Source organism: Phaseolus vulgaris, unplaced genomic scaffold, assembly GCF_000499845.2.
Source record: "Phaseolus vulgaris cultivar G19833 unplaced genomic scaffold, P. vulgaris v2.0 scaffold_17, whole genome shotgun sequence".
NCBI classification, from domain to species: Eukaryota; Viridiplantae; Streptophyta; class Magnoliopsida; order Fabales; family Fabaceae; genus Phaseolus; species Phaseolus vulgaris.
This window is the reverse complement of record NW_027174086.1, coordinates 1-72,089: the sequence shown is the minus strand read 5'-3', so window position 1 is coordinate 72,089 and position 72,089 is coordinate 1. Positions and strand designations below refer to the sequence as shown.

At 30.2% G+C, this 72,089-nt stretch overlaps 3 protein-coding genes across 4 annotated transcripts; all 3 read right to left on the bottom strand.

The window, feature by feature from the left end:
• Nucleotides 1-14,618: 14,618 nt before the first annotated feature.
• On the bottom strand, nucleotides 14,619-17,026 carry LOC137817140 (cytochrome P450 78A5-like). The gene is made up of 2 exons (XM_068620379.1): nucleotides 15,935-17,026; nucleotides 14,619-15,544 (listed from the first exon to the last, which is right to left on the bottom strand). The coding sequence occupies exons 1-2, from the start codon at nucleotides 16,937-16,939 to the stop codon at nucleotides 14,951-14,953; spliced, it is 1,599 nt and encodes a 532-aa protein (XP_068476480.1). The 5' UTR covers nucleotides 16,940-17,026; the 3' UTR covers nucleotides 14,619-14,950.
• A 26,192-nt stretch (nucleotides 17,027-43,218) lies between these two features.
• LOC137817142 (flavonoid 3',5'-methyltransferase-like) lies at nucleotides 43,219-52,808 on the bottom strand. The gene is made up of 4 exons (XM_068620383.1): nucleotides 52,653-52,808; nucleotides 52,326-52,556; nucleotides 48,489-48,617; nucleotides 43,219-43,644 (listed from the first exon to the last, which is right to left on the bottom strand). Exons 1-4 carry the CDS (start codon nucleotides 52,707-52,709, stop codon nucleotides 43,354-43,356), a joined length of 708 nt encoding a protein of 235 aa, XP_068476484.1. The 5' UTR covers nucleotides 52,710-52,808; the 3' UTR covers nucleotides 43,219-43,353.
• Nucleotides 52,809-55,350: 2,542 nt separating this feature from the next.
• Nucleotides 55,351-57,977, bottom strand: LOC137817141 (probable arabinosyltransferase ARAD1). 2 transcript variants are annotated; one of them, XM_068620382.1, is made up of 4 exons: nucleotides 57,285-57,977; nucleotides 56,560-56,856; nucleotides 56,199-56,294; nucleotides 55,351-56,038 (listed from the first exon to the last, which is right to left on the bottom strand). In XM_068620382.1, exons 1-4 carry the CDS (start codon nucleotides 57,750-57,752, stop codon nucleotides 55,616-55,618), a joined length of 1,284 nt encoding a protein of 427 aa, XP_068476483.1. In that variant the 5' UTR covers nucleotides 57,753-57,977; the 3' UTR covers nucleotides 55,351-55,615. The 2 variants fall into 2 exon arrangements, with proteins under 2 accessions (XP_068476483.1, XP_068476482.1); XM_068620381.1 differs by having other exon boundaries at nucleotides 57,273-57,973.
• Nucleotides 57,978-72,089: the final 14,112 nt, after the last annotated feature.

Sequence of the window (72,089 nt, the reverse complement as noted above, 5' to 3'; positions counted from 1 at the left end):
AAAATACATGAGGCGAGACACCTTTTATATAGGAGAGAGTGACTTGGGGAGAAAGAGCGAGGGGGGTAGGGGTGTCATTTGTTTGAAACCTTCTAAGAAGGTAGGTCAAAGAAACCATAAATCTAGGTGCATATGTCATGAAAGGTGGGCTTGACACAAATCCATTTTACTAAGCATACCCTACTCAAATTACTAAGCACACCTACTCTAGCTTATTCTTTTATTTGGACCTCCAAAGTGAGCCCAATTTATTTATATAAACTTTTCTTTTAAAAAGACCAGAAAAAAGATCATCTGATGCTCTGGCCTATGTCCAATTATTCTTCTGTTGAGGTCTTTCTGAAGTTTGGTGAGGTTTTGTCTTGGATGATGAGATGACTAACTTAATTGTGAAGTGTCTATTGTGTCCTTAGTCATTTGTTTGTCGAGATGGTTTGTATCACCATGAGTGGTTGCATTCCAAATAATACTCAGTCTTAGTCAAGAGTGTCTATGGTGCAAATGATACTCAGTTTCAGTGAGGTGTAGTTGAGGTTCAAAAAATACCCATTTTATATTTGCAGTAGTAGTTTGTCTAGTGATGCTTGATTAAGAAATGGATGTAGTCTTGGTTAACAAGAAAACCAATATAAAACATTAAGCGTAAATCTTTCTTCACTTTAACACTTTTTAGATTGTATGTTATTGAATCCACTCAAACTAATGAAGAATACACATTAACAATGTTTCTTATTATTGAGCTGAAACATCACTTAGGAGACTTATTCAAATGGTACTAATCTCTATAGACGCTAAGAGACTAGTGAGACTATCCACACTAATACTAAAAGATACACGTCTCTTCTACTAAATAATCTCAAGCAATTAGATAGTTTATAAACCTTTAAAAAAATTTATTGAAACAAGTTTTTCACACCAAAATAATCAAATTTCATCATCACATTTTTAACATCTCACCCACTATGATAACAAACCTTTACAAAAATTTTACCAAATCAATATTTTTACATCCAAATGATCTAATTTCATTTTTAGCATCTCACCCACTATCGATAAGAAAAAGGTAAAGTCACAAAACCTAAATTCATCTATCATTGAATTCGTGCATATTAAGCATACTGAATCTTCATAGATTTTCTTGTTTAAACACATCCTTTTTGTTTATCTAAATAGTTAAGAATTTGGTTAAACTGGTTTTTCAACAATTATTCTTGTAAGACCATATTTTAGAAAGAAAAAAAAAACATGATTCTAAATTACATTTTAATGTATGTATTTCCTAACAACAAAGCTCATTAAACAAAACTGGATCCGATCCAATCTTTTGTTTATTCTTCTCTACAAGGTCGATATGACCATATATAGGTAAAAAGAAAATAAAAACATAAAACTAAACACCACAAGTTTAAATGTTTATTAAAGGTGAAGAACATAAGATAAAATTTTGCATAAAATATAGCATAATTCAGGTGCTTTAAGTTTGAAGGAATATGTGAGAATGCAACATGCAATAATGAAAGATGTGGTACTAGTTGCAGTAGGACTTGAAAAATGAAATGAGTTATGGTACGTTGATCGTGGAGATTTGAAGGGCATGAAAAGAAAGTGAATGAAAAAAAATTGATAATGTGATCCGTTATGAAAAGATAACGTAGAATCTTTGGGAATTTGACACATATAAAATGATGAATTAATGGTACAGGGGCACGCCTAAGAGAATATATGTTAACTTTAAGGTGATGGTAGGTGGGGACCCAATGCAATAAGACAAGAGATTTGTGGAGCATTAAGATGATTATTGGAAGTGTGAGTATGTATTTACCTCAACAGGAATAAAGAGCTTTGCCTTTTATGCTGTAGGAGACTACGCCAAACAAATATATTGATTTCGATTGGAAAAGCCTAAAACTTTGGGATGTGACTTCAATATCTTCATTTCTATATTCTAATCATCATTTTCTCAATCCAAAACGCCACTTAAACAACACATGAGATTCCCAATATATTCCACTAACTTCATCAAACCGAGAAGTGGAATCAATGGTACTTCAAAATCTATTACTGTCCTTTCTTCCCAATTAAGTTACTTCCCACTTAAAAACGATCTTATTGGATATTCATAGTTTATAACACTGTTACTCATCGTTAACCAATATTTTTTTCCAAAGAAATTTTATTCAAATATTTTACCTTTTCTTTTATTATCAACTCATATAAAATTCACCTACCAACAAAGACTATGTTAAAAAATTATGTCAAAATTTATGCAGAAATATCATTTCGGTAATTTTACATGATATACATACATACATACATATATATACATACATATATATATATATATATATATAAGCTGTTTCTATTTGGATTTGTTTAAATTATACATAATATTTTTTTGTATAATTCCATCCGGTTACTTAATAATTTTATTTTTATCTATGGTTTATCTGAACTATAACTACAAGTGACAAGAAAATTATTAGACACAGATTAATTTCAAAAAAAATATTAAATAAAAATAATTTTAAAAATAAAAAATAATTAATTATTATATTAGTTATACTATTTTAAAAATTAAAAAAATCATTAATATTTAAATTAATTTATATTATTATAACTAGTTGTTAAAATTTTGGTAACTAATTACATATTAATTTTAAAATTATTTATTAATAATAGAAATTATGATATTAATAATTATTTTAATATTTAAAATAATATTTAATTTAGTTAATATAGTGATTAATTTTTTTAAAATTAAAATTAATTTTATTCAATAATTTTATTATAGTATGTGAAAGCTGAAAATCTTCATTCCAAAAGAAATATACTATCAGATTAATAACTGAAAAATTTAAGATTAATAATTTAATATTTATTAATAAATAAGAAATTTACTATCAAAAAGTATATTAAAATAAAATCTAAATTCGTGAACTTGTAAATCACTACAAGAAAATTATAAAATAGAAACCAATTTTTAGAGATCAAAATAATTAGTTACGATAAGAACTAAAATAGAGACTAGTTTCGAAACTAAAAAAAAATTGTTTCTAAATTAGTTTTTATTATTTTCTATTATTGTTAAATAGTTTCTAAATTTGTATTTAATTAGCAACTAAGATTTTAACTACCAATTGTCAAATTTGGTAGCAAAAACCTTGGTTGCTAATTAGATACCAATTTAAAAACTATTTAACAATAATAGAAAATAATAGAAACTAATTTAGAAACTAAATTTCATTTTAGTTTCTAAAATGGGCTCTAATTTAGTTACTATTGTAACTAATTATTTTAATTTCTACAAATTAGTTTCTATTTCATGATTTTCTTGTAGTGAATATACTTGTATTTAGTTATATTTTAACTTACAAATAAATTTATGTAATGATAAAAAAATTAATGTAAACAATAGGGTGTGATAGAATGAACTGTGAATTATGAGAAAACTAATCTATGTGGGCTGATAGACGACTTTAGTACTATTTTACAACAGGTAGATTTGTATTACATCCCTCAATTAAGTACTAGTAAAAAATAAACTTTATGCAACTATATTTTGTTAAATAGAAATTTATTTTAGTTTATAAGAAAATAAAATTATTTAATTTGATTGAAAATGATAAAAAGTATTTTTATATTATTGTATAGATGTACCAACGTCAATTAAATATGAAGCAAAAAGTTAATAGAGTTCAGTCTTGTGCATAAGATAATATGTGTTGTTTAATAAAAAGAAGTTGTGTTGTTTAAACAATTCAATCAAGCTCAATCAATGAACTAATCAAATAGCATTCCAGCTTTTTATTTAATCAACCCCAACCAAGTAAAATATAATTATGTACATCTGAGTCCTGGATACACAACATAAAATCTTTATAAAACAAATAAAAAATAAATTTTCTTTTTTAATTTTAACAGCTATAATTTAATACAATTTACTATTAAGTTAAACAACTCAAAAGAAAGAACCACTCATGAAAAATGCAGGAACAAAATGACTATATTCCGATACCATAAAAATAAAATATGATGCAACGCACCATGCATGGAAAATGCAATAATGTACAAGTAGAAGGTGACACAACAAAGACGCACACAATCTTCTACTTTTTTTTTCAATATTTTATTCTTACCAACTTTTAAAATTCATCCATATTTGCTAGAGAATGGAAGAAACATTAGAAATGTTCTATTTAAGGTATTTTAATAGAAGTTGATTAATCCGTCATTAAAATAAATAATTCTTAATAATGATTTCTCATCATGTTTATAGATATTTTTAATGATTACATAACCGTCGTTATATGATGATATCCAACGGTAGATATATAGTAAATCAACGATATGACAAAATCAAACAATATCACACATTTTTAATAATAGTTTATGTTTATATTGTTTGTTGTATTTATAATACTTTTAATATTTATTGTCACTATATCTGTATCAAAATTATTAAATAAAAAAATAATTTTAAAAATTTAAATAATTAATTATAATTATTAAATAAAACTTAGAGATTAAAATAATTAATTATATTAATTAAATTAGAAATTTTTTTTATAATAAATTGCAGTGGGCAAACTCAAAGTCAAGTCCCTTGAGTGATCAAAGAAACATTAACCCCTACACTAGACAAGTTTTTTCGTCACATTATGATTTTTATTATACTTATTATTAATATTATAAAAATTATTAATATTATTTAATATTATTATTATTACAATTATTAAAAATATTTTGTATATAGTACTTTTTATACGGATACAATCTGTATGTAATTATTTTTGTTTCATGGCATCAAGATTACATACTGATTAAATCCGTATGTAATGACTTTTGGCTTACAAACGAAAAAATCTGTATATAACGTCTATTTACATACTGAATTAAATCTGTATGTAATCACTTTTGTTCTTATGTACGAAAAAATTCGTATGTATTGTCTATTTACATACTGAATTAAATCCGTATGTAAATATGCGTATGTAATACTCACTTTACATACGGATTCAAATCTGTATGTAATAATCGGTATGTAAATGGATAATTTCTTGCGGTGATTGCTATTAGACATTGATGTCTTTTTTGTTATAAGCATTAAAGTATGGGTGTAATAGAGACGTAAAAGATTTGAAGATCTCTATGGCTTATGTGGATTTTGTTAATGGATTAGAACACCTCTATCCCATTTAATTTATTTGTTTATTTGCTGATAAAAAAAACCTTTTAAAAACTAATTAAGAATAAAATATTAATAGTTAAAAGTTTGATAGATAATTTAGATACCAATATAAAAATTATTTAAAATTTTTTAATAATAATTAAAATTATTTAAATATCAATAATTTTTTAGTCTATAAAATAATATCTAATTTAATAAATATAATAACTAATTATTTTTTATCTAAATTTGATTGTTATTAATGATTTTGTTATAGCGTTGGATAATAATTTTGAGACCACAACAGTATATTGAAGACTAGTTTCATATAATTTGGAATTGATAGTCATTTATAATTAAAGTTTATTCAAGTGCAATTATAACTCTAGGTTATTCAAATATATGAATAAATTGAAACGAAACCAAAAAAGTTAATGTAAAGCAATGAAATTGAGAAAGGTAAAATCTATTCTAATGTATACTAGTAAAGAGATAAAAAAAAACTATCTAAGATATCATCGTGTTATAACAATAATAAAATATGTTCTCTTAAGTGGTTATGATATTATCACATGCTTGACAGTCCAAAGTGCTTATGATATTATCACATGCTTGACAGTCCAACGATTGTGTATATGTAAAAAAATTACAATGATATTCATCTTTATACGATAAATAATTGTTAAGACACAAACAATACAATACTTGACTAGTTTAAGTAAAAAGTTTTTATTATAACAAATATTCATAAGTACTTGAATTAATTTTTAAGCTTATATGTTGTATATGTATAAATTGGTTTCAGAAGGGAATTAAATGGAGTCTTAAACTTTTTTTGCAACAATGAAATAGTAGATTGTCGAGAAGTGTCTAACGGGTTGTCTAATAGATTGTCTAGAAGAAATATTCTTGTAAGAGTGTCTAATAGATCACCTATGAGTATAAATTAAAACATAAACAACAATAAGAGTAATTGAGAGATCAACACAAGAGTTTATCCTGATTTACCCTACCTTGGGTTATGTTCAATCCCCTTAAACAACTACTTACATAAGAGCATCTACTAACCAACTTATTTAAAACAAGTATTCTCAAATCTTCAAGTTACAACAAGTATTCATTGTTGAACATCTCAAGGATCCCAACTCAAAGTGTTTGATGAAGTCATCATTGAAGCCTTGAGTGAATACTTGTTGCCTTATGTGTCTACGTAGCTTAGGTTTTTTTTTGTTGTTGTAATGATTCATCTTTTACCTTAGGAATGATGAAGGGTCCAAGAACAAAGTAATTTTCAATTGGTTAAACTGTTTTTTAATTGATTAAAAAGGTTTTCAACTGATTAAAAATGTTTTCAATTGGTTATAATTTTGTTTTTTAGAATGGTGTAGTTTTTCAACTGATTAAAAATGTTTTATGTTTTCAATTGGTTATAATTTTGTTTTATGAAATCTGTAGCTTTTTTTTTCAATTTATTATCTTATAAATCAATTGATTGAAAATACTGAAATATTTTAGACTTTTTTTAATGCGTTTTACTTCTGAAAAACCATATTTTAATATGTATGATATCAAGTATTTTCAGTTTAAATACATTCCTTTTAAGAAAAAATTGTTTTTAAACAAACTAAGAGTTTTAAGTAAAATCAACAGATTGTTTTGATTTTCAAACAGTTGATTTTCTTGGTAGTACCCTATTCTGTTTTAAATATGTTTCTATTTTAACTCTTATACAATGGTGAGTTTCTAAGAATTGCATACACACAATAAACTTTTTCAATTTAACAGAATCAAGAGTGAGTTGTTTATGGAAAAATATTAATCTTTGTTGATCTTTGAGTGTTCTTGGAGCCCAATTTTCATCATTCAACTTGAGATCAAAGGTTATTCAAAATGTTGTTGTGAATTGAGAGATCCCTTTGTGTTTATTGGTTCATAGCTAAGGTGAATTTGTTCATTTTCATTACTGTGTTGTAATTATGTGTTTACTGGATGTAACTCTGTTGTGAGTGAATCAGTATAAATATTGGTGTGCTTTAAGCTTTCTTTATCACTACACTTTATTTTTCTGCAAAAATGTACTTATTGATTTAAAAATCAATCGATTGTTTTTATCTACAGATTTGTTTGGCTTTTTGAATTGAACAAAACTAATGTGCTCAACAATTGTGTGTGGAACTTTGAGAATTGATTCTATTTCCATACACTTGCATTCATTACTTGGTTTACAAGTTGCTTGAATCAAAAAAATTATTGAAGAATTGCGCTTGATTTTGTTGGAAAGTAGCTAGTCGGTTCTAGCGTTCCTTCTCCTATTCCCCTTATCCCCGCTAGCTTCTGCTCGGGCTTGATTTCTGAACTTTCTCACCCCTCCAGCTTCATGAACATGGCAGCTCTCTGCCTAAGCTCATCCAAGCTTGTAGCTAGCTGCATGCACAAGTTGTCGGTCTCGGTCGTAAGGTCGTGATCATGTGGTGCATGGTCACGTTTAGGCTCAGATTTTGAATACTCATGGCCACCTTCCTGAACCTGTCAATGAACTTCCTCAAGGACTCCCTCTGCTCCTGGAGAATGTTTACCAGGGCAATGGAGGTCAGGTGATGCAGTCAACTGATAGTGAACTGCGTCTCAAACTTGGACACCAATGTTTTAAAGTTATAGATGGAGTTAGGAGGGAGCTTCGTAAACTAACTCAAAGCTCTTTCTTTCAGTGATGTAGGGAACACACAACATAGAATTGCATTGGCCAAGGTGTACAAGTTCATATGTGTGGTGTACACGTCTATGTGTTCGTCAAGGTCGATCGTACCGTCATAACGATCCCTGTTAAAGTCTTTCCTCTTATCCGGTAGTGGAACCTCGATTTTGGAATCGGTGAAGGGGTGTCAGCGAGCTGAGTCTAGAGATCATAGGGAGCGACCTGTTAGGATAAAATTTGTCCTAAACTTCCTGGGTGTGGATCTTATCCTTCGATTCCTCAATAGTCCTAGACTCGGTAGGGGTGGTGAAGGACCTCCCGACAAGGTTGGTCGACCCGGTGGATGAACCCCCTCCACGAGATTCCTCTTCATTCTTCTTTCAGAGAGCTAGGATCTCATCCTCATTCTTTCGCTTAGTCTTTTTGTTCTTTCTCTTCATCTCAGCCATCTCCTTTTGCAAGGACATCAAGAGTCTGCTCAGCATAAAAAAAATTCTCGTTCACCATGCTTTGGGTTGATACCATCTACTTTTCTCTTTGCATTAATTCTCTCGGCCAAACGGTGGGTGTCAATTGTTCTCGAACGGGGTTGAAACCAAGAGAACCATTTGAGTTACTTCTCTACCTCCTTGGTCGGTTCGTCGGTCTGCACTTCTTCTATTCCTCTCCAAGCGAGCTCCTTACTCTCCTCTTGTCACTCTGTCTCTCGGTCTCCACAAAATCCAGAATCGGATGGTACCTGCAAAAGGCACTCTGACGTTCAAGTCAGAATTGAGTATTCGACACTCGGTACTCTGAGCACTTTATAATGACGTACCTGGCTCTTGGATTTTGTGCTTATTTATATGGTTGTCATGGGCCTTTTCTTATTGGGCCAGGTTAGGGAGTTGGGTCATGTTTAGAAGTGCATTACGTAGCTCTTGATTGTTGATTAGCCTCACTAATCCTGCTTAAGCGTAATGGTCTTTGTGGTGTCAGTTGACATAATGACCAGGTGCAGAGTTATAGTCTCGATCGTACGGACTTTGCTGGTACAGATAGCAGTGTAGTTTGCATGGAAGTGGTACTGTGTGGTGAGTTGTCTTTTGGTTACATTTATTTTTTAAAGAAAAATAATGATTTTACTTCTAATTTTTCTCTTACTTCTATTTTATAACTTTTTTAATCATAAATATTTTATTTAATTAATAGAAATAAATATAAACAAAATTTTAGAATAAAGTAATAATATCCAAACAAATAAAATTCTAAAAAAACATGGTTTGAAACTATCCTCTTATTTAAATCAAGGTTCTATTTTCTCAAAAAATGCTACATATTTTTATCGATAAAAAAATTAAATCATTTAAAGAATGTTCCAACTATATAAAAAATATTATAAAAGTAAAGTTTTCATATATAAATATATACATTTATATAAATATATACACAGAGCTAAAATTTTATACTATGCCTACATGCCCTTGCTTCTGGATATTGTGATGAATCCAATTACTTGTAATTATATAAATATTTTAAATTATTCAGGCCTTTAATTTAATTATAGATTTATGTACTATATAACATTATTAACCTTTTGTAATTACTTTAACACCCGTATGCATTGTACTATAACTTAGTTGATGATGTAAATGTTTTACATAAAACATATATAAAAAATTAAATTAAATTTAGATATATATTCTATTCCAAAAAAATTGACAACCAACCAATTTAAGAAAATTGTGTAGAAATACCGGAGTCATCATAGCCACATGTATGTTGTGGAATGGAGTATATACTGTCAGGCGATCGGCATCTTCAAACACTGAATACTTAAACCTAAATGATTCCATCTTCCATCTTTTCACAAGATCAAAATACATAAGCATAATCGCTTTTAGGAATATGCAAACAAAAACATGTTGCAGTTTAACAACAAGGCCTAATATTAATTTCTGTGCAACTTTTTTTCGTTTTATGGAAAACATAAGTTGTTTTAGATTTTGTTGCCCTTAAAATAAGTTTATTTTCCAAAACAGCTTATGGTATTTAAATTACTATGGGAATGTTTGATTATACCTTTTCCAAATGGAGTACGCGCTAAGAGGAAGAACCAACAAACACTAATTATGATAGATCATTGATGGAAGCAAATTACGTTGGGAAAAAAAAAAGGCAGCTACAGGTAAAACGAGAAGAAGATGGTGCACAGTCAATGGCTGGGGGCATTTTCATGTTAATGGGAAGATAAAACGCAGAAGCTATGATTGGTGAACGGAACTTCACCAATTGACGTGGGTCCAACATTGTGAAACATAAAATTAGATATAAAAAGAAGAAAATAGTCGTTGGTGAAACTCGATTTTGACATCCAAAACAAACTATTGTGATACTATTTAAAGTGAAAATATTCTTACTCGTTCACTTAAGAATATATTATTTTAAAAGAGGCATTTCTGTTGTCAAGTGAATTGCATGAATGCTTTATTCCATTAGTTCTAACTATCGAATTACAATTTTTTTTTATTACTTGAACTACTAATTTGAGGGAGGAAGGAGGGAATACAAAGTTTATTGAATATTTTTTTTTCTTAAATATAAATATAAAATAATCTATATATTATTGTTCTTACTAAAAATCGAATCGGACAGGTGGAGATGAAATAACTTTCTTAACAAACAGTTACTTGTAAAGTTGATCGATCGCAAAGAGAGGAGAGGAGAGGGCTCCACCTATAGAAGATCGTCTGACGCTCTGAAGTCATTAAGAACATAAGAATTTGAGCATAAAGAGTGTAATAAGTATAATAAGCATGAAAAAGTTGAGCCTACTCTTTGAGAGTCATTGCCTATTTATGGGTTCTCGTTGATTTGGATGGTTAAGAATGCATTGAATAGTTTTCATGAGACATAAGTGAATTTTATAATAATATCTTGTAATCGAGTTAAGTGTTTAAAAATTGTGTTAAAATGAATGTGGAACTTTAGGAATATTTGTCTCATGTTTGACCCTGGATATCTAGAAAAATCGTCAACCAAGCCTTACATCCCATCATGGGTCACACCTTAATGATGAATTGGTCAGGACGGTACACAACCCTCAGTCTCAAGTCGAAAAGGTGAAGAGGCTTTCACATGGCACCAAGAAGCTTATGAAAAGACATTGCTCTAACAATTATTAATTTGTCTTTACACGTGTATTAAACATTACATTAAATGAGCAGTTATTAGTCTGAATATATCTAACTGTAATTGGGGTATGTACATAAGTCCCCCAACTCAGAATCTGAGAAGACTTATAGGTGAATCAAATTTGAAGGATAAACAAGCTCGATTTGGACCCGTTTGGGTTTAGCGTAGGTCGACCCTAACATTTAATATACATGATTGACTAACCAATCCTTAACTCATAGCTAAGATTCTCAAATAGGCCTTTACTTATGTCCGACCCTTGCTAAAACGGTACGGCTTATCAAACTTCTGAGAAATATCACGTCGCAATCAAATATTTTCTCGCTACACAAAAGGATTGGTCTTAATACGAAAGCCTCACGTGATCATTCTTTTAGGATGCCAAAAAAGATTAGTCTTTAAAGAATTCTTTGTGGTTGCCTATGCAGTCACCATGCGGGCGGTCTTATGATTTCATAGCCGCCACGCGGGATGGTAAATCATATCATGTGTGTCGTTGTTTGCAAATCATATATATATATATATATATATATATAATTATGTGTAAATCATATAATGGATGTGGCTGCCATGTAGGCGGGCTTACGCTTTGTAAATCATATAATTTAAAATTATGTGTGGATGTCATGCAAGCAGTCTTATGCTTTATAAATAATGTATAGATTGTCACTGCGAAAGAGGTTGTCATCGAGTAAGTGGTATTATGCTTTGAGGCCACCGTGTAGGCGATCTTACACTTTATAAATGATGAATAGGTTATCACAAAGTAAGTGGTCTTATGCTTTGTGGCCACCACGTAGGCGGCCTTATACGCTTTATAAAGAATGTATAGGTTGTCACCGCGTAAGTGGTCTTAGGCTTTGTGGCTGCCACATAAGCGATCTTATGCTATCATGTGTGCAGCCACCATCTGGACAAACTTACGCTTATTTAATTAACTCCTGCAACCATACTCATAGATAAAAATTGTTTAACCAAATTAAATAATCAATTGAAACTTCAAAATTTCTTGTGGAGGTAGGAAAATTTTTATCTAGTCTCACGGTGGACCAATGTTATTACCAAAAATTGAATCGGACTGACTTTCGAGGTGTAAATGAAACTGGTTCCTTGCAAACAACTATTTGTGATGTTGATTGATCATAAGGAGAGGATGGGACTCCACTTGTAGAAGATTCTTCGACGATCAAGTCAGTGAGAGCATAAAAATATTTTGAGTATAAAGAGTGTAATGAGTATGAAAAGGTTGAGCCTATAGGTTCTCGTTGATTTGGATTGTTAAGAATGCATTGAATAACTTTTATGAGACATAAATGAACTTTATAATAATATCTCGTAATAATCGAGTGAAGTGTTTAAAAATTGCGTTAAGTGGGTGATTATTGGTTTGCATGCATCTTACTTTAATTGTGGATATGTGCAAATAAAAATCAAGATAATTATCCCGAGACAAATTTGTGTTAGGAAATTAATGAGTATCCCAAAAAATTTGATCAATTTTCGAAAATCTTGTTAGAAATGAATGTGAACCTTTAGGAATGCTCACCTCATGTTGGACATTGGATATTTAGGAAAATCGTCAACCATGTTTAGATCCCATTATGAGTCATGCTTTAATGTTGATTTGGGCTTTAATGTCGATTTGGTCTAGGATAGTATAATTATGTTAGGAATTTAAGGTGAGATGAAAATATCATATTTAGTAGAGATGAAAGGGATGAGAAATATACAAGTAGAAATACTCACATACCAATTCATTTAAGATTTTTTGTTGTTGAATGTGGTGTATTTGTTTATTTTACAAGTTTGTTTGTAACTCATTGGTGCACAAAACATTTTTATAAATTACTATATTAACTATAAATTATAAAATAGAAACTAATTCTATAAACAAAAAATAATTAATTATTATATTAACTAAATTAGATATTATTTTAGAGACTAAAAAAACTATTTCATATCTAAATTAGTTTCTATTATTAATAAATAATTTCTAAATTGGTATCTAATTAGCTACCAACTACTTTAGATAAAGTTGGTATTTAAAACCTTGGTAGCTAATTTATTAATAATAGAAACTACTTTATATATCAATAATTTTTTTAATCTTTAAAATAATATATAATTTAACTAATATAATATCTAATTATTTTTATCTCTATAATTAGTTTTTATTTAATGATTTTCTTGTAATGAAACTATTACATCTTAGTTAGATATTTCTAAAGAGAGTCACTAAAGAGTTATATTTCATGATTCATTTATTTGTTAGGTTGGAAGTTTAGGATAAGTTCATTTTGCCACGAAGTTGGTGAATGCTTTGAGATTGAAAGACAATGCAAGTTGATATCTTTCAAAACATAAAAGCTAAATAGAGTAAGTGAAGTTTTTTCTAACAAATTTACAACCTCAAAGAAAATCACAAAGAAAAGATAGAAAAGAAAAGGTCAAGTAAAAATATTGAAGAAACAAATTAATCATCGATGAAAGTTAAGACATACGTATGTGATATATGATCAATTATGTCTTTTATAACTAACATTGATGAAAGTTAAGACATTAATGATGGTCCCTTTTAACTATAATTATATAAAATTGTTACATAATAATTTTGCATTAGTGTACATTGTTTATATTATATAAGTATATTTGTAAGGTCCAATCTATTGATTGATAGTATAACAAAAAGCATATATTGCATCACGACATCTAATTAATTCATTGATTTATTTTTTAATAAATTTTTATTAGATGATTATACTTAATAGTTTAAAAATATTTAAATATTTTATAACAAATTTAATGTAGTATAACATAAAACTAATAACAAAATATTATTTAAACATGTACAATCTATAATATCCAAACAGAATTTTGAATGATCTAATGTGTATTTTCTTAAACCAAAGAGACTCACCTATTTCAATTCTGATTAACACATCTAGAATGAAAATTACATGGGAAAAAAAAGGAAAAGCAGAGAAATTCGAAAACTTAAAAAAAAAAAGATTGTAATAGAAGAAAAAAAAAGAACAGAAGAGTACACGTTGTGTTTGTTAAAGTATGGTTACTACTCTCTTTTTTGAAGTTTTGGTTACTACTATAGGTATCAAAAGTTCAAAAAACTTGTGTATGCAGAGAAGAACGTATAACCTAGTAGTGAAAGAAAACTAAAAATTAGCTTTTCTAACAGATCATGAGTAGACAGCAAATAACATTATTTACATGCTAAAGTTGGACATAGAAAAAGGCATATTTATTTTTTATTTCTTTCAAAGATACGAGTTTAAAGTGTAATGCTTTTAGCAGTTACGTACATATGCATCATAAAAAAATAGACTAAAGATAGTGAGAACCAATAGTAGTTGCTTTAATTTGAGAAATGATTATGATAAAGGCTTGAGCTTTGGTTAGTGATCAACTTGTGGTGGGTCATCTCCAGCAAAAATTTAGAACTAGATTTTTACAGTAAAACATATCAATTCATAACATATAGGTGCCAAAATTCCCCATGTTAATTTGCTATACCCAAAGCCGCCATATGAAACAAAAGGAGAAGCTAAAGTATTAGAAAATGGTGCATATCAAAGCAAAGCAAATCATTACATTGCATTACAGTAATTTACATTTTACAATTTAAAGAGACATAAAACCATCTTAATCCACTCTCTTCTTACCTCCACTTCTAGTAAACTAGCACTGGATAATTATTTATTTTAATAATTTGATATACCCTTGAAAATAAAGCGAAATAATACTTAGAGAAATGTTTCATGATTCCTCTCTAAATATTTCACAGACATTTGAGTACCAAACTCATAAAGAAGAAGAGACCAAGACTCACTTTAACATCAAACATCGGATACATTTAACATGGTTTGGCTCAAGATCTTACGACATTTTTTATTTATTTTTCATCTACGAACCAGTACGCATCGCAGAGGTGTCTTCATTTCCATCGAAAGCTTAAGGCATTCCGAAAGATCCACTTGTTGCGCCGGGACCCATATGAAGTGGCGGAGAAGTTGCGCGAGCCAGAGATGGGCCGTGCCCAAGCCCAAGGCCCGGCCCGGACACACCCTACGTCCAGCCCCGAAGGGGGCGAGCCTCAAGTCCGACCCCATGATAGAAACGTCTTCTTTGAGGAACCTCTCGGGCTTGAAAGCCCATGGGTCTTCCCAGATGGACGAGTCATGAGATATTGCCCACATGTTAACCATGGCTGTTGTGCCAGCTGGCACAAGTACTTTATCGACGTGGACATCTTGGACTGCGAGGCGGGCCCATGATAGTAGTGGACCCGGTGGGTGCAGCCGAAGAACTTCTTTCACTATGGCCTGTAGGTAAGGCAGGTTCGCAATATCCGAGTCTCGCACGTGACTCTTTTGGCTGATGCACGTGTCGATTTCTTCGCGGGCTTTCTTTTGTACGTCTTGGTGTAAAACCATTCTGGCCATCACCCATTCTAGGAGTATTGCAACTGTGTCTGTTCCTCGAAATACCATTTCCTGCTCAAAATAACAAGACATAGCTATATCTATGAGCACATCACATCACACATTTATATGCCATCACTGGGTTACTCATTCAAACATATTCACAACATTACCTTCCATGCAAGCCCTTTATTTCTCTAAAATATGTCCCATATTTCTCTCAAATCTCACACTCAGAATATATATATATATATATATATATATATATATATAAAGTTTATGCTTCAGAAATTCCTATTAATGTTTTTGTTTGACTGTTTTGAGGGAAATGTAAGACATAAGTAAATTGTGGAAAAGGATGCATGCTTTTATATGGTTTTACTTTATTTATATTATTATTATCCATGGATAGAAGTCCACTGAGTGTGGGGTTTGATTTGAGTTTGGGAGAAGATTACTTACCCACAGAATAGCCACCATATCTGAATCATCCAACCTTTCTTCTTTTGGTAAGGATAACAAAGTGCTAAGAAAATCATTCTTCCCAACAAAACTCCCATCTCGTTTTCGCTCCTCCACAATTTCCCCAACCACACTACCAACCTTAGCCGCCAACTTGTGGCACCTTCTCTTCACCCCATGAAAGTCCAAAAACTTGAGAGGAAAATAATCTTCCAAGTTGAACTTCGCAATCAACTCATACCCCTCCTTAACCATATCACCCAACTCCTCACTCTTATCATTATTCCCAAACACACTCTCCAAAATATTGCACAGAGATCCTTCCTGAAACACGCCCCGAACGTCCACCACCCCTTTCTGCTCCATCTCCTTCCACGCGCTCTTCACCATGTCATCTGCCACCCGCTGCCGGACACCCTCCAAACCCTGAATCCTCCTCGGAGAGAACATGTTGAACGCCGCAATCCTGCGTAGGTGCCTCCAGTAGGTGCCGGAAGGAGCGAAACCAATGGCACGCTCAAACATGAGAGCGCGCGCGGATTCTTTTATGGGACGATCCGAAAACGAGGATCCGAATAAGATTTGTCTCGCAGTCTCGGGGTGGCTGCTTATAACAACCGGAGTGGGTCCCAGGCTGAGCGCCATTAACCTCTTGGCGTTTAACGACGCGGCTAAAGCAGCGAGTTTGGCGTGCGCCAGAGAGCCCATTAGAGGCAGAGAGCCCAGTATGGGCCAGCCCATAGGCCCAGAAAGTTTTGCATTTGGTTTTTCGTTGTTGTGATGATGTTGGACTGGATAGTTTCTCCATGCAAAACCTCCAGGGACAAGCCAGTAGTTAAGGGAAATAGTGAAGAGGGCAACAAAGAGAGTGGCGAGTGGGGAAAAGGAGAGGGTATTCTGGAATTGGAACTTGGTTGTTGTTGTTGTTAGTGCAAGGGCAAGCACTAGGGCAAGAGAAACCAATAACGAGGTTTGGCAGGAGAAGGATGTTGGCGTAGGTTTCATGTTTGGTCGAAGAGAGGAAGAAAAATAGAGGAAGATCGATGGATAGGGAATTGTTGCTATTTTCAGAGATGGACGTGTGTCATGGATTCAGCATGTGGGGATCAGTGGGATATATAAGCATGGAAAGTGGATAACTTAAACACCCTTGGTTAAGGTAACCATGGTTAAGAACTAACAAGCCCAGGTGCTATCAGGTTATGACGTGTAAATATATTCCTATGAACTTGCACTAAAACACTAACTTTATGTCTCTATCACACCCCTTCTTCTTCCTTTCCTTTTTTTTTCTCTCTCTCTCTTCTTTATAAATAAATAAACACCTGCACACCTTCATTTTAAATAATAAATAAATAATTCAATACCAAATTTCAACCTCAGTTATAGATTATTCTATGCTATAACAATATTTTCAATTTAAGAAAATAAGTTACTTTTATTTTAGCTTTGGAAATATATTTCACTAATTTAAGGTATTCTGAATTTAAATTCCACACGTTTAAAATATATTTCACCCTTCGGAATTTAAAGTGTGTGTGATTAATTAGTTTGACCAATGACTAACTAATAAGCGTCACAGATAAGCAAGTCGAGTTTAATAATATTAATTAAATGTTACATATATTGAATTAATATAATTTAAGGATTATATTTTGATGAAATGTAATTACAAAATTCAGTGAGTATAATAGTTTGACAATCACAGCACTGAGAGAATAAAATAAAGAATGCGAATATTAAGATGCATTATCCATGTTATTATTAGGTAGATTGCTTTAGTTTACTCTTATTTCAAATTCCTTATAGATAATCTTTATATTAAATTTCTGGACTTATTTTATTTTCACGTACGGTTAATAAATCATTGTGACCTGACTCAAGCTTCGTGTCTATCCATATACGGCCTTTTAGTGGGTAATGTCACCCCCAAAACACTAGGCCAATTTCTTGGAGGCTTTGTGCTTCGGATAAAAGTTGAGATTTTTTTTATACAAATTTGAATTATAACATACAAAATGAGAAAAAAAAACTGTTATTTTGGAAGAAAAAATATTTTTTTGAATTCTTTCAACTGAAATCCAGGTAGCACCCTTCCTCTGGGGACATACTTGATCTTTGATCAGTTCATCCTTTACTTTTACCATTGACTTGTTCCACAACTTTTTGTTTATTTTATATTTTTTTAAATAAAATTTTATTTTAAAATGAAAATATCTGACAAGATTAATTCTTATTTTTTGTTTTAAATTAGTACTTTTATTTTTTAAAGTAATTAGGACATTTCTTTTCTACATTTGTCTCATATTATCTTCTACTTCTAAAGAGTTAATTTTTTAAATTTATTTTAAAACTAAATTTTCGAATATGGAGATTAAAAACCAAACACGTATAGAGAAATACAAAAATAACCTTACTTATTTTATAAAAAAATTAAAATTGAGATGAAAAAAATCAATTTTAACTGAGCATAAGTTTAATTAATTAATTTTTTTAATCTCATTCTCATACTAAAGTTTTGTGACATATGATTTAAAAAAATCATCTTTGTCAAAATTTCTTCTCAATTGTTTATCATTTTTTCTTTTGAACTTTTATTTGTTAGTTCTATAAAGAGTATCATTTTTATCTTAATTGTTCTTTTCCAATATGTTACCTAACAATATTAGTCAACATTTTTCATCTAGCAGATCATTTTCATCTCAAAAGGTCAAACAAATTCAAAATTAAAAAAACTAAAGAATAATTTTAAAGATTCAAAAATAAGAAATTAAGACTTGCAAGATCAATAGGCATACAAATGAATTCCTATAAATAGGAACAAATTGATTGAAGTAAAAAGGCAAATTTTCCATGCACCTTTGTACCTTTCCCTACATCTCTATACATTTTTTCAATTTTAACAATATCTTTCTTAGTATGGTGGAGAGTGTGATGTCTTTTTCTTCATTTTCAATGGGTGGTGATTGTTTGTAGTGGCTGGTGAATGTTGATGGTTAAGATAAGTTTTGTGGTGTTTTTACTGGTGGGTGATTGTGTTTTTGTTATTTTTTTCATTTTTTTTGAAGCCACAAAATCCAGAAAAAACCAGCGATGTGCAAAAATGGAGTACAAACTCAAAAAACAAATTTATCTTTGCACTAGGAACGTCGAATATAACTAACCTTCTTATCAACTCTCTCACACACGCTTAAATGATGGAATTGTTCTCTCAAACATTGTGATTGGAGAAGAATGAAAGTGTTGCAGCGGGAGGGGAGTATGGTGGTGAAGGGGTACAACTGAGATTATTTAAAAATGTGAGGTTATGTTTCATCTAAGGTTATTTAAAAATTTTAAAAAGGTTAAAACAAATTTTTTACAATTAATATGAAGCTGCATGATAAGAGTATGGAGATAGAGAGAGATTTTTTCAATAAAAAACTACAAATAAAGAATGATAAATTTAAGGGAGTTTCTTCCTGCACCTCTACATTTTTCTTCCTGCACCCCCACAATGTTATGCAAAGACAAACATATCCCTAATATTTTCTAAAAACCCTAAAAATGCACACAACACTCACACTCTACTCTTTCTTCTTTCTTTGCACACAAACAACCACTAGTGCAAAAAGAAGAAAAGGATACGCTTTATTTAGTGCGGCTTTTGCGCTACCCGCTTTCGAAAAAAACGCGGTGGCATTTTTGAAATTATTTTGATTTACGAATGCGGTTATTTGAATAACCGCACTTGTAAATCAAAGCGCTTGATTTACGAATGCGGTTATTCAAATAACCACATTCGTAAATCAAAATTCTTTGATTTACGAATGCGGTTTTACCTTTAACCGCATTCGTAAATCCTTTTTTACCTTAAATTTTGAAGCGCGCCACACACAATTTCAAACTTTATTTCTCGTCTTTGCCTTCGTTTCGCGTTTGCACTCTGAGTTCGTCTCCTTCTACTGCATCTGCATTCCATTTGTGCAATGTAAGTTTCTTGAACTCTCTTTTTTCCTCTTCATCTTCACAAATATATGCATAAATGTTTTTCGTTTTTCTTATATATGTTTTTTTCCTTGCATTAGTGGTCTCGAAGCACTCTTTCATTGTCTTTGTGGTTTCTTGTGGATTTTTTGGTTTGCTCCGTTGCTGCTTCCCTGTCTGTCGTCGCTTCTGCTGCCGCCACCGTTGTTCGCTCCCGTGACTCTTCATCAATCTTGGCTTCACACAAGATTGACAATGTTTTAAAATTTTTAATTTTTTTTAATGATTCGGCATATACAAGTGCGGTTAAAGCAAATAACCGCACTTGTAAATGGTATTTATAAATGCGGCTCTATATAGCCGCATTTATATTTCTTGATTTACAAGTGTGTGTTGATCAAATGCGGTTATAAAGCCGCATTTATAAATTCAAAACAACCGCATTTGTTTTATGTTTCTGCACTAGTGAACACACAGACAAACTACATTGCTCTCTCAATGGCGGCATTACTCCATCTCTTGGCATAGGAAGGCGTTTCTCTTGGTGGTGATCGGTGGTGTCTCCGACGACTTGGTGGTGGTTCAGTGGTTTCTCTTAGCGGTTCTTTGTTTGGAGAAGAAGGTAAGTAAATTGTTTTTGGTTTACGAATCTATAGTTCCATTTTTATTACGGATTTTCGATTCCACAATACATATGTTGTGATTCCAAACAGTGCAGACTGCTAGGTTTACAGAACAGGGAATTCGCACTTTGTTTTTTTTGTCTTTTAGAATATTGAATACGCAAAATGTCTAGATTGGTGCATCCATAAATCTTTTGGATTGGTGAGTCCAGTAATCTTCCAGATATGCGTATCTGTAGTATGTTTTTGGATTTCAAAATCCGTAATGCAAAAAGTGCATTATGGATTCACAAATCCGTAATTCAAAAAAAGCAAGTGCCCTTTATCAAATAAAAGGTCAAGGCTAGTTTCAAAATTTTAAAACATATGGGGTGCAGGAAGGAAATGTAAGGGTGCAGGAAGAAACTCCCTCAATTTAATGGTGCATTAGAGCCGGAATGTGGTTGGCCCAATATGGCTAAGCCCAATTACTCTACAGCAAATTGATTCTCGTGCAACCGTCCTACTCCATTCTTGTTGCTCCATGATTCACCACAAATTCACTGTTGCTTTGCTGAAAACTATTGAGAATGCACATATTCGCGCATATCCACACATATACAGTTTGTTATTTTAGTTTTTGTAAAACCCTATAAAAAGGAGAACATCTCTTTATTGTAAGTGTGATATATAATAACACAAATAAAAAGAGTTTTTTGTTTACCTTGTTGCTTGCTATTCCTTCTTCTTGTTTAATCGATGCAACTTACACTCTAGGGAGCCATCAAGTTTCCTCTTCTGCGGAGATTCTCCACACCAACAACTTTTGTTAGTTATAATACGCGCACTCATACTTCAATATCAACACAACAAAGAAAATTGACGTTGGTTTTTGCCTCCTCTATCAAACTGTACGGAATCAGGAATGAAAAACGCATCAGTTCCGTTCGTAATTCTTCACGACTTTTTTTTTTGGGTGAGGGATTTACAATCCAAAAAAGTTTTGTTAAAACCATCAGCGATTAAAAAAAACATACATTTGACATTGTTTTTAATAATATAATAATATTTTTTAATTAAAAAATAAAATAAAAATAATAAAATATTAATTTATTAAGATGTGAAGTATATATTTTTACTGTTTAGAGTGTTAATATATCAACACCCTTTACAATCGAGTCACAAAATCTCAAGTAGAAAAATGTACAAAAGAACATGAAATAGGAATCTTCACGAAATTCCACAAATGGATTTGGATTATTATTTACACCTTTAAAACTTTCTTTTTGTAACATGGAAAATTTTTTGAATTTTTTTAAACTGAATATTCAAAAATATAATTATGGAACCTAACTCTAAAGAAAAATTATGATAATCTAATAGCGATTTAAGAACTCAAATATGAAAATCAAAAGCCTCAAGAACTCTAACTACATAGAAATTGAAAAGAAAAAGTCAAAAAGCACAAGTAATGGAGTTTATAACAATTTTGGACTAAACATGATTGTAGACAAAATATTTATCACCTTAAAATCAAAATGACTCAATTATAAAAAAAATTACCTAATAAATTTGAAGAAAAGTCAAGAAATTTCAAAAGAATACACAGATATGACTATTAGAGTACCTATAAGACATACATAGAGGTTCAAGATGATTTGAATTCAACAAAAAGATAAAATACAATTTCAATTGGTAAAAAAAAAATCAAGACAATCAAGAAAACATACAAACAACACAAAAATAAATAAAAAAATAGAAGAGTTACTTATCTTTTCAGTCAAAACTCTGATATCTATAATGGAAAAACACCTTCATTTGCATGTGTATCTCTTATTCTTCTTCAATATTTTGGTTTGAATTTCTTTTATGGATGATGAATGAAAATGGAAGCATGTAAGAAGTGTAACAATATCACGGTTTGAGATGGAAATTATGAGTTTGATTCTAGGTGAGATTAGGCCAACACACTAATTTCTAGAGTGAGGTTGGGCCAACAAATTATAGAAATTTGTGTAATAAGAAGACAATTATGGAGAGAACTTTGACATGTAGAAGTGCCTCAAAAATTGGACAACAATTTTTTACTCAATTCAAAGTTACAAATCATGTACAAGGCACTCCTATTTATAGGAGATGAAGCTTGTAAGAGAAGTTTCTATCCCTAGATAATCTAACCTTAACTCTGACTTACAAATCAAGTTTCATAAATCCTCTTAAATGAGAGTGTGACAAGTGTCACCCCATTGACGCAAACCCTCTCCATTGGGAGAGTGGCAAGCGGCAAAGCGCCACATGCTCATGTAAGAAGCGTCTAACCCTAACTTGCATGACAAACTAGGGTTTTTAACCTAACTTAGCACCCAAGCTAAGGTTATGACCTAGTTGGTGCCCAAAATCCTCTCCAAGGTTAGGTTATTTAACCTAATCTAAATTTGGCTCATATATAAAACCCAAAATGAAATTACTGTTACTTGGTCCAAAATACAAGGCTCAAAATAAATTATAAATTACTCTGTTCAAGTTTTACAAAGCTTAGAAGAAGAAAAAGACTCTTCACATATGAGTACTCCACTCCAAACAATAAAATATAAATGAACTAACATAAAATTAACAACTATATCAAATAAATATGTCAAAGTTACACGTTTCATGAACAAGAAAATATAAAAATAAAATATTATTTAAGTTACTAAAAAACTATAGTAATTAATTGTGATCTTGTGTTAGACTTTAAAAATATCATTGTTGTTATTTTATTTCAATAAAATTCAATACAACCTTGAATTAAAGGAATAAAATATTATGCAGGTTGACCCACTCTATCTTTTAACTAGCTTGCATAGGTTGCGAGTTATACGAGATAGACCTAAGTGGATCAGCGAATTAAAATACTGAACACACCCCACATTTTTTTTGTCGAGTTATGGGTCGGCCCGCTAGACATTACAGACTCTATTCCAACATGTTTTTTTACAACATAATCAATTATAAATGTTCAAATAAATATCATCATGATTTGTTCACAACCTTTTGTACATATTTGCAAATAGAGTGTATTCATTTTCAAGTTTCGTATAACTTTTTCTTTTTTGCATATCATCTCTGTACAATTACATTTTAGAGATCACACGTTGACTAGATATAAGGTCATTTCATAATATATAAGTGAGTGTAAATCTCATCATGTGAGTTGATTTTATAAAATTGAGTTAGACTTAAAATTCACATTCTAATAGTAACTTTTTCTCCACTTTTTTTCTTAACTTTTCTTCGCTCTTCCCTCCTCACATCACTCAACCAAACGAAACGAACCAGGAGTGAATTAGAATGGGTAAAAATAGAAAAAAATAATAATAAATGCAATATTAAAAAAGGAAAGAAGAAATGGGTATATATATTAAATATTTTATAGGATAACTTAGGCTTCTGTTCAACCCCATTACTTAAGAAGTGGTAATCGACTGTAGTTTTGGGTTTTAATGCCCTTCCCACTCAAAACAAAAAAGAAGTTAGAAGATGGATAGTGAAAAAGGAATGCTATACCTTCTTTTAAGACTTCTTTATCTAAATTTCATTGAATAATATGAATTTATTTCCTACATTCATTAAAATACTATTTTTAAAAAAACATTTGAGGAGCTAAATATGATATATTTTACTTACCTGTTCTTGTCAGGAAAACATTTACCCAAGAGAAAACAGTTCTTTTACTTTTACCATATTTTGATCCATCATGTTATCCATATATTAAACAAGCATGTTTGCTGCTTTCACAAAGAAGACCACACATTCGCTCACAGTATACCCATAAAAATTGTCCCTCATATTGCTTAGTACAGAAGAATGCAGAGTATCAATGCTATAATTAAGATTCAGATGAATGAATCAAAAATTTAAATAACTAGATTAGTTTATCTTATGTTAAAGAAGAAAAATACTGACAATTTTTTTAACAATGATAAAACCCTATTTCACTAGTTAAAATTGGTTGCATTAACCACACAATATCATTCAATTTAATATATGATATGTATTTTTAACAATTTCAATCAGTATTTTCGGCCTCACTTTCTACCTCTTAGCAAGATTTGAAATTACGTAATTTATCTCCCTCCTACTTTTAGTTGTTTTCTTTGTTAGTAGTATTATTTTTATTATTAACTAAAATTTATTAAGACTCGCAAATGAGACTTAATATTTCTCATTTGGGAATGTTAGGGGTTGTCATCTTGTTCCTATAATTAAATTAAAAATGTAATAAGTTTAATTAGTGGATTAAGTTTATTTCAATAGTCCAACTTTGCATACAATAGTATAATGAAATATTTTGGCAATTTTACAAGTTTATTTAGAATTTTTTTAATTTTAAAGTAAAGGTAGTTAACAATTTCAAGATAAATGATGATTGATTCTTTATAATATAAATTAAGATGGTTTTATTAAAAAAAGTGTGTATGAATAATTTTTCAGGTTAATTGGTCTTTGTTCTTGCTCTTCTGCTCTTATGCTTTATGGTGAAGAAAATCAACAGGAGAACCACAAAGTGAATGAAGAAAGAAAGATAAGCAATGAAAAAAAAGAGTGAGAAGCTTGCTTGAGTGAACCAAACAAAGATCACCTGCAATGTACTTGTACCATCCGACAACATGAAATCTAGATTTATAATACCCATTTGATAATATGGATACTACTTAGTCCATCAAATTTGGAGTGTTAATTAGATATTATCCACCTAACCACCTACAGTGTATCATAAAAAAACGCTGATAATCATATTTAGTTTAGATTACCATAAATCTCAGGATTTATATGTAAAATTCCACATTTTATATAATATATATGTTAGACTCTTAACCCTAAACCTTAAATTCTTATTATCTATAAATATAAAAATTACTTTTTACTTACTCAATATTTATTATATTTACTTAATACTAAAAAATTATTATATTTTTACTTACTAAGACGTCAAAGTCGCTTAACATTTGGTGATAAAATTTAACATTCTTTAAAGAAAAAGCTAAATTTTCACCGACGTCTTGAAAGGTTAAGGCCAAATCCAATAATAACAGTAGTGTTTAAAATTGGAAATATTAATTTTGGCCCTAAGAAGAAAGTCACAGTAACCCCTCTCTATAAGCAGGGAAAGTTAATGAAATAATGATTGAACAGTGTAGAAAGTATAATGTAAAGATGTAGGATATAGCATAGGTTATATAGGGGTTGTCGCATTGGAGGCAGAATGAGCACACAGAATCTATGGGCTCTGAGACTAAGATTTGCTCAACCCGACAAGTTTCAATAAAAAGTTTCCACTTCCCCGTGTTACCGGCAAACAATGTTTAGTCAGCGGTCAACCACATTGCATTCTAACTATTTTTCAAAATAAAGCCAAATCTTTTTTTTTTCTAAAAATAATTTTATTGTACAGAAGATTTCAATTTTTTTTATAACTGTTTTTGTGTGAGAGATGTAACTTGATATCTCAACTTCAAACCTCAAATATCTCATTATATAAAAAATAAATTATTAAAATATATATATATATAAAATATATAAAAAAAACTAAATCAAAACTCACATATTAAAAAAAACAATACATAATTGTACTATACTTTTTATTTTTACAAAAAGTTTCAAATCTATTAAAGGTAATCTGTTTGAGTTAGTCACCAACTAGTATATTCACTTTAGAATTAAGAACTTTACTACAGGTGTGCTTCAAAACCATTTTTAAAATATTAAAAAAATATACACTAAAGTAAAATTATTAAATAAAAATTAATTTTAAAAAAATTATATTGATTAATTAAATAGTATTTTAGATTATAAAAATTATTAATATTTAAATTATTTTTTATTATTAATAAATAATTTTAAATTAATATTTAATAAACTAACAAATTATAATTATAATATAAATAATGAGTAGTTAAAATTTTTATAATAAAAAAGATACTAATTTAAAAATTATTTATTAATAATAAAAAATTAATTTAGATATTAATAATTTTTTAATTTTTAAAATAATATTTAGTGTAATTAATATAATAATTAATTATTTTTTTATTTTTAAAATTAATTTTTATTTAAAAAATTTCTAATAATGATATATTTAAATTGTTATTAATTTCATTTTGTAAATGATATAAAACTATTAAATAATAAGTCTTGAATTGGGATCAAAGAAAAATAAAAATTTATTAAAATAAAATTATTAAAAATAATTATCAAATAAAAAGGAAATGTATCATTTAAATTAATCTTAATTTTATGGTCCTCAAAAATGTAGAAATATGAATATACACTAACACAAATCGATGACAAGAGTGAGTGAGAAATAACAGAGATACACCATTCATCTTCATACTATATTGGGAAACTACTTAGCCGCACAACAAAGTAACCCATAAGGAAGAACAAAGCCATCACTTCACTTTACAACACTACTTGGATGCAGTTTTGCAGATTACAGAAACCGACAGCAAATAATCCTAATGGAGAGGGAGACACATAATTAAAGACCTGTTCAGCAGAAAAATAACATTAAATAAATATCTATTTAGAAAAAATACACGTCAAAATTCATACTATATTATAAATATTTATAAACACTTTGTTATTTAGATTAGAAATATAAATATTAATAAATACTTTAATATTTCTTCTGTTAGAGACGTTATTCCTTTTAATTTAATTACTTTATATTTGAAAAAAAATCATAGATATCTTTTAAAGCACAAATACTCAGATTGTATATAAATATAAATCGATACAATAAAATTGAATTAAACTTAAAATATATTTCTCAAAATAAAATATAAGTTAACGTTTATTAAGTAATTCGTTACCGAATTATCTATAAATAGATCACTTTTCAATACATTTAATATTTAATAAAAAAAATTGGTTTATTTAATTGACTGTGTTAGTGTTTGCCTATTTGATTTTTTTATTTAAGAGATTTAAAAGAAATAATAATTATCATATGCATATTCTAAATTCTAAAAAATAATAATATTTAAATTTTATCAGTTTTTATTTTATTATAATTAAGTTACACTTGTCTCCCACAAACTTACATTAAATTACACCCATTTCATAGTTTGGTGAAATAAAAATTTGCTATTGTATATTTTCAATAAAATATGGTTGACTTGATTCTAATTTTTATTTTGGCGTATTTTCAAAATAATATTTTGAATTTCAGAAAGTTATGACTCGAATGCTAAATTACATGTCTTAAATATTATAGTTAAGTATATTGTACTAAAAATATGAAATATTTACTTGTGTTATTTTATGAATTGCTTGACTAAATAGATTTATAATGCTATGTTGATGTGAATGGAGGTGTAATCCGAATGATACACCTATGTGAACTGCATCCACATATAAAATATTGAAGAAAATGCGATGACTTTATCTTTAACAAGTATAGATTCTTCTTTTAGTGCACTCTTTTTGGGTTACTTTTTCTTCTCTTTAGTATATGAAAGGACAATCCCTTACAATGATATAAGAGGCTTCACCCATTTCTCATTGCCATGTGTTCTGCAAATCTTACGGAATGATATTTGTGAGGACCCAATAATGGAGTGTGCAAACACATCCACTCATCACTGTTTGAATAAACAAAAACTGCTCATTTCTTTCACCGTGGCATCGCATGTGCACTGCAGTTTACCTCGCAACTCAACCACTCACAATCATGTCTGTGCCTTTGCCAACTATCTTTTCTTTCACTTTCCAACTCTTTTCTGTCAAAATTAATTACGCAAAATAACTTATAATTTAAATACATAATTTAATTAAATTAAATTAAATATTTTTTATAGATTAAATATATATATATATATATATATTAGTTTGAAGAATTAATCAAGATTTAAGGGGCAAGTTATAATATTTTTGTCATTCAGTTATAAATTGAGCTTTTTTAGTTTGAATTTCACACTAATAGAAGAAGTATATTGTTTAAAAGATGAAACTAAGACAATAAAAATGAGTGAAGTTACCTCCACCTATGACTTCATAAGATAGGAATAAAAAGGATCCTAGAAGTTGTCCCGAAAGGTGTTCCTAGAAACGCATGTAGCCATTTACATAAAACTAGTAGCAAATAAATGTCCTCCAAGACTATAGATAGCACTAAGATTTCAAAGTGAACTTTAAGTCTAACTCAATCCCATAAAACTGACTCATAAAATTGAGGTTTGCATCCACTTATATACAATGAAAGACTCTAATTTCTAGTCGATGTGAGATCTCCAACATACATAAACAAACTCTAAGTCATTTAGAAAACTTTCAAACTGCAACTTTAAGATTAAATCATGAAATAGAAAAAGTATTGATTTATATATCGAAAATTACTGATGAATGTGTTCTAATTTTTTTAATTACCAAAAGATAGAATTATCGATGAATTTTGCCAATCAATTTGTGTATGTCGATAATTATCAACGAATTTTATCAAAAAATATAAAAAATTAAAAAAATTATAATACTTAGACGTATCTGTCACTAAAGTACGTCAATAATTAAGCATGAATAAATATTTATGATGTTATTATTATCCGTTTGGTACTGATAATAATAATAATTTTATTAATCTTAATAATAATTTTTATAATAATGATACTAATAATTTTATTTTATATGAATATATAACAAGATTAAAATAATAATTTTACAAATTAATTTAATAATAATAAAAGTATTAATAATAATAAAAATATTAAAATAATTATAAAAATAATAATTTATGAAAATTTTACTGTTAATAATTTTATTTTATATTAATTTATTAATATAAAAATAACATAAATTTTTTAATAAAATTGTAATAATTAACATAAAAATATTGTACTGTTAATAAAATTTTAATAATTAACATAAAAATATTAATTTAATAATTTGTAATAGTAATAAATATCATAATAATGAAATAATAATAAATATGATAATAATAATAATAATAATAATTTTCTTATTAATAATAATTTATGATAATAATACTAATAATTTTATTTTATATTAATATATTATATTGAAAATATTAATTTAATAATAATAATATGAAAAATAATTATCATAATAATAATAATAATAATAAATTTATTATTATTAATAGTAGTTTATTCTAATAGCAATACTAATAATCTTATTTTGTATTAACATATATTAAAATTAAAATATTAATTTAATTAATTGATGTAATAATAATAATGATAATAATAATATTATTATTAAAATAAATATGAAAATTATAATTATAATATTAACAATTTTCTTATTATTAATAATAATTTAATAATATTAATTGTAATTATTATAATATTAATAATAATTATTACTTTTAGTAATAAAAATAATATTAATTTTAATATTCATTAGTATTAATAATATTAATAGTAATAATATTATTAATAATAATGAGAATAATAATAAGAAAATTGAAAAATTTCTGCTTGAGATAAGTAAGGTCATCAATACCCAAAAGTTGTTGTCTTTCAACTGGCTAAAGAAGCAGAATCTCAAGGAGGTTAGGAAGGCCTTGAAATATTAGAAGCTACGGAGGTTTCTTGAGATGTATGGAAACACTTTTCCAGATATTGTGAAAGTATTTTACACAAATTTACTTGTTGATGGTGAGAACATGTATTCCCATGTCAAAGGGGTAGATATGGAGATTACTTCTACTGTTTGGGGGTAAGGATCAACAAAGGGAACATAAGTGTTGTGGAGGACTTCAACAAAATACAATACTATGTGAGTTGCCTAAAAAATCCTCACTTGAAAGTGAAGGATTTTCATGTGGTGCCTTAAAATTGAATGAGAGGATCATTACCTTCATTATCACATGGATGTTAACTCCAAGGGGGAGTAATCATGTTATCCTTACTGAAGAGGACCTTGTCTTAATCTACTGCATAATGAAGAACATCAAAGTTAATTGGATCCATGTCTTCAAGGAGCATATGTTAAAATCTATGAGATTATCATTTTTCTTATGTTGTTCTTGTATCTAAATTTCTTCAATATTTTGAAGTTGATCTAGATGAAGAATTGTCTTAGGTGGTGAAACTATCTCATGAAATTAACAATGGGTCTCTTAGCAAGATGGGATTCATCAAAATTGGTGACAAATAGGTTAGCAAAGAGGAAGAACAAGTGGGTCTTTCTCATGAAGATCAAAATGGAACAAATGATGAACAACAAACTACACCAAATGCTGGAAATCAATCTAAACATGTGCAAGATGAACAAGGTACTGAGCAAGCTACTGATGCAACTTATGGAGCTGGTCCAAGTGTTGGAGGTGCAAAAGAATATGCTTTGCATGCACTTGTGGGCTATGAGCCACTCATAGATCATGGGATTCCTATGTCATAATTTGAAAGATTGATGATCAACCGCTTGGGCAACATGACAAGTGATCAAAGGAACCACTATGAATTATGTGCTGCCAGGTTCCAACATCTAGATGAGCAAATTGAAGTTGTCCAAACCCTACTCTTTGAATCTCAATATGGCAAGGATGCTTGAAAGCTTAAAGTATCTCTTTTTGCTTCTTTTTATGCTCTATATTTTTTGTACTGTTGGACTACTATTTTATCATTCTATTTTCTACTTGTATTATCTCTTTTCTTTGTCTATTTGTGAAGACAAATAGGGGGAGAAGTTTGTGGTTAATTTGATTGTATTCATAAGTGTAATTATACTACATTCTATTATTGCATTTTTCTAAATTATGTTGCCACACTCTGCACTTGCACACTTCAAGTTTTTATGGTTTTACTGCTTTTGTGGTTATGCAGAAACTTGCTCTTTGAGTGTGCTTGGTGAATCTGTTTTATTTTGTAGCTATACTTGCTTTGAATGGTGTACAATTATGTTTTGCAAAAGCTCTTAAGTTCAAAATGTACAACACAAACAAACCAAGGATTTGTCTTCATCAAATAGGGGAGATTGTTGAACAAGGTGCTTTGATGCCTCCAAATATGTGTAGAAGACTTGAAGAACCTGTTGTTGTGTTTGTGTGTGTTGTCTAGTAGCTTTAGAATTGTTAACTCACACCTTGCATTGATCCAAGCTCACTTGACTCTTTATCTCTTTTAAAAGAATTGTTTTCCTAAAATCTGAGAAATTTTAGTCAGTTGTTTTTCAAATCAACCTGTTGAAAAAACTGCTACTCAAAGGTATTGAGGTTATAGCAAGTTTTTCAACCTGTTGAATATTCGAAGCTGTTTGACACTTATAGAATTTCAAAAGGTTTTGAAACGCTATGCTTTATTTTGTCTTTGCTGTCAAACTGAAACAACCAGTTATTTCGATAAAACAACTGGTTGTTTTATTTGAAATCCTTAACAGAAAAATAATTTCAATCAATTGTTTTGTAAAACAATTTGTTATTTTTTTAACAAAATTCTATTAAGAGTTCCAAATTGTTTTTAAATGATTCCAACTGCTTTTGATTTATGATATAACAGTTTTAACCACTTCTTTGAGTTTATATAAAGACTGTTTTATGATCTTTTCAAGAACCAAAGATAAAGAGCTTATTAAAAACGTTTTCAAGAGAATCAAGAGCTTTGGATCATCACTTGTGTGTGGAATAGGACTGGGTTTTCAATACTTTTGTACTGTTGCTTTGTAAAGCCTAGGTGTAATCTATTTCCTTTTTTTTAACACTGTAATTCTATGTAATTTGTCTAAGGCAGATTTAGAAAGGATTTCTTAAAACCGTGGTGTTGCCAATGAGTGTTGTGTGTTCTTAAGGGGGTGAAGATCAAGACTCTTGGTGTGTTTTTGTAATCTTGCTTTGATTGATTAGTGAATTCTCAGTGGTTAGATTAGGACTGGATGTAGCTTTTGGTTAAAAGTGAACCAATATAAACCTATTTGTGTAAATTTCTCTATCCCTTCTCTTATACAATGTTTTCAAAATTGTTTTTTCTTTGTTGGTATAAACAACTTGTTGTTTCGAGAAAACAACTAGTTGATTTGTTTTAAAGAAATATAAAATTGAAATTTTATCTAGTTGAACAAAAAATCAATTGGTTGATTTTTCAGAACTTTTATCTCTACTTCCAATCTTTGCAAAAATCTTGTGAAAACAATTCATCCCCCCTCTTGTTTTGGTCACACATTCTAACACATATATCTTTTCTTATGGAAGTGGCTCTTGAAACTTGAAGATATTTCTCTAAGAATATCTCTTACAACTAGTGAGAGAACTAGGTGGCAAGTAGTACAATCAATTATTTGCTCCCTTATAAAGTGAAATGGAAAGGCTTTTATGTTTTATGTTATCCTCTTACACACCTTGATGTCTCATAATAGAACTAACAATATGGAATTCCTTCAAGTTGGTATGAGGATGCTCACCTACAAGGCTACAAATCTATGAAACAAGTTTATTAATCCAATTTTCAAAATGAATGGAACATCATTAGGATATTAGATGCACCAATTAGGATAAGTGACATATGATCCAACCAATTTCCTCAAAGTTCTTTCACCCATGATATCAACGTTATAATCAAAATGAGAATGGGATGCTTGAGTGGTACTATCTTATGAACAATTTTTTCTATCTTTAAATGAGATGGTAATAGATTCATAGTATGAGATCTATACATTCAATCACATAAAAAAATAATCAAAATATAAAAATTGTTGAATTTTAACAACTCACTAGGTGAAAACATAATTCGATGGACAAATTGGAAATTATTTTCTCAAAAAACTAAAAACATTAGTTACTAGAATGAAATTTTCCTCAACAAATTCATTTTGTTCACCCATAATGTCTAATTATACAGAAAAACATAAAATAGTTTCATTGAACATGTTCACACAAACATAATCCTAATGATTTTCTAGTAAATAAAAACAACCTCAAACACTAAAGCGTACATGTATGTTAACTAAAATAGTAAAATCAAAGAAAAAAACACATTGCTTTTTGGTGTTTTTAAGAAGCACTAAAACATGAAAAAATGTAAAAGTAGTTTATACAATATTTAACAATCACATAAGAACGTTAATACTTCCATCTAAAATGTAGAATTAGATTAAACTTAATGGCTCATAGGCAACGACTCAATTTGATAGATCGTTTTAGTCACATAACGCATCAAACAAAATTCTAGAATTAATGTGGTACTACAAACTAATATAAATCTCAGAATAAAAATCAAACATTTAAATTCAATTTCAGAATAAGGTTTGGAGATTTTCGAAGGGTTTTTTTGTAATTTTAAACTCTAAGATTTAAGATTCGTATGATATAATGTTTAATTCTCTTGTTTTCTCCTTGATCCATAAATTCAATTCATTATATAACTGAGATAGTTACACCGAATCACTAAAATATTGATAAACAATCCTATTAATTATGATAAAAATGTGAATAAAACGTGTTTCTCAATCATCTATATGCATCATTTAATGGTAACATCTAGTTGGAGCATCTGATCATCTAGTATGCATCACTTGCCATATGAAGCATTGATATTTGATGATGACTATTATTTGATGATTTGTTTTTAGTTATTTAATTTTTTTGTTATTTTGTTATCATTAATTATAATTGTAGTTATTCTATACATACACTAGTCTAACTAACTTTAATTTGTTGATCATTCCTATAATGTCTTCTTTTCTTTATGGGCATGTACTTTATTTTCAATAATAGGTGTGTTTGTACTCATATCATCAAGAACTTTTATTGAAAATTATTTTCGAGTTATGTTCACTAAATTATTAATCATCTAATGTAATATGTTTGTGTCTATGAGATTCTTAATCTTTTATATCTAGTTGGAAATCTCACGTCGACTAGAGATAAAGACAATTTATTATATATAAGTGGGTACAAACCTCTTCTCATAAACCGATTTTATGAAGTTAAGCCGGCTTATAGGGTGAGGTTTGCACCCACTCATATATAATGAAATATTCTCATTTCTAGTCGATGTGTAATCTCCAACACAATCCCTCACTTAAACCAAATACTCGCCAAATACTCACTAAATACTCGGTGTAGCATTTCGGTGTAGCATTTCTTTGCTTCCACATTTTCATGTGCACCCTTTATTTGTACGTCCACCACATGGTGAATTGGGAGTGGGGTACAGCTTAACTATATGACCTTGGAGTACTTTTGGTCTTTTCTTTCTTGCATGTCTAGCTTACCTGTGTTTAGGACCATGCCATGATTGTCTTTCAATTATTTAATGTTCTTTTCCTTTTTAGATCAATCATTTTTTATCTAATAACTATTTACGTTGAATATTTCATGTATTATGATAATATATATTTAAAATATTGTTTTCTTTTTGTAAAATAAAATTTGATTTAAAGTCAAATTTAAAACTGGTGTAAAAAATTGTCCTTTTATATATTGTTGGGCCGGTTAAATCAGTTTTATTGTATTACTATCAGGCTCTTTCTTCCTGCATCCCAGTAAGTAAGGTTCCTTCTTCCTGCATGCCATAGTAAATAGGAAATTATTATTTTGTCCTAAATAATTTAAAACTCAAAATCCTAAACACTTTTCACCTTATTCTCTCCTCCACGACCCTTGTTGCATACAATTTTCCTTTCGGATTGCAGAATCCCTCTCTTCTCTCACACAATTAAGTAAATAAAAAATTGTATATAATTTCCTTTCAAAATCCACAAGTCATTTAAAAACTAAAAAAGATCTTCTTGCTAATCTGGAATTCATTCCATTCTAAAGACAACATTCAGTATTACATAATCCATCTCCATAAACAATCCATCAATACTTTCAATTCATTTTGTATTTGACATCTTTTTAGATTATCTAATCTATAAATTAAAAAAAATTAGTCATTTTATTCTGAATTGAATAATTTAGAACTCATTCCCATATTCATTTAACATTTTGACTTATATAATCCGTAACACAATAAATTTTGGATGATATAAGTCAGAATATTAAGAGTGAAGTTTGAATTACTCACTCTAAAATATAATTGCTAATTTTTTTAACTTACGGATTAGATAATTCATGCACTAGATTTCCAATCTAAAACACAATCAAACCAGATTACGGAATTTGTTTAACTTTTTACTGAAAGAAAATTATGGAATTTTGAAATTTATGAGGGTGTATGAAGAATAGATGGGGTGCAGGAAGAAGAATCCCTATTATCATACTATCTCAACCCAAGTTCTAAGTTTAATATATGTGAGTAGAATGTGAAGATTAAAGTATTGTACTTTTTTTTCTTTATTTAATAGTGGGTGCATGTTTGGGGGGCCTTTAATTCAGACTGAACAATCTCATATTTTGAAAAAGTTCTCTCACAAAGTGGAAATAAAATGGTGATTATTTTCTCAAAATAAGTTGAACTAAAGATGCATTAAGCATTTACCTAAATTAATAAATAATGGGATAGAGATTTGGATTCTATGATTGTGCATGTGATACCACAAGTTTAGGACAGATGTTAAGGAAGTGTTCCATTGCAGATTTAAGATAGATGCTGATTAAGGTTTTTATAATGCAGACCATAGTATAGTGTGTGCCGTTGTGAGAGAAAAGAAGAAAACGGTGCGCAGTAAAGTAAGTATGTGCGAGATGATGGAATGCAATTGCCCATTAAAATTCAAAACCCAAATAAATAAACTAAAAACCACTTCAAGTGGTTGGGTAGTTATAGATTTTTTTTAACAATATTTAACCAGGAATTAATGGTATTAGTTTTCAGGATTTCATTGCAAAATTTTAGAATTATAAAAAGATAATTAAGTTTTTGAATTATAGAGATTTATATAAAATCATAACTTAACCTTAAAAAGAACACCTCAGTATTGGAAAAAAAATTATGCATTAAATTGACTTATCTAAGAACTTCTGGAATGGTCAAACCCTAATACTGCACATAATAATGCCTATTTAAAATGTCTTAAACAGGCAAAATTATGGGCCTAAATAGCTGAACTAAAGTGGGTTCACTAACTGCAGCAGCATGTGAAATTACAGTTCTACGAAACTATTAATCTGCTACATATCTTGATTTCTTTTCTTCCGCTACTAAACTTCATGCTTTGAATGTATTCATTGCAACTCCAAATTTCAGAAATTCGTTCCGTCCATGATCAAAACTGAAAATACTCTCTACAAGAAAAAACAGAAATCAATGAATATTATGCAAAGTAGAAGAATGCAGAAAGTTATTTAAAAAAGAATAGAATTAATGCAAACATTCATTAACATGAACAAATCTGTACTCAAAACAAAGAATAAGAACAAAAGTAACACTTAGAAGATACAATTAGCCATCAACAGATGGAGAGTTATTAAGAAACTGTAGGCAGTAGGAACAACGACCACGGCGGCGGCAACAAAAGCGGTGAAAAAAGTGGCGGCAGACTAGCAAAAGAGCTTAAGGTAGAACTAATCAGCAATGGAAAGACGCAATGAAAAGGGAAAGAAATCGTAGAAGAGTTAAACAAAAATAAACGCGTAAGAAAAAGTTTCATGAATTTAGCCATGTAACCAAAGAAATACCGGTGATTCTATAAATGACCGTTATAATTTCTTGACTTTTGAACTTTTAACGACACCTTTTTAAAAAAATCACCGTTGTTTTCTTAAATTCACAACAAGTTTGTAACAGCCGTGCACCCCCCTCCTTTCACTTCTTTTCCTCTCTCTCTCCATTCTTCCTTTTTTTTTTTCTTCTATAACTCACTTATTTCAAAATATTATCCTGAAAAGTGATAATACATTTCATTTCTACTCGGTCAAATTTTCAAATAAAATAAGTTCATTTTTACTGTAAAGATCCTTTATTTTATGTTTTTCTCTATGATTTAGTCATCAATTTTAATGGGACCAGTTGAGAAAAGTGTTTCTCTCAACTTTGATTAACATCATACTAAAATTTGGTAATATTTTGATAACTTAATCTAGGTTCCTAATTTTGGAGTAGTTCCACTGTTTGAGGTAAATATTTCATCAGTGAAATTTCAGGTAAGGGAAGGTAACTTTAACTTTCAATAGTACCCTAGGCTAAAAGATATGAATGTGGAGGGGATGTAGTCCCAAGTTTCAGTTTCTTTTGTAGAGATGTTAGTTGATAAAAAAAATTGATTTTATTTTGTGTGAATATGTATAAATATTATATTTTGATAGTTTGAAAGTTAAATATTTTTTTTGATGTTGGAAAAGTTCTTGAATGGTATGAATTTTTAAATGATATGTGATTGATTGAAATGTATTATATATGAATGATGAAATTGTATGAAATTGATGATAAATATGAGATAATGCATGAGTTGTTGTTTGATAGCATTACGTATGAAATTGATGATAAATATAGACTAAGATATCAAGTGGTGAGAAGCTTAGAGGAGTTCATACGCATCGTGTCCCGCATTAGACACTCGGTATTAGAAGTTTGAACTTACCCTGATCCTTTTTATTATATTCGCTAATAATCTTTGGATCAGGTGTTGGTCTCTGATAGGGGCATACTTAATGAGTCTCCCGAAAGACGATGAGATTGAAATAAAATCCAATGATTGTGATATAAAATAGATTCATGTGTGGTCTATATAAATTATGGAATTGGTATTGAAATTTTACATGACAACATTTAAAGAAATGTTTATAAATAATTAGTTTGATTGGTTCTTTTTGCATGAATTAAATATGTTATGAATTTTTTTTTCATTAGCTTACCCTTTCTTTTCTTGTTGTGTTTGAACTAAAAATAACGATACTATATACACAAGCAGATAATCATAAAAGTGTCAGAGAGTCGAAAGACTTTAAATTATACTTTTAAACCTTAATATTTATATTTATTTAAATCATGATTTTATAATAGAAATATTTTGAATAACTCAGACTCTGTCTCTATTATAATAGTTAAATATATTTTTAAGTATTACAAATTTGGTATTAACCATGGTAAAAAAATTGTTATTGTAACGATTATGGCTTCAAAACTTTGGTTAATGTCGGTTATTATATGGAAATTTTACAGTAGTAACAATATCTGGACCAGAAAGGAATTTTTTTGTTACATTATCACAGAAAGATGAATTATGTAAAGTTTTAAATGATATAAATAGCAAAGAATTCAATATTATGACCAGGATTTTTATTCCTTCATAGTTCGAGGACGTAGTATTTTTCTTTTTTTTTATCAGCAGTGTCGAAAACGTAGTGTGATCTTTTAAAAAGCAAAGAAGATTTTGGGTGACGCAAGCGTCCAAAAAACATTCCACGTCTATCCAATATTTTGTGTGGAATTTTTGTTAATGTTGTCCTTTGTGGAAGTAAAATATCTTAGCAATGTTTTTATAATAAACTATTTTTTATCCTAAAGCTAAAGAAGACGCGTGGCTATCTTCGCACCCATTCAATCTAATTGCCCTTGTCGTTTTAGTATAGAGGGCAGAGGGCACCATTTTCTGAACCCCTTAACTTATTTATATGCCCATCATTGTGGAGTTAGTGATTATTGGACGAAACCACCCAATTCATATATTCTCTTAGCTTCGAAAATAATGAATGTTTTGAGGCAATGGAATATTAAAAACATATGTAATAAGATGAAACCAATGAACGCTACACAATGGCAGCACAAGCAGCAGATTCTGCAGAAGACAGTGCATTAATTAAATGTAGATATGGAAAAGGTTGGGTGTCTTTGCAACAGAAAAAAAGAAAGGTAACTGTAGCAGATTCTTCAGGAACCCCTTGGAAGGAAACTTGAGTGGAAGAAAACTTTTGGTACTTTAATTAACATATATAATCGTAGGTGCATGATAGATAGATTAAGATTATAGACTCATAGCCCAATATATGTAAAGGTTAATGGGCATTGATTAATAAAAATATGAAAAACCAAGTGAAATGTGGTTCCCCTAATTGGAAAGTGACCCATAATGCGGGTTCCATCATAGGCAGGGTGAAGCACTTGTTCATACCGTTAAGAGAAGGTGGTGGGGCTTCACCATGACCATGACCATGACCATCAACACCAACATTACTTATTCCAATTTCCTATGGATACGTGTATTCTACAAAATATAACAAATCAAAAGGTGCATTATACTACCCCCTCATTCTTTTCTGCTCTTTGTTTCCACGTTAAGCCACTCAACATTTTTCTTTTTTTTGGATTTTCTCAATACTATGTATGCATGTAATTCAAAATTATACCTTCACTAATGTTTGAGGGAAAATCATGTTTTAACCAGGATATGTTTCTAGGGTGTCAACTCATTTTTAGTTTTTTTCTTATTACTTTAATAGTTTGCTTCACTTTATTAATAGTTTTTTAAATGTTAATTTCTGATTTTTAAAATGGTTTAATATAATGATTATGTTGTCTATAAGATTAGTAGTTGGATTCGTATATTATAATAGAACTCAAAAACTATATAATTAAAATATTTGTTATACAAATAAAAATATGTTTTTATCAATAAATAATTATAATTTTTTTCTTTATCACTCTTTTGAGTTCATGATTTAACTTTTTTTTACTCTGCTTCATTCTTCTTCTTACTTAAAATATAATTATTATTGAATATTGATGATTCAACCAATTATTTAAATATCCAAGTTATATAATTTAAATTGTCCAATTTAATTAAATTTTATATTATTATATATATCTTTGTATATCTTTATATATATTAAATATATATCGTATAATCTTTATTCTCAATAAATCGGTCACCAAATTACTCTCTTCTACAAAGTGATAATAACAATAAAATCGTTTTTGAAAAGTAATTTTAAATTGAAAATAAATTAAAAAGTAGAGTTATGTATTTATTAAAGAGTAAATAATCAATTTACTATAATAAATATTGAATATTTCGTTTTAAACATAATAAAAAAATTATAATTTTAATACAATAATTTTAATTTTTTTTGTCTAGGTTGATAGTTAATATAACTTGGTAATTATAATGTATATTTATTAGAGAAAAAACTAATATTTAATTAATTTGAAAAAAATTACTAAAAATTTTAAATTTATAAAAAAAATGATAAAAAGCACCTTTTATAATTAATTATATATTAATTACGTGACAAAAAATCAGACACGTATTCATCTCAATCAAAAATCCAAATAAAACCAATATGATTAAAAAAATTGTACTGAAATTTATAATTTTTTATTATATTAAAATAAAAATATATAAATACCACTGAATCGAGTATTTATCTTTCATTAAACAAGAGATATTATTATTATTTTTCACTTTCGAAATACCTTTTTTCTATTGGTGTCACTTTATGATTGATGTGTACGGACTACAGGCTGGTCCAACGTAGTGCCCACCTACAAAATGGATAGGATTTTAAAATTGAGCAGTGCAGTATTTTAGGGCATACCACACGGATTTCAATTTATTTATTTTTTCCTCAGAGGAATGTTCATAATAAAAACTACACACATAGTATTGTGATTTTTATTTATTGAGATATTATTCGGTCTTTCAAAACGTGCTTATTCTGTATTTAAAAAAGGTTAGAATTCTATTTTCGAAATTTTTAGTGAATTTAACTGTCGTTTGATACAAGCAGGGAATCAGGATAAAGAACACGTAGATGCATAATTTCAAACATTATTCTCTTCTCCTTTTCATAACAACCCATATTTTCTGCATAATTATTTAAATTAAATGTTTAAAATAGTAAAATAAAATATATATTAATTGTTTGAAAATGTGAAACTAACTTTTTATAAATATAAGAAATTAAGAGTTTTATATCTTAAGATCTTTCTTTTAGTTAACTCTCAAATAATTATTATTATAGTTGCATATAAATTCTTAAAATTTCTTGTAAATTGATTCTTAAATATTTTAAACTAATTAAAAATTGGTTTTTAATTATTTTTGTGTATTGATTTCATAATTAATTTCATCGCTAAATCTTTGAAATGATTTCATTTGTGTATTGCTTTTATTAAAATAATCCTTTAAAAAATATTTAAATGATCATTTTTAAATATATAGTTTAAATTTATATATTAAAATATAAGATATGTGAGTTAGTAAGTTTTATTATTTATTCTAATTTAAATTTAATTATAATGTTTTTGGTATTTATACTTAATTTACTAAATAATTACTAAAAAATAATTTTGCTAGTAAATGCACTTTAAAAAATTTTAAATGATTATTTAAAAATATTATTTGCATAATTATTATAAAACTATTATCTTTTAATTAAAATATTTTAAAAAATTAAATAAGAAATTTATATTTAACATATTATAAATTTGTATTCTGAAATTTTAAATATGCATTCATTTTATATAATATATATATATATAATTTAAATTTATTCTTTCTCTTTTAGTTTTACCTTCGTTCTTGTATAACTTTTTGCTCTAATATCTACGTGTTCAGCAAAAAAATATTAACCTCAGTGCAGTAACACTGGTTCCTCTTCTTCTCCACCCTCACGTAGCATTTTTTTAAGTATTTCCCTTTAATTGTAAAAAATATATCAGTTCAAATAACTCAGGGAAGATATGGCTTAGAGTTAATTGATATGAAAAAAAAAACATTTTAATTTGTAATTAACTGGTTATAAAGAGTTGTAAATAGTTTAAGAGAAAAATAGTAATATAAATATATGTAAAGCTCACTTGACCATGGAAAGAAGGAGCGTGAATTTTAGTTTTGGGCCCATTTAGTGGGTCATCTATCTGGAGAGCCCTTTAAGATAAAGACTATTTCTTCCTGCACCTCCAAGGTTCTTCTGACACTCCATATAAAACATGAAAATATCTTTTTTATCCTTCTTGTGTCACTTCTTAGAGTAGTTTCTGTATTATGTAATCCGGACACGCATTTAAAAAAAGACTTCCGGATTATATAATCTGGAAACTAATCATGCATCAGGAAAAAGGCTTTCGGATTATGTAACTAATTATGAATTTGAAAAAAGAATTTCGAATTACATAATTCAGAATATTATAGAGAGATATTTTTGAAAATACGAAAATTTATGGATGTGAGAGAAAAATATATGAAGGGGAATCATGTTTGGGCAGCACTATATAAGACGAGGAAATGACAAATATGTTGTAAATTATTTGCTTGAAAAGCCATGAGACTGATCTATTGAGGAAGTATAATAATAATACTAGTTAAGAGAATGACTCATTTTGTTATATTTTGTTGTATTTATATAATTAGAAAACTTTTATCATTTGCTTAAAAAGTCCAAATTACTAGTAACCTGTATTACCGCGCTCTGTGGCTAATGTTGTTTCAATTAATTCTTAAACTTCATTCTTTGAAATTGAAACTTCAATTTCATATTAATTAATAGTTAAAATTTACTCCTTTTGGAAAATATCCCTTGTATTAAATTGGGATTCTTTTAAAAAAAATATCTACATCTATTTTTTTCATTTATATTGTTTTATTATTATAATTTGTTTTTCCAAACATTAAAACATGACTTAATTTGGAATTTGAAAAATGAATAAAAACATTTTTTTACTAATTTTACATTTTATTTCTTGTTCAATAAAATTTTTCACCCATTTTTTCACCTATGTTATATAAGTATTTATGATCTTCTCTTTAGATTGTATCTTCTAGTAAAAAATAACTAATTTTTAATAATAATAGCTATTATTATTTATATGATAGTATGTGAATATCTAATAAAGGAGTAGGTACAAAATGGATGCGAATTTATTATATAAAAAGAATAGAACACGAGTAACTTGCAAAGTTTGCATCAACAACAAAAGGTGTGGGAAATGGTTGTTGCATTGTTAAAAATAACATAATTTTGAACTTTATGAGTGGTCAAATACGTCGACAAAGAGTTACACCGTCTCCGATGGAAACTATTGTTGATTCTACGCGACAATCATCTGCTATGTAGGTGTTGAATTCCAGTGTAGGCTTCCTCTTCTTCCACCACTTATCTTCTATTTTTTCATCCTCAGACATAGCCACTGTACCAAGCCATAAGGTGTTGTCATATGCAATTGTTCCACCCTTCTTCACCAATTTTAACAACACTTCATGAAATTCTATAAAATTTTCCTTCTCAGCATCCACGAATACGAAATCAAATGACTCCCCATGCTTTCCCTGCAATGCACTTTCATTTTCCTTCATTCTCCAAATATAAATTCAAACACAAGCTATATCAATTCAATATAATACAATAATGACTTTTGAACTAATATCAAGAAAATCTTGAATTGGCACATAAAAGGTTAAATTCTAGATGTTGTCAATATAAAACTTTTCTTGTGCCATCACGCAATCATAAATTATCTCCACATTCAAGTAAAATTTATATAACGAATCCAAATTAATATTTGTATCCATAATTAGGTTTCTCAAATTTATACCATTGTGTTTTACTTCAACATTAAACCCCACAAAGCCTAAAGAAGGGGCTTGTTTGTTTGTATTTAACAAGTCATTGTAAAATATCACACCAGAAAAAAAGTTTTTTTTTTCTGTTTTTATCTTCTAACATAAGTTTACTCAAATATGTAAAAAAATTAATAGGTGATTATTTTATTAAAGAAATATTTTTTTCTTAAAAACTATTTAAACAAATAGACCTAAAATGTAGAAGAAACTTTTTGCCCTATGTGATTGATTCTTGTGGGGTCACAAAATATGAATAAACTAAGAGTAATACCACTAAAGTCTAAAGTGTAAGATGTGATTTTTTAAAAAATATTTATATTTTAAATGGATAAAGGATTAAGAAGTTTTATAAATATTTATTTTTTATTTCATTTTACTAAAACTTAATTTTTTTTTTAACTATCTAAGTTTATATAATATTTTGACTATTGTATTCTTGTCAAATTATAATCTCGAGAAGTTTGAAATATAAGAAATTTTATGAATCAATCAAGTGAGTTTTAGATATGTTATTGGTGTACGATTTTAGAAGCTTGTCTAGATTAATTTAGGATTCTAAAATAGTAGAAAGAATTTTTTTTGAGACTACACACACTTTAATCCAAGTAAGAGAATATAACAATTACTTCAATTTAAGGAGTTGATTATTTAGAAGTGTGAATGAATTGATTGAAATATTGGAAAATATATGTATATAAAAGATAATATATATATATATATATATGTTGGTATGATTTAGAGTTATTGTAAAGATATTTGTAGTTAATGATTATTTGTAAGTTGAAATAAGGTAAAATATGTATTTTTAGGTATGAATATGTATATTGGTTAAATTTTTTCATTGTTTTTGCTTTGTTTGGTTGAGAAACGTGGCTCTCGAACTTAATATCACTCAAGAAACACATGATGTTGCCTAAACAAAATCCAAGCAATATGGAATCACTCACTTGTTACCATCATTCAAATGACGTGTGAATATTCAAGCAAAATTACGTAGCTTGAGTAAGGGAGTGGTCGAGGTGATTCTCTCTCTTTTAGAAGCATGTATCTCAAGCGACATGATGGTCACTCAAGTGATATTGAGGATGTATGCAAGGGCAATCAAGCGAGTCTTACTTCTAGAACTTGTTTGAAGATTCCAACACGTGTACGTCACTTAAACAACAAGGCACCTAAGTGATATGTGGTTGCGCAAGAAAATGACTTATTGCCAATTTTGGAAAAGGGATGTTGCTTAAGTGAGATGAGCTCGCTCAAACTACATAAGCTCGCTCAAAAGACATGTACTTGCTTTAATAAGATGATGTTGTGTGTGTTGCTATTTATGGGTTGGTTATATATGTTGAGATATATGATTAAGGATAAGCACATGATAAGTATGGAAATATAGAATATATGTATGATGTGAAATGTGTTATTATTATTATTATTATTATTATTATATATATATATATATATATATATATATATAACGTAAGGTAAATGTATACATGATATAATACATTATTGATACATAGCCCATTATGAATTGTGTAATCTGTTTGGATTAACACACATTTATGATATGAGACTATTTGTGGTGCATGTTGTGTGTGAGATACTTAAGATGATATCATGTCTTAGATAACGATATTGAGTATATTAGTCCATTAAGTAAAGAACGTATTTTCGTTTGATCATGTAAACTAAGACATTAGATGATAAGAAGTTGAAGAAGGTTCATACATCAAACTTGGATAATTAAGCATATGAACTACCCTAACGTGAGACAAATTGGTAAGACATGTTCAATTGAGTCTTTTAGAAAAATTTGTGTGATAGTTACATTATACATTGAAAACATGACTAAATATTTTAACATTTATGAAAATGTTTTAATTGAAATTGTTTATTAAGAATTATTGTATGATTGAAAAAATCATAGGAGTTTATTCAATTATAAATGATCTATCAAGCAAGTATAGTTTATTTAAATCTTTAACAGAACCGTATACAAAAGCTAATGGAAGAAAACTCACGGATCCACCATGAATTATTATGAAAAAAAATAAATCAATCTATTAAAAGATCCCCACAAACGCATGGACGAACACACATCATTCATCATATATTCTATTCAATAGTTAATAAAAATACAATGATGATGTGACGTGGTTTATTTATATAATAACTTGACTAGAAAATTATTTAAATATTTAAATAATTTTTTTATGTAACGTACCAATAAACTACTTTTTATTTTTCCAAATATTTTATACAATTCTTTTACTAATTATTGATTTAATCAAATTAATATCATACTACATTTTCATTATATTTCTGTCCGTTATTAATAATGAAATTTAAAATTAAAACTTAACTTTAATAAGAAAGAACTATCATTATATCATATCATAAACCAATATAAAAAATAAATTTATTAATTTTATGATAATTATATTAAAAATCATCTATAATAATATATATACATATGATTCTCCTTTTATATATATATATATATATTAACTTTAATTATGTTTTAAAATTTAAAAAGAAAATTTTATAATAATATATAAAAATAAATATTTAATAAAGTCATTAATAGTGGTAGTACTGTAACAACATAAACAAATCATGCAGACCCCAAGACCACGATCATTCCCTTCTTTCTTTCTCAAACTCTCTCCCTTTTCTCTTCATTTCACATTTCATACATCATCTATTTTATAATCTGATTACATCACGTTATAGCTGAGGAGTTAAGAAATATTTATACCCGATCAGATTTTCAAACATAATAAGTTCTTTTTTTTTTAAAGATTATTTATTCTCTGTTTTTTTCTTAGGATTTAGTTATCAATCTTAGTGGAGTCAATCTTGGTGGGATCAGTTGAGAAGAATAATTCTCTCAACTTATACTACTATATACTGATTTTTTGATCAGTTTGGATAACTTGCATTAGGTCCTTGAATCTTGAAGTTTATCTGAACTAAGGGGATAAAATTCTAAAAGTTGTTTGGAAAGCAAACAATTAAGGTAAGAAAATTTTTTAATAGCACCCTAGTTCAGAAGATCTAGATGTGGAGGGGATGTGGTCCCAATTTTCAATTTCTCTTGCCAGGAGGTTGTATCTTTATATATTATGTTGTATTTTTATTATTTTAAATAAACTTTTGAACGTTGAGGATCGCGTTTTGAATGATATTGTATGATGAAAATTGTATGAAATTGAATTAATATATTTGGGATAATGTATGGACTGATGTTTGTTTGTGTATTAAGTATTGATGCCTATGTGGTAACAGAGATATTTGAGCTTCACTGATGATGCAAGTCACATACACTAATATCGGTGAGAAGCAAATGGGGGAGTTCATGCATATCATGACATATATGTACGGCTAGGATTGTATTGAACGTACGTTGATCCTTTCTCTTTGATTCGTTGATAATCTTTGGATCAAGTGTTAGTAGCTAATACGACTTACTTAATACGAGTCTTTCAAAATGTCAATTATTATTTTGTTTTGTTGAATATCTTGAAAGACTTTAGAATGTTGTTTTTAAAACTTATATTTTTAAAATATTTATATTTCTATAAGCTCTGATGATGTATTAAGAATATTTTAAAAAATTCTAAGTTTGTATAAAAATATATAAAACTTATACAGTAAGATGTATTTTTGGATATTAGAATTATACTCTGTGATATCAAATCACAAACCGCTATCCATAATAAAGTTATTAAATTTTGTTATCATGGTATTAAAATTTATCTATAATTGAGGGTTCACTTTTTTTTAAAAAAAAAAAATCCCCCAATTTTATCCTTTATAATATTAAAATATAATAAATTGAATAATTATTTATTTTAAATTAAAAATTTAAATTTTAAAAATTTATAAAAAATTGAATTTGAAAAAAAATAAAGAATGTAATTTCTTACAATTTTATCTTAAAACAATATTTTTTTAAAATTCAAATAATTCCTTTCAATAAAAAACATTGACGCAATAAAAAATTACATACAACAAATTTATTTCTTTTATAATTATTTTTAATAAAAATATTTTTATAATTATTAAAATATTATTATTTTAATAGTTATTATAATAATAGTAATTTATAATCATCTTTTAATAAAAAAATACTTATTTATTTAATAAAAATAATAATTGAATAAAAAAATAAAAATAGTTAAATACGTTACATATATATAATAATTTTTATCTTTTAATATATATATATATATATATATATATATATAACTTATCCTTTAAAAGAATAATATACTCAATTTAAAAAGAAGATAAATGAGACAATATGCGTGTTTTCGTAAGCATTAATAGTGATTTTTGTTGAATAAATAAATTTAGAGAATTAACGGTTTAATATTGGTTTATAATTTTTTAAATTTCAATTTGGTCAATTGACTCTACTTTATAATAATGCATGACTATTTAAACTCTTTTAATAATTAAAAAATAATTTTCTAAAATAAAAGAGGCTAAATTACGCCTAAGTCCAACTAAATATGAAATCTAAAAATATTTAGTAAAAGAACACTTACTTGGAGAAGATCTTGGAGGGCAGATAATGCGTCCGCATGGATAAAGTCAATTTTGTCCTCCACTCCTGCTTTCTGGATGAAGGGCAATCCAGTCTCGTATGCTTCTCTATCCACGTCAATCGCTATTATCTGCAACATTCACATTATTTCTTCACACTTTATTCATTATTTTATATTCCATATATTCACATTATTTCTTTTCATAAACTAATACAACCTAAATGGTTATATATGATAGATACCCATAAATAAAAAATATGAATATTTTAATTATTCGTTTATTAATAATGGATAATATAAATATTGTAATATTTAATTTGAATTTTTTTTTTCATTCTTAATAATTTTTATTTAGATATATGGAGAGATTATGAGATTTATCAATTATAAGTTTTGATGACAACAACTATCAACCTATATTTGATTTCACTCACATTGATCAACACCTACACACAAATGATCACCCTATGATAACTAGAGTCAAAGTTGGGGGTTTTAAACCCGAGACATATATTGTTTTTGTTTATGATAACGAAACTATGTCTCTTAAATTTGTGTTGTCTTTTTCATTATGGTTTCAAGCCATGAAAGATTAATACACAACTCTGGTTACAAATAACACGTGGACTCTCACCTCCCTTCCTTTTAGTGCTCATGTTATAGGTTGTAAGTGGCTTTTCTAAAACAAGTTTGATGAATATGGAACTTTTCAAAGGCACAAGGGGTGTTTAGTGGCTAAGGGATTCATTCAAACTCAAGGGTTCGACTCAAATGAAACACATAGCCATGTGCTTAAACCCAACACAATTTGGGTGGTTATATCACATGTTGTTTATGCTAACTGGCATATTCATCAAATTGATATGAATAATGCATTCTTGAATGTTGATCTCATAGAAGACGTATACATGCAACAACCACCAAGTTTTAAGTCTCATAACCCTAACCTTGTTTATAAGTTGAACAAAAGTGTATATAGATTAAAACAAGCTCTGAGATCATGATTTAAAAAGCTCAGTATCATTCTAAAAAAATCTTGGTTTTCACTCCACCAAGAGCAATACTTGTTGTTTGTTCAATTCATGAAGTCCCATACACTTTTTGTTTTAATGTACGTTGATGATATCATTATCACTAGATCTTCTATTGAAGTAGTTACATCTCTCATATCCACCTTAAGCTCTAGGTTTGCTCTCAAAGATCTTTGACCTCTTCATTATTTTCTGGGTATATAAGTATCTAGGATCATTGGTGGTCATTTGCATCTGTCTCAGGCAAAGTATATCAATGATTTATTGAGGCGTACTAACATGAGAGTTGCGAAACCTCAAGCTACTCCTATGATCTCTTCCTTTCGTCTTCAACAAAATGTATTTGTAGTTGTCCAAAATCTCAAATTTTATAGATTTTTTATTGGTGCTCTTAAATACATATTCATCACTTGTCCAAAACTCTCATATATTGTTAACAAGGTCTTCCAATACATGTATAACCCACATGAATATCACTAAAAGGCGGTGAAGAGGATTCTACGTTATCTTATTGGTACAAATAATCATGGCTTGTTGATCAAATGTGGCTCAAACTCTTTCATCATATGTTTTGTTGATGCTGATTAGGATATTGATATTGATGATAGAAAATTTACTACTGGTATTATGTTTATCTTGGATCCAACATTGTTTCATGGAGTTCGCACAAACAAAAAGTGGTGTTTAGGAGCAGCACAAAGGTTGAGTATCGAAGTATTGACGCGGTCCTTGCTGAACTAAAAACTTATAGACAATTTGGGAGTTGTTTTCCTCAGTGTCAATCCTATTATGCATTCTTAAACCAAACATTTTGAACTAGACCTGCATTTTATTCGTGATTACGTCCAAGAAAGGTAGGTTGCTCTCATTCATCTCCTTGTTTACTACCAAATCACGAATATCCTCACAAAGCCATTGTCTAGCATTTCATTCACTACACTTCGGAATAAACTTATGGTGGTCCTCAATCCAACCATAAGTTTAAGGGGGGTCTTCTTATAATGTAATCAACCCTTGCATGGTATCACTATGGTAAATGAATTTCTCTCTTGCATGTTCATTTCTCTCTCTTTCTTCCTCCCAACAGGTTCCATAAGCTAAACAAGCAAATATGCCTTAGTGCATCCAAACTACTCATGTTAAAAGGAGCAACCATACACACCAATCCCTTGCAAAAACTGATTACACGATGAAATAAATAAAAGTTTGGAATCTTGTGAACAATGTGGTCGTGATTGTTGAGGGATGGATGATTTTTTAACAAACAACATAGAGAACAATGACTGATTACGACATTAGAAAATTGGAGGCTTTAGGTGATCTTTGAAGGTGGAGTTTCACAAAAGTTGGATCAGAGACCAAAGATTGAAACCACTTTCTCACGGAGTTGAATCACAATAGAGATTTCACTAGAAGCCATGACATAATTTCAAATATGAGTTTGTCACTAATTGTTGCTCCTACCATATCGTGTGAGTACAAGTTCAATGGGCTAGTCAAAGGGTAAAGACCAGTTAATGTCATGGAAATTTTTCGAGAGGGAAAAAAAGTTTTTCTCCAACCATTATTCTTACCTAAGGTAAGGTGATGAAGGACCATCCCAACATATTCAATCATCACAACTCAGGCTAAGGGTAGAGAAAATTATGAAGCTCTATAAAATATATTCTATCTCTTAGTCTTGTATAAATTTGTAAAATGTAGAATAGTTTTAATCCTGGACCTTGTATTATGGGTCATACTTAGAGTAGAATAAACATAAGCTAAAAAATGTATGACGTACTTTTAGAAACTCGCACTTGAGGATTCAAGCAAGGGATTTCTGTAAGCACTACACAACTTACTTAAGCATTAAACCCTAACCCTAACTTGTCGGTAGCTTTCATGACACGACACCTACATTTCCTCTAGCTTATAAATAAGACCTTACAGTCATGTAATATTGAGACTTATTTGAGTAATGAAACTTTAGCCTAAATCAGAATCATTCACCCTCTTGTCTCAACTCTCTCTTTGCAAAAGTTCAAGTAAACCTAGGCCAGGAGAAACCAAGAAGTAGAACTCTACTTCCTCAAGTGTCCATTTCCAATCCTTCCTTCATTAAAATACAACTTTCACTACATCCAAACCAAGCCTCATTCCATTCCATTCGGCTTGAAAACACATGGAGCATCAATAACTCCATCATAAGGTTTACATCAGTTATATACTGGAAATTGGTCTCGTCTTATCTCTAATTAATGTGTGATTTCCAACAATAGTCATATCTTCTTGTTTTGACGATAAAAAATACTCACTATATACTTATCCAAAATAAAATAATATTTTAACCGAACAAATTTTTTAATAAAAAGTTAATTAAAAATATCAAAATTTATAAATTATTTAAAACTTAATTAAATAATAAAATAATAATAATAAATATATACTAACCATTTTATATAGTTATTTGATAATTACTAATATATATTAATTTATAAATATTAAATATATTTCTCTCATATAAATATAGAAGAAGAGTTGTATCATAATCAAGTAAAAATAAATGTACATAACAAATCACAATATAAGTAACGAGGATCAAATAATCATTAACTAAAAAAATATATGAAACAAAAAATTAGAGATGCAGATGTTAAAAATACAACACGCTTGTTCTGACAAAGATGATCTTATATCCCCTCGCTAGAACATATATTATCTTCTCGTTAGAACACATATTGTGAGATACAATTGTTTTTAAAAAGATAGTATTACTTCAAACCTAAAATTAAAAGTTAAAAGAAAAAGTGGGATGTTATTATACCTTGGCATGAGGAGGAAGAGCTAGAGCCGTAGAAAGAAGCGAATAACCCGTGAAAACTCCAATTTCTAGTGTTTTCTCAGCCTTCATCATTTTTATAAGAAAAGATAGGAATTGTGCTTCATCTACAGGAACATTCATCAAACTCTTCGCACCATATTTCTCCACTGTTGTCTCTCGAAGTTTCTTCAATTGCTCGTGCTCTTTGGGATACGCACTAGTTTCAAGGATGTACTGTTTATAGAACAATTTGAAGTTAATTCAGGATTTATCAGATGAATTTGAAGAATATATGCATATATGAAGAAGCGATTGGGTTAATTTAATTACCTTAGCAAGTGCTGGACTTTTCAGGATCTTGCTCTTCGGTGCTGATAAGTCCTCCATTGTTAACGTGGAGAGCAATTGCAGGTTTTCGGTGGCTCAACCTCAACGATGAACTTCTCCATAAAAACAACCTTAGCGTTGACCTTTTTGAGAGGGACCATCAAACTAAAATAATTTTTTATATTTATTGAAAATGTCATTTATGTAGAGATACTTTTATAATAGTAAATTATTAATAAGGAGAGGTTAGTTAAATTTATGTATATCAGCAACTTAAAAAATAATATAACATATTAATAAAAATAAATATCAATTATATATGGCATCGGAGGATAAGAATAGCACCAAATGTTTATATGCTACAACAATGTTTTTTTTTATCTTAAGTTGGTCGTAGACTTATATGTACAAGATTCTTTCTACACATGATTTATTTTATAAATCAAAATTAATTTATGTATTAATTAATTTATACAATTTTTTTATAATTTTCAACTTTTTACTTTTAATTTTTTACAAGTAAAAATGCTTTTTATTCCACTCACCCCAAGAGTCCATAAAATGAATTATTCAAGCTCTTAAACTTCCATCTTATATTATATTAACAGCTCACAATACGTTACAAGTGCACATTAATAATTTTTTATATGAAAATTGTAACTCTCTTTCTCTTAAAATGTAGCTTTTTCTATCCTCTTTATTAGTCTATAATGTACTGAAGATCAATCTCTCTCTTCATCAATGTGTAATAGTTGTTAAAATAATAATCATAATCTATAATAATAATAATAATAATAAAAGAAAATTATTTTAATTGAAGCACACACTTCTTTTTTAGAAATTATTCATTTTGATCTTTTTTCACATAAAAATTATTACTTACATAACTATACATTATCTCATTATCATCTATTTGAATCTTTATCTAATCAGTTAGTTTTTACTTTACCTTTTTACCGAAAAAAACAGCTATCTAAAAAAAGTTATAAGTTATCCTAGCACTCCATAGATGTTAAGAAACAAATAGTATTTTCAAAATATAAATTAATATTAAATTATAACTTATTTAAATGATATATAATACACATTTCTTGATTTTGTGTATATATTTCATATTCATATTTACACAAAATTTTGAGTATCATAATTATTTTATGGATGTGTATATAATAGAGAGTAAAGAAGAATAGATGCAAAATTTTATTTTATATATAACTATCTTACTATCTTTTTTTATCTTTCATATCTTTCTTCATAATATATTAATACATAATAGATAGAATTGCAATAATTAGTGACACATTTCCTAGAGAGAATTAGTATGCACTTGTGACCCATTAATTTGAGTTGTTAAGATAAGATAAGATGAAGGCAATTACTTTCTGCACCCGATTAATTGTTTCTTGCATCCAATGTAACTTTTTAAACCCAACTTTGTCCTTGTCACATATTTGCTTACGGATATTAATATCCGGAAGTCAAAGATTTGCTTATGAACATCAATATCTAGAAGTCACATGCCTATGGATATTGACATTCGGAAGTGTCAGCTTTGCCTATGAATATTGACATTCGAAAGTGTCAGTTTTTCCTACGGATATTGGTATCCGGAAGTGTCATGTTTACCTACGGATATTGTCATCCGGAATTGTACTATTTAACTATGGACATCTTTATCCGAAAGGCACTATAATGCTTCCGGATATACATATCCAGAAGTCCATCATTTTGGTATTTTTAATGGATTAAAACCCACTAAACTAAACAAATTTAAAGAATTAAGTTATGGACTTTAATCCAAAAACAACTACTAAAGACAAAATAAAATTGCGAAACATGGGCCTAATTTTCATTGAAGTAGCAAACCAATAGTTTGGTGAAATTCTTGGATGGAAGTGCAATGGAAAGAAACCAAGAGAGTCATGTTTGTAGGACCTTTTATCTCCCAACGAATGTGTGCCATGTGTTGGCAGGGACACATGAGATTCAAAGAAAAAGTTAAAGGGGTTGGCAGGGGCACATTTCGGATTTTTTTATCAGAACAAATCAAGGAAAATATTTTTCTGGACATAATTATCTAGAACTACTATTTTATATATATATATATATATATATATATATATATATATATATATATATATATATATATATATATATATCCGGAACACAATAACACAATTTCGTTAAGGGTATAAGAGTAGTTTTACATGTATATGTTGAGTGTTAATCACAAATGATATGGTGCTGGAAGAATCTGCCTAAGATGAAAGGTTAATATTGAGAGTAATTGGGATTTCACTTATTATGGCCCATAAATATGAGTTGTTAAAATAAGATAAGAAGGTTCATATTCAGAGTAATTGATGTCAGTTACTCTTTTGAGTGAATGAATCATCACTCTTATCTACAACTTAAATGGTATATTTAACCAAATAGTTAGCTCCATATTTCTTATATAAGTGAAAATGTAGGTGTCTTATGAATAGAACTTTTTCCTTATAGTGCAACCTTTTTTTTAACAAGTACATGGGAAACGGAAATTAAATTATAACCAAATTATGAAAGTAAATGAATATATTAATTTTAGGATTAGCTAGAGTTCTTTAGCATGAATGGCGATGTACAAATTAAGTAACTGAACTATAGAATGACAATGAGAAAATCGAAATCCCCTTCTTCTGTTGCACACCTACAAAGTCCATTTTCTATCGAAACGAAACGACCCAGAAGAGATTAAACATTTTCGAATGAGGAAGTGGTAATATTCATGAACATCAGGCTCCAAGTTGGATGAGACAAATGTCCACCAAATTAGAAGCTAAGACCAAAAAAAATCACATTAAAACTTATACAAAAATCTCAATTTCAAAATGCTGAGATAAGAGGAAGTATTAATGTTATTCCTCCCTTTAGGGATTGTCACTGTAACTGAAGAATGTACAAGATTAACACCAAAGCTCCAGAAATCATTTCCTCTGCCACCAATCTGGGACTTTTAACCTCCGGCTTCTATGAACAGAAAGGCTGACCCCTGGAATTTTGTGCTTGACCTGTCTCCACAGCATACTCACAGCATCTTCTCTTTTAGGAGGGTACTGGAATTCATAATGTTGGGAGATGTTTTTGAGTTGCTTCCACATTTCAGTCCATTTCTGTTTTGGAAATTTACGAAGTTGATCGACCATGTAGCCAGGCTGTAATGCCTCTTTGAAAGAGAAGAAAATCGAGAACTGGGAGTACTCAATCTCATCCTCAAATGGGAGTTCAATTTGATCACTAACAATGACAGGGACACAGTGACTCACAATGGCATCAAAAAGCCTACAAGATGACGGTGTGTCTCCCGCTGGATGCAAACAGAACTTCGATGAACGCATCCCTTTAGATGACTGTTGTATAAGAAGCAGTGGTTAAAGGAACACAGCAGTTAATGATTTTTGCATGATAAAATAAAACACATACAATTGTAAAATTGATCTTTTAAACAGTCAACCACAAATTATCCAACTAAAATTAAGCAAAGATCAATTACACAACTACACTGCATACCAATTTTATATTTTCTTCTGTAGCAACACTTCGCTCATAGTGAACATCATCATAACCAGACAGTATCTTTGCTAGTTTAACACGAACAATCCCTTCCTGCAAACATCACAGACACCAGAAAATCAATATTCATGGAATTTAAAGGAAAAAGCTACACTAAAGTGGGATTGTTTTTAGAGTGAGCAAGGACAGGTGTATCAACCTTTGAATTTTAGTGTTTTATGATCACAATGTGCTTTAAATTAAACCAAGGGTATGGATATGGCCTGACTTGCCCACTTTAAAGACAAACGTACTTTACAGGAACCTTGCCCCATTAAGAAATACATTACTCCTTCAACTAACTCTCAGTTAGACATACATCCTTCCTGTAAGTCCTCCCTCGGAAGAAAAGCAGCGTGGAGCGAGACTCATACGGATCTTGAGGCTCGTCTACTGTAAGAGAGTCCACAACATGCACATATGGGGACACCACATCTTTGTTCAAATTAGACATGTGCCTAGGGTAGCGACCAAAATCCACAACAACCTGAATAGAATCATTCAACTGATCTCGTAGGAACCTAAAGGCATTGGGGTGTGTGACAGGAAATACATGGTCTCTACCTCCAGACCTCTGCCAGTATTTGGATTTCTTTAACAATTCCATTAAATCAACCTGACACCAGAAACAAGCACTGTTTAATATCAAAAGCAGAGGTTTGTAACACATTAGCTATGACGCACAGAAACAGGTACAACACCCAACATTTCTAAAAATAATATAGTCCATTGCCCATAGGAGAATAGTATAAATAAATAATATAGTCACGTTTTCCAATTTACACTCATTCTCCTCCTGCAAGTAAAATTCTCAGACACTGAAAATATTTCATTCGGATACTACTCTTCCTAAACTAGTGCTGAACAGTAACATTCATCAAATTCTTATGATTTTCAGCACTAATGTCGTTTGACAATAACCTGTACAGTGAATCTTCAAGTGACCATACTAATCGCATTACGCTAAAACGAAATTAACTCCCATCAAATTGCATTGGAGCGATTCACAAATCAACTACGAAGAGAAGAAACCAGGCGAAGCACCTGCAATTGGCGATCAATCTCCGTGGCGGGATCCTTCATGGTGTGGCCGTGCGTGTTGAAACTGAGAGAAGAGAAGAACGGCACGAAGAAGGCGTTGGCGAGTTCCGGATCCGAAACCCTAACCACTTCTCTGCCCTCGACGCCGTGGATGAGCGACCCCATCATCCAGTACTCCACGCTGTGCTGCTTCTTCAGCCCCCAGTTCTCGGGCCACCGCGGCCAGTCCTCCACGGTGACAGGTGTCTCCGACGTGTTGCGGCGGTCAATCATGCCGACGTTGAAGCGGCGAGGGAGATCGTACATGAAGACCCGAAGAGACGGATCAAGTGCACACGCAGCGGGTACAACCGCGGATAACTTGAAGTGAGGGAAGAAATAAGATCGAATGTCGAGGTTGCCTATGAAAATTGTGTACGAAAGAAGGAGGAGAAGCACGAAAATGAATGTAAGAAGCACCTTCCCGTACATTGTGTTCTTCTTCTTCTTCTTCTTTTCTTTTTTACGAATATTTTCGGCTCTAATGCTATCTTCTTCTGCTATTGCTGCTTCTGTTACGAGTTCCTTTCTTCTTCTTTTCTGCTATCAGTTGCAGTGTTCATCTTCAATGTACTTCAGATAATTATGGACACCACAAAGATGCATTTCTTTCGGACTCAGCTTATGTCGTTTTGGTAATTTTCCTCAATATTATTGGAATGGAAATAAACAGTAATTACCCTTTTATAAAACGTAAAGAGAAGTTATAGTATTTAATATATAATTATTATAACTTTCTTCTTGTGGAAAGTGAAGAGATATTTTATATTGATTATTTATAAACATTATTTTCTTGTGTAAAACTATACCATCTTCAATTAAAAATTATAGTTATTTGTTCATTTGGAATATGAGTGTTTATTAAATCACACAACCCAAAAGGAAATCTGAACTTAATTAGATTAACTTTAACTTAGTTCAATTAATCTTTTTTATTGATTAAGCAATGAGTTGTATATATTACAGTTACACTCAATCCTATTGACTTTATCAAAATCATTAACTAATATTAATATAAAATATCATTATTATTTAATTTACTTTATTATTCCATTAATTAAATGTGTATTTTTTAAATATTAAAATTTTAAATGATATAATTTATTTAAAAGAATTAAAACAAGATATTTTAAATTACGAACTTTAATAAAAAAAAAATCAAAATCTATAACCTAATACATTCAACCTCGATAAAAAATTTAAAAAAAAGTTGGATTGAATTAGGCTAATAAACAAATTATAAACACCTTGTACTCCAATCTAAACCTTGTACTCGAGTCCAAAATTATTTTATAGAGTCAAACTTTTGCAAACCCAACTCAAAATCTTAGCTTATACGCTACACTTAAATAAATTAGGTATATTCATATTAAAAGTTATTTCGTACTTAATATAGATTGTCTAGTGTGTTATTTTGTGTAAACGATTTTACCTTTCAAATCATCTAATTTTTTCACAGTTTAATTTTTAGATTGTTTAATTTTGTTAATCTTATTAGATTGTGATGTGTCTACGTTGTTCTTATCAAAACGTATGGTATATTCGCACAAATTAGATCGTCTTAATGATTAATTTATTACGAGTCTATTTTATTGTTTTATTTTAACGTTTAATAATAATAAAAAATTCAATATGTTTTTTTTTTTCTATCACTAGTTTCATTTTCACTTTGTCTTATTTCTTGGTTCTTCGTTACTCCTATATGCATTCTATAAATTATGCATCTGCGTCTTGGAAGAATGGATTGAGTCCATGTTGATATTAAATTTTATATTTATTTTCCATAAACAAAATTAAGTATTATAAAATTGAAATATTTTTTTTAAATGAATACCTGATCAATTAGAACTTTAGTGAGGGAGATATTGTCCAATATACTTTTCAAAAAAAAAATATGTAATGTAACCTCTAAATATGTTAAAGTTAAAAAAAAATGATAACATCTACATAAGGGTTATTAAAATACTTACCATTTGTCATGAGAGTCTAACGTTATCTGAGTTATTATAAAATAATATTTAAAACTTAAAAAGTTGGAAATTTTCCTAGTTACAATTATTACAATATTTACCATTGACTATGAAAAAATTGCATGTGCACTTTCGTAATGTTGTATTCACAAATCACGATCCGATAAATCTGACCTTTAATACAAAAAAAATAATGCACTGTGGTTGTTTTAAATATCGTATTAATTAGGGTGACTCTCACTCGGATTGATAAAAAAAAAGTTATTAAATTATTATTTCAATTAAATAAAAATTAAATATGGTACTAACGATTAAATTTGACACACAAAATAGCTTAAAAGGATACCTTTGTATGTATGATTTTTCTGCAAATTCTGATTAAATTTCAGTCCAATTGAAACAACTTTCATTAAATATTCTGCAAAAGAAAATATAACAGATGAAGGAATTTGCACTTTTTGAGACCAGATATTTCTTCATAATTTTTATCTTTAAAGATCAAATTTTGCTTCATTCGAAATTGTACTTGTTTTTGTATGTCAATATAGTCTCACATCGTTCAGGAGTCGAGGCCAAGGGGAGTTTATATACTCCCTTCACCCTTCGAGGCGCTTTTTCAGAACAAAACCGTGACGGAACATCAACCTCCAAAACAGACAATACATCGGATGCGGTGATTGACCCTAGTGATGCTGCCCAACAGACTTGAGGTCGGAACAATACTATTACTTTCTAAAGATATATTTATAGACATTTGCACTATACTAAATATTCAATTAAATATTTGTTGTCGGATATCAAGTCGATTTCAATGGTAATAGAAGTGAGTTTTTAAGAGTGTTTGAGTTATTTGAATTTGTAGGTGGCTAATACCCAATATCGCAAGAATGTATTAATATTCTCAATATTTTTCAGTACTAGGTAGTACACAAGTCCTTTAAGCTCGGTAATCGATTTTAAGGTAATTGGGCTTTTATTTTGAACTCAACTTTGGTGATATCATTTGGCTAAGCTTGTGAAAGTGAGTCATATTTTTAGCACTAGTCATAAGTCAAGCATTGTGACCATCCTCCTAGCTCGATGGTCTCAGTTTATATAGCTCGATCGTCCGAGTTTATTATGATGCAATTAAAGAGGTAAATATTGTAATGAAATAGTAATAATGACATGTCTTAACGAGGGGAACAAAACCCCATGAACATTAATTATGAGTTTTTATTTCAAATGATGAGTTATGACGTTTCTCCTCAAAGTTGCCCTAAAGAGACAAGTTGTCCTAGGTGGACATGATGCTTCATTTTTTGTGTTTGTCTCTTTCGACATGATGTTTTGAATGTTTAGGGTTTGAGTGAAGCGTTTTTTCCAAAAACATACAAAAATCAAACATGAGCCATTACAATGTCTTCTTTTGCTTGCTTCGCTTCTTTTGGTATATGTGATTTGTTTTCGTTCCTCCTCCAATGCTTTTGTTCTTCTTCCTTTCATGCATTTGCTCATCCTTTCTTGTTTAGGTATGTTTCAATGTCTACTTCCCTTGCTTCATCTTCTTATAGTCCTATTTCTTCCACCAAGAATAACCCTCTTGTGAGCAGAGAGGTTGTTCCCATCAAATAAGGTTCCTCAACAAGTCATGCTCACTCATTCTCGTTGAAGGGGATGTCTTGGGGGAAATGTTTCCTCACACAATGATTGTGGTTGAGGCCATCCCTACCGTGCCAATGGCAATTGTCATGGTGGCAGTTGCCGCTACACTAGGGAGGAACAAGGTTGTCATAATTCCAAGGAGAAAAGTCTCATCCCAAGATGTTGGGGAGGTCACTGGGCCAAGCTTGGCTAAGAGAGCGAGGAAGGATAAGTTCCTTCTTCAATCCCGAGTACTCTTGGGTACTCAATGAGGTCACCTCATATGCCTCTGAGTTCACCTCGAAGAGTAAGGTGGAGGGGTTTGTATCATACTTTAGCATGTGCTCTAATGTGATGGTTGATGACTTTTAACGGCAAGTGCACCGCGTTTATCAGAAGTAATAATTGTCCTTAAGGACGGATATCGATCCTATAAGGATCAGTGAATTATCGAGTACAATATTCCCTAAATATAACTACATAACAATAGAGATTTTGAAGTGATTGTGTTGACACTGATCAATAAGAAAACAAACAAAGAATTAGTTGCTTCAATTGGAAAAATAGGGATTAGGTTCCATCTCTCCCACTCTCATGTATTTTGATTAGCATGTTAATATTGAGTTATTTGATTGAAATTGATATCCGTAGAAAATTCATTTATATTGATCCCTCGCATATAAAATCCTTAAGAATGTTTCCTAAATATCGATCTCTTGCATATTTATAAAAACAACTTAGAATCACACTCAGGCATTAATGACAATTAACATTTCAAGTCAATTACTAACACTCAAATATGTTAAGTATTGTTGTTTAGGTATAAACCCTAAAAATACCTTCCGGTCAGATTTAAGATTCTCAATTTGCCACGAAAAGTTAAAAGTAAAATAACAATATCAATAATCAATCAAGAATTGAATATTAATATATAAGATATCACCTCAATACATAAGATTTTGAGCATTGAGCATATTACTCTCAATCCCAAAGGGTAGAATTAGCCACGCATACTTCTGGCACCGTCCATTCTCCCAATTGGGTCACAATTCACTCTATGGTGTTTTCCTTTCAATCTGGCACACCAGGGTTGAACCTCTAGCCCGCTATTTATCCTAATTTTCTAGGGTTAGGTGGCTTCTTGTGTCGCGCTAATGGGCTAAGTGATAAAACATAAAAAAGGCTCAATCTTTCTCTGTATCTTTTTCCATCTGGGACCTTTTAGCTTTCTCTTTTTAGCTCAAATTATTTTCCTTTACTCCAAATCTTCAATCCTCCCTAAAAATCTGCAATTAACATCAAATTTGGGAATAAAATGCTCTTATTCAAATAAAGCTCATAAAAAAATGTAAAAAGGTATAAATTCATAAATTAGGGATTATTTTATATGTAAATTAGCAATAAATCCTCATAAGTGACTATATTTTAATATGAAATATTACTGAAATTAGACACTTATCACTCTCCCCAACTTAGAATCTTGTTTGTCCTCAAGCAAAGTAAATGAATATATTTGAATTTAAATATCAAATAGCTTAATTCACTAAACAACATATCAAATTAAAAACCTATGATGCTTCCAAATTCAAATATAGAAAAATATAGACACAATCAACTTCTAGGATCAAATCAAAACAAATAAATGACAATTCATCAAGGAATATCTTCTCATATGCTCACAGGTAAATGTTTCTCTCTATTTTCACTGAATCATAACAAATCACAGTTGCTTTTCATTTCATCTTCAAATCACAAACATATTAGAAACATGAATCTAGAGGTCTTTTTCAAAGTTGTAATGAGGTTGGACATCCAAAAAAATATTGGTTTTTCTTAGATAACAAAATGCACATCTTAAAGAAGAAGAACATACCTACAATTCAATTATAGAGAACATATATGTTATCTAATTACCACTTTCTTTCGATGTCACATTTTCCCTCATTTTTCTTTCTGACTTTTCATGATTTTCAAGATGAATTTTTTTTCTCTCTTTCTTTTCTATTTCTTTTTTCTTCTTTTGTTTCTTTTTTTTTCAATAATAGGAAAAGATTCTTCCTATTTTCAACTTTTTGAGCTTTCATAATCAGAACGAACCATTCCCTTTTCTATATGTATGTATTGCATCTACGTTTTCCTTCCTTAGACATTCTAAAGGGTAGAAAATTATATCATTAAAGGTTAAGGTGAAATATTATCAAAAAAAATTCTTGACCCAAAGGGGATATATAAAAAAATGGAATTCTAACAATATACAATTTGACTATTTGGCCCTGGGCTCCTAGTTAACACAACAAATTCCTCAATCATCTTCATGCTCTTTTATGATATACCAAAAATAAAAATTAAGCAACCACAATTGTCAATTCATCACTAAAATTCTCAAAATTGTTTAAGGTTCACACACTCACTTGGTTTAATTGTTAAGCTGAGTTGGCAGTTTTCACAAAATAAATCTGTTAAGTTCAAAACTGAATCTGTTGTTTTCTTAACTGCTTTTCAACTGTTTTTTTTAAAAGAAGTTAGAAACTGTTTTCTATATAAAGAAATGTCTCTCTCACATGATGAAGTGCTGAGGAATTACGCTCTTGACAGAGATCAAACAATTTCCATGTGAGAAGAAGGATTGAAAGAGTTTTTGAAAGGTTTCCAAAGAGATTTTCAAGTGTGCTTGTTCTAGGAAACCTTGAATCTTGGTGAAGGTGCTGGTGCAGTTTCTGCAGCAAATTGAACTACTGGTTTTGAGTTCTTGCATCTTCTTTTCAGGTGTAATCTTTCCTTTATTCTGTTTTGTAAAGGTGTAAGTGTTAGTCACTCCTTGATAGGGTTTCTTGGAGTGCAAGGTGTGCTGAAATAGGGTTTTTCAGCATTGTGTGTGGTGTTCTTGTAGTGTTCAAGAACTGCTGGTTTTGTAAGTGATTGGCACTGTTTTTTAGTGAATTCCACCTTGGGGTAAGGTGAGACTGGATGTAGCTCTGTATGAGTGAACCAGTATAAAAACGTGTGTATCTTGCATTCTCATCCCTGCACTTTTTTCTGTTTTTGCTTAATTCTGTCAAGAACTAAATCTGTTCTTTTTAAATTGAATCTGTTAATTCTGGGTTAAGTGAAAACTGTTCTTCCTGTCTTGTTAAAGTTTTCTGATCATAAACAAGGTTGCTGCATATAATGGCTTAAGTGAATTGTGAACAAACTGACCATTCATTAAAACCTGTGAAAGGATCTTTTTTCTTGAAATCTCGTGTTGTGTAATTTTGGTTGATCTCTAAGCATAGCTATATCTTTTATCCTCACAAAAATAAGCTGATCTGGTTCTGTTCTGATTCTCTGTTGATCACAATTTTACAGTGAACAATATTCAAATTGTGCCAATACTGCTCTGAAAAATCAATCTGTTTCATGTAAAAACAATCTGTTCTTTTTGCCTCTGGAATACTGAAAAATTGTGTGTTCTTGCGAAAATTTTATAAGCTCAATTCAACCCTCCCCTCTTGAACTTAGACACTAATAGACCCAACAATTGGTATCAAGAGCTAGGGCTTGTATTTTGCTCAAGTGTGTGTATGATGTCTGAGTTTAAAATGCCTTTTGCTGAAGGTGCATCTATTAATAGACCTCCTATGTTTGGTGGTGTTAACTATGCTTTCTGGAAAATCAGGATGAAGATCTTTATGGAATCTATTGACATGGGAATCTGGGATGCAGTGGTCAGTGGACCTTTTATACCTATGCAGGTTGTCAAAGATGAGACAATAAAGAAGCCTTGGTCTGAATGGAGTGAAACCGAGAAGAAGAAGGCCCAATATGACTCCTTAGCCAAGAATATCATCACCTCTGCACTGAATATGGATGAGTTCTTTAGAGTCTCTCAATGTAACTCAGCAAAGGAGATGTGGGATGTACTAGAGGTGACTCATGAAGGAACTGATGATGTGAAACGGGCAAGGAAGCACTCACTCATTCAGGAGTATGAGCTGTTCAGAATGCAATCTGAAGAAAGTATTACAGATGTGCAGAAACGATTTACACACATTGTAAATCACCTCATTGGCCTTGGTAAATTCTTTGATAAGGAAGAGCTCAACATAAAGGTATTAAAATGTCTTGATAGGAGCTGGCAGCCTAAGGTAACAGCAATCTCAGAATCCAGAGATTTATCCAAGATCTCCACTGCTGCACTTTTTGGAAAGCTGATAGAACATGAAATTGAGCTGAAAAGATTGAAAGAACAAGAAACAGTGGAAAAGAAGGCCAAAGGAATTGCTCTGAAAACTACCATAGAACATGATGCAAGTGAGGAAGAAGGTGATCCAGAACATGATGAGACTGTGAGTCTGCTCACCAGGAAATTCAGCAGATTTCTTAGAAAGAAAAACCGTGACAGAACTCAGCAGAGAAAGAGGTATTCCAAACAACCTATTGATTCAAATTCTTCCAATTACACATGTTTTGGATGTGGTAAACCAGGTCATATAAAAGCTGATTGTCCAAACAATCAAAGTAAAGAAAAATCAGCAAGCAAGAGGAATGACAAAGGGAAAGGTAGAAGAGCATATATCTCATGGGAAGATAATGATGTATCCTCATCTAGTGATTCTTCAACTGAAAGTGAAAAAAGCAAATCTTTGCTTCATGGTGAATGATGAGGGATCCAACTCTGACTCAGTAAGTAATTTCTCCACTGATTCTGAAAACTATGATCAACTGCTATTAGCCTTTAGGGAAACACATGATGAAGCAAACAGGTTGGCTGTTATGTGCAACAGATTAAATAAAGTAAATAAGGTACTTGAACCAAAGGTTAAAACTCTTGAAGAAGAACTGCACAAAGCTAAAACTAAATTAATTAGTCTTGAATTGACATGTTTGCATGCATCAATTAAAACTTGTGATAATTGCAAAAAGCTGGAAAAACAGGTTGAGTATTTGTTTGAAAACACTTTCAAATTTCACTAAGGGAAGAGAAAATCTTGAAACATTATTAGGTTCACAGAATGCTGTTTTCAATAAAAATGGTTTAGGATTTAATCCTGGAATGAAAGGTAATGTGAAAAAGCTGTCCAGTTTCTTTGTTCCTTCCAAAACAGGTTTTTCCTCTTTTAGTAATTCAAAAACAATGCATACTGCAACATGTTTTTATTGTATGAAATCTGGTCATGTATCTAGAACATGTAAGGCTAGGAAATATTTTGTTCCTAAAGGTTTAGCCAAATGGCTTCCTAAGGAAAGGTGTTAATCATGCTGGACCCTAGACTAAAAGGGTACCATATGTGCTAAATCTGTTTTGTTGCAGAAAAACAGCAGGAGAAACCAGTGGTATCTAGACAGTGGCTGCTCAAAGCACATGACTGGTGATGTGACTCAGTTCATAAATCTGAAACTCAAAGCTGAAGGGCATGTCACATATGGAGACAACAATAGAGGAAAAATTCTTGGAAGAGGAGATGTTGGTACTAAAGACTCAACTACAATTGAGAATGTCCTATATGTTGAAGGGCTAAAACATAGTCTTCTAAGCATTAGCCAGCTGTGTGACAAGGGATACAAGGTCAATTTCGAAGCAAATACTTGTACAATTTCAAATGAAAATTCTGGTAAGGTGCTGTTCACTGGAAAAAGGGTAAACAACATTTATCTCCTAGACATTATAAAGAGCTGTTCTGAAAATGAGTGTTTGCTATCTAAAAATGATGAGTCATGGCTGTGGCATAGGAGACTAGCTCACATTCACACAAATCACTTGAACAAGCTAAAATCTAAGGAACTTGTTTTTGGCTTACCAAACATAAAGTTTCAAAATAACAGATTGTGTGATGCCTGTGTAAAGGGAAAACAGATTAGAACTTCCTTTAAATCAAAAGATATGGTTTCTTCAAATAAAGCTTTGGATGTTTTGCATATGGATTTGTTTGGACCATCTAGGACTGCTAGCTTAGCTGGAAATTACTATGCTTTGGTGATTGTTGATGACTTTTCAAGATATACATGGACCTTGTTTCTTGCTTCTAAAAATGATGCATATAAAGCCTTTAAGAAACTTGCTAAGGTTCTGCATAATGAGAATGAAAATAGGATAAAACAGATTCGTAGTGATCATGGGGGGAATTTCAAAATGCAAAGTTTGATAAATATTGTGAAAAACATGGGATCATACATAGTTATTCTGCTCCTAGGACACCCCAACAAAATGGTGTTGTTGAAAGAAAGAATAGATCACTAGAGAGTTAGCTAGGACTATGCTAAATGAATCTGGTTTACCTAAATATTTTTTGGGCTGATGCTGTATATACTGCTTCTTATGTGCTTAACAGAACATTGATTAGACCAATCCTTAAGAAAACTCCCTATGAATTGTGTAAAGGAAGGAAGCCTAGCATTAGTCATCTTAGGGTGTTTGGCTGCAATGTTTTGTTTTAAATAATGGTAAGGATAATCTAGGGAAGTTTGATCCTAAATCAGATGAAGGAATACATATTGGTTATGCTATAAATGGTCATGCTTATAGAGTATATAACAAAAGATTGCTTGCTGTTGAAGAATCTATACATGTTGTGTTTGATGAAACAGATTTTTCTGTGCCCAAATCTGTTGTGGATGAACCTGGTATGGATGATTTAAGAACAATTATGCAACAGAATCAATCCAGTGAGCTTGATGCTACTAATCCAAATTCTGTCAAAGAATCTACTGTGAATGCAGGACTACCTAAAGAATGGAAGACTCCAAGGGATCTCACTCTTGACAATGTGATTGGTAAAATTGAGAAAGGAGTCTCAACAAGGAATTCACTCAATAACTTCTGCAGAACAGTAGCTTTTGTGTCTCAGATTGAACCTAAAAGCCTGGAAGAAGCACTGCAAGACAGCAATTGGATAACAGCAATGCAGGAAGAGCTGAACCAGTTTGAATACAATGAAGTGTGGACTTTGGTTCCAAGGAAGCATGAGATGAACATCATAGGAACCAAGTGGGTGTACAGGAACAAGATGGATGAACATGGAGCTATCACTAGAAATAAAGCAAGACTGGTTGCTAAAGGGTATAACCAAGAAGAAGGTATTGACTTTGGTGAAACCTATGCACCAGTAGCACGTCTTGAAGCTGTCAGACTTCTTCTAGCATTTTCCAGCATACAAGGCTTCAAGCTATTTCAAATGGGATGTCAAGAGTGCATTTCTAAATGGCTACATCAATGAAGAAGTGTTTGTATCTCAGCCTCCAGGATTTGAAGATCACAAGAATCCAGAACATGTGTTCAGGCCTAAGAAAGCCTTATATGGATTAAAGCAAGCACCTAGGCAATGTATGAAAGGCTAAGTGAATTTCTGCTGTCTCAAGGTTATAGCCGTGGCAATTCAGATAAAACTCTCTTTCTAAAGAAGAAAAGTGAAGATATCATACTTGTGCAAGTCTATGTAGATGATATTATCTTTGGATCCACAAATGAAGAATGTGTGAAGACTTTGTGAAACCATGAAAAGTGAGTTTGAGATGTCAATGTTAGGGGAAATGAATTTCTCCTTGGTCTACAAGTTAAGCAACTCAAGGATGGGATTTTCATAAGCCAAGAAAATACTGCAAGGAACTACTCAAGAAGTTTGATATGGACCAATGCAAAGCAATCAGCACTCCTATTTCAACAATTGTTCAGCTGGATCAAGATTCTGCAGGAAAATCAGTGGATCAAACAATATAGGGGTTTAATTGGTTCCTATTATATCTAACTGCCAGCAGGCCTGACATTATGTTTGCTGTATGTCTATGTGCTAGATATCAATCTGATCCAAAGGAATCACACTACAATGCAGCAAAGAGAATTCTGAAATATTTGCAAGGATCTAAGGATGTTGGATTGTGGTATCCTAACAAGGTATCTTGAATTTGATTGGTTTTTCAGATTCTGATTTTGCAGGTTGCAAAGTTGATAGGAAGAGCACAAGTGGGACTTGTCACATGCTTGGATCAAGTCTAATCTCTTGGCATTGCAAGAAGCAAGCTTGTGTTGCTCTCTCCACAGCAGAAGCAGAATACATAGCTGCTGGAAGTTGTTGTGCTCAAACCTTATGGCTAAGGCAGCAGCTAAGTGATTTTGGTATTCTGTTAAATAACATACCTATAAAGTGTGATAATACAAGTGCCATAAATTGTCTAAGAATCCTGTCATGCATTCTAGAACTAAACATATTGAAATTAGACATCACTTTTTAAGAGAACATATAGCTAATGGAACATGTGATATACAATTCATTGGTACTGAATTTCAATTAGCTGATCTATTCACTAAACCACTTGCTAAAGACAGGTTTCACTTTCTTTTAAATGAATTGGGTATATTAGCTTGAATTGTCCTCTGCAGTGAAAATTTCAATCTGTTGTTTTATGTTTTAACATGTTTCGTTCCCTGTTTCAGAAATCACAGCTGTGACTAGGAAAGAGAAAGATTTATTTTTCTCTCTCTCACTTTATTGTTGACTGCTTTTACGGTTATTGACCAGCAGATCCATGCAAATTATGTGTGGGTATCCTAACTAATTGGATTTTGTGTAGATGCAACAGATTTGATGTACCAAAATCAGGTTCCAAGATATTCTACGTGAATCCACACCTGAACCTGCTGCACCATTGGAATAAAATCTGCAGCATATCTGTGGGATTTGATTTTTCTTCAAAATTCATTATTTCCAAAATCTGATTACATTGCCCTGATTAAAATTTGTGCTTTTCAATTTTGGTTTAATAATTCTATATAAACCTAGCTCATCAGTTCTTTCTCACACTTTCTCATTTGTGCTATAAGCTGTCCAGTTCACACTTGCTTCACCACAGGTTTCGTTTCTGTTCTGAGTAATAATCTGTTGTTTTCTTCTAGAATTGTATGTTAATTGATGCAGGAAAAACAGATTAAGCATGGCATCCTCTCACACAGAAGAAGAAATCCAAGAGCAATCCAGCAGCCAAGGCATTCTGGAGAAATGGTTTGCTGGAGATTCTGAAGCAATGACAATACATCATGAGACAAGCAGGAAGCAAGTCAATGCACCCAAAGTGCTGGAATTTTCCTGGCTGAGAGAAGAAAATCTGACTGAAGCAAAACCTTGCTCAAGCATCAAAAGCTGAAGAACTTTCTAGAGATGACTGGAAATGTATATCCAGATTTGGTGAAAGTTTTCTACAGCAACTTGGTTCAAGATGGCAAAAATCTGGTCTCCCATGTGAAAGGTGTGAAGCTGAAGATTACAAGGGAAATATGGCAATGTGGGAGGAATCAAATATTCTGGAATGAAGGTAAGCAAAGGGAACACTGCTGGAATCCAGGGATTCAACAAGATGCATTTTACAGAAGTTGTGTGAGGAATCCTGCTGAACCAGTGGCTAGATTTCATGCTGGAAATCTAATCATTCCAAGACTCCTTGCTCTACATCATTGCTTGGCAGCTTACTCCAAGAGGAAGTAATCATGCAACTCTCCATGAGGAAGATACTGTATACTGCATCATGAATCAACTCAAGGTAAATTGGGTAAGTACTATGGTGGAGCATATGCTCAAATCACAAGGTTACCAGACTATCGCTTTCCATATGCAATTTTGTGTCAAAGCTAATTGATTACTTTGAAGTTGACACTACAAATGAAAGAAATGACACAATTAAGGCAGCAAGTGAGATAGAACTCCACTCTCCTCAAGATGGGATTTCAAAAGGAAGATGATAGCTGGATATTCAGAAGGAATGCTGCAAACAGAGCTGAAAATGAAGCTGCTCCAGAAATGAAGAAGAAGAAAATGCTGATGGAGTGCAAACATGGAATCACCAGTACACTCTGCTGGACATGAGGATATTGCTGCTACAAGCCAAAATGCAATGGTTGCATATGAGGCACCTGAATACAGAGGTGAACCTCTGTCTATGTTTGAAAGACAAGTGCTAAGCAGGCTGGACACACTCACATATGAGCAGAAAGCACACTATGAGATGACCTACGCCAGGTTTCAACACTTGGATGATCAACTTGAAGGAGTTCAAGTGCAGCTAGCTGAGCTTTATTACAACAACAAGTGATCCTATTTCTAAGTCTTTATCTTTTATATGTTGTTGAGCAATTTGGAATTAATCTGTACTGTTTCGTTTCTGCACTGGTTTTTAGTTGTTTTGTGATTTGTAATGAACCTCTATGGTTTATTGGTTTTATTTGAACTGTTATGTATGGCTATTATTGTTTCTGTGGTATTTTGTGCTCCCATTCTGTTTGATGAATCCAAAGGGGGAGAAGAATAGCCTAGAGAACAGCCTAAGAATAGCCTGGTACAGGTTCTGCAGATGATATTCACAGTGGCTGCTGATATGATTCAGATGTTAAATCTGCAGGTATATCATTTCTAAATCTGTTGTTCTGCTTTAACACCTGTTTTTTGTATATGGTTCTGTACAGATTTGGTCATGATCTTCTTCAAAGCTGTGCAAAGCAAAGGGAATTTGTCTCCATCAAACAGGGGGAGATTGTTGAAGCTGGAGGAAGCTTCTTCCCTACCAAGGCTTGATGTGTGTTTGATGAAGAAAATGGCTTGAGTGCTTTGAAGATTGTAATAGGTTTTTAGATTCATTGTAATTAGGCTTGTAAGTGTGTATGATTGCCTTTTGCTGTGTAACCTATCCTAGATGCCTAACCAAGTCTAGATCAAGCACATGATGTGGTTAAATGGTTTTTGAAAAGCCTTTTGAAATGTTTTTAACAGTTTTAAAACAGTACACAAATAAATCTGTTTTATGGAGAAAGAATCTGTTTATTTCTTCTCTGTTAAAAAGGCTTTCGTTAAATAGTTTTTGAAAAGCTTTTTAAAATGGTTTTAACAGTTTTAAAACAGTACACAAATAAATCTGTTTTATGGAGAAAGAATCTGTTTATTTCTTCTCTGTTAAAAGGCTTTTCTAAATTTCTGTTAAGGCACCAAGGGAAAGCTCAGTTCGTTATTTCAGTTAAGCTGAGCTGGCCTGTGGTTATACTTTAATCTGTTTTACTGTGAAAGAACAGGTTTATTCCTTGGTTGTGAAAGGTTTTTCACAAGTTAGTTAGGGCTCCAAAGGTACCACTCAGACAGTTATTTCTGTTAAGCTGAGTTGGCAGTTTTCACAAAATAAATCTGTTAAGTTCAAAACTGAATCTGTTGTTTTCTTAACT

Coding starts and splice junctions, on each gene's coding strand:
- LOC137817140 (XM_068620379.1), bottom strand. CDS start 16,939: ATGAAACCTACGCCAACATCCTTCTCCTGCCAAACCTCGTTATTGGTT. Junction 15,545..15,934: donor ATATGGTGGCTATTCTGTGG/GTAAGTAATCTT, acceptor TATTTTGAGCAG/GAAATGGTATTTCGAGGAAC.
- LOC137817142 (XM_068620383.1), bottom strand. CDS start 52,709: ATGGAGGACTTATCAGCACCGAAGAGCAAGATCCTGAAAAGTCCAGCA. Junction 48,618..52,325: donor CTCTTCCTCCTCATGCCAAG/GTATAATAACAT, acceptor TGAATGTTGCAG/ATAATAGCGATTGACGTGGA. Junction 43,645..48,488: donor CCCTCCAAGATCTTCTCCAA/GTAAGTGTTCTT, acceptor AGTGCATTGCAG/GGAAAGCATGGGGAGTCATT.
- LOC137817141 (XM_068620381.1), bottom strand. CDS start 57,752: ATGTACGGGAAGGTGCTTCTTACATTCATTTTCGTGCTTCTCCTCCTT. Junction 56,857..57,272: donor AATTGCAGGTGCTTCGCCTG/GTTTCTTCTCTT, acceptor TTCTGGTGTCAG/GTTGATTTAATGGAATTGTT. Junction 56,295..56,559: donor GGAGGACTTACAGGAAGGAT/GTATGTCTAACT, acceptor TGATGTTTGCAG/GAAGGGATTGTTCGTGTTAA.